This window comes from Crocodylus siamensis, chromosome 8 (assembly GCF_052110815.1).
Source record: "Crocodylus siamensis isolate JL-2025a chromosome 8, ASM5211081v1, whole genome shotgun sequence".
Classification (NCBI taxonomy): Eukaryota; Metazoa; Chordata; order Crocodylia; family Crocodylidae; genus Crocodylus; species Crocodylus siamensis.
In genome coordinates this window covers 47,277,813-47,349,162 of record NC_143402.1, presented here as the reverse complement: position 1 = coordinate 47,349,162, position 71,350 = coordinate 47,277,813, and the positions used below count along the sequence as shown (strand labels likewise).

At 45.7% G+C, this 71,350-nt stretch overlaps 2 protein-coding genes and 1 long non-coding RNA gene across 8 annotated transcripts; all 3 read left to right on the top strand.

Annotated features, from left to right (window-relative positions):
- Positions 1–12,774: 12,774 nt before the first annotated feature.
- Positions 12,775–22,805, top strand: LOC149858429 (uncharacterized). Its single transcript, XR_016443719.1, has 3 exons — positions 12,775–12,862; positions 14,137–14,180; positions 22,488–22,805. It is a non-coding gene; the product is annotated as an uncharacterized LOC149858429 (long non-coding RNA).
- A 5,005-nt stretch (positions 22,806–27,810) lies between these two features.
- On the top strand, positions 27,811–39,619 carry LOC149858428 (uncharacterized; the record flags this gene model as incomplete). The annotated part of the gene is made up of 9 exons (XM_090061545.1): positions 27,811–28,234; positions 29,337–29,606; positions 31,471–31,587; positions 34,402–34,503; positions 35,523–35,645; positions 36,932–37,024; positions 37,432–37,524; positions 38,061–38,122; positions 39,425–39,619. Coding segments are annotated over 9 exons (1,293 nt in total), but the record flags the coding sequence as incomplete, so codon positions are not given.
- A 109-nt stretch (positions 39,620–39,728) lies between these two features.
- LOC149858427 (cell adhesion molecule CEACAM15-like) lies at positions 39,729–64,310 on the top strand. 6 transcript variants are annotated; one of them, XM_090059987.1, is made up of 11 exons: positions 39,729–39,828; positions 40,173–40,233; positions 46,203–46,547; positions 47,905–48,174; positions 48,660–48,776; positions 49,643–49,744; positions 52,097–52,219; positions 52,858–52,953; positions 53,523–53,615; positions 54,622–54,674; positions 58,967–64,310. In XM_090059987.1, exons 1-11 carry the CDS (start codon positions 39,796–39,798, stop codon positions 59,003–59,005), a joined length of 1,332 nt encoding a protein of 443 aa, XP_089916113.1. In that variant the 5' UTR covers positions 39,729–39,795; the 3' UTR covers positions 59,006–64,310. The 6 variants fall into 6 exon arrangements, with proteins under 6 accessions (XP_089916113.1, XP_089916115.1, XP_089916112.1 ...); XM_090059986.1 differs by lacking the exon at positions 39,729–39,828 and having other exon boundaries at positions 39,843–40,233; positions 58,973–64,310; XM_090059985.1 differs by lacking the exon at positions 39,729–39,828 and having other exon boundaries at positions 39,845–40,233.
- Positions 64,311–71,350: the final 7,040 nt, after the last annotated feature.

Below are 71,350 nucleotides of genomic sequence, written 5' to 3'. Positions count from 1 at the left end.
GGAGCAGCCTCCATGCAGTAAGTCTGTGGGGGGAGGAGGGGAGGAATTGAGGCCCCAACAGTGATGGAGAGAGTGGGACAGGGATGGTGAAAGGGACTCCCGAGTGGGGTGTGGGGGGAGCCAAGGGCAGGTGATGTACAATGGGGAGCCGAGGAGCCAATGCTCTGCACGCCCTGTGGGGAGCATAAAGGGCACATACCCCCCATATCTGTGAATGGGGCCAGGTTGGGCTGCTGCTGCAGGCTGGGGACTGCATCAGCCTGTTCCCAGTGGGGGTTCTGAGTGTGCAGTGGGTAGTGGCTACACTGGGAGTGATGGCCACATTGGGGCTAGGGCACATGTTGGGGTGGCCACAGCCCTGCTCCCAGCGCCACCCCTGCTGAGGCATTCTGCCCTGCTGCCTCATCACAGGGCTCCTGGGGAAGGCAACAGAGCACAGTGCTGTGGCAGGGGCTGCTCTGGGTGGCAGGGTTGGAGTGCTGTAGCACATTCCCTCCTGATTTCCTGAGGGGCCCCAATGGCCCCTGCTTGCTGCCCATCAGCAGGGAAACAAAATGGCACCAAATTTAAAACAGCAGCTTTCTCTCCCTTGCTGATGAGGAGTGAGTGGCAAGCAGGGCCCTGATCAGCACCAAACCCTGGGCCAGCCCTGCTGATCCAGGCCCACATCAGCCTATGGGTGCACAGGGTGGCACGCATGTGTCGGGGGTGGGTTGAGCACTGAATGCAAGTGCACAGGGGTGGCAGGACACACGTGTGTTGGGGGATGGGTGTGGGGTGGGTTGAGCAGTGGGTCCTGGTACACAGGGGTGGCACACATGCATGTGTCAGGGGGTGGGGCTAGGTTAGGTTGAGCAGCGGATGCAGATGCATGGGGGTGGTGCACATGTGTATTGAGGCATGTGTGTGTGCACAGTGGCCAGCAGATGCCCAGTCTGGCAGGGAATTGCAGCTGGGTGCATAGGCAGTGGAAGAGGGGGACTAATGGGACTCAGGCCTCCCAAACGCAGGGCAGTGGGAATGGTTGCAAGGCACCCAGCTGCAGGCTTTTGCAGCAGGTGGGAAGGGGCACACACGTTGAGATGCCCTCCACAGCCTGGATCACAACTTGCCCAGCAGGTAGGTAAGTTTCTTTCAATCTACTTTTTTTACTGCCTGGGCTTGGAGGTGAGGCAGGGGACACGTGGCCCCCTGATGTATCCACATGGCAAGGGCGGGCTGCATCAGACTGGGCTCTGCCCGCTCCCTGCCTCCATGCCTTGCTGCTGCCTTTGAAAGCAGCGTGGTGTGGCACCATGTGCCTCACTGCCTGCCCTTGCCCTGTGAAACAATTGGGGGCCACCTGCATCCCCTCCTTGGTCCCCCGGCTCTGGAGGAGCTGCCAGGCTGCACCAGGCTCTTCCCCAGGATGACCCAGAGTAGGGCGGGGTGGGTGTGAGGGTTTCAGGGCTCCATCCCATCCAGCTTGGTGGTGGAGTCAAGGCTGGCCCTGCTCTGCCCCCCTCCCTGGCTCCAGGCCCCCCCCCCCCCGGGCAGTGCAGGGCAGGGCAGGGGCCAGTGCAGGGCTTGGGGGTAGCAAATTCACAGGGGCTGCTGGCACCAGACAATGACCCTGGACACGGGGGAAGGGGTGGCTGCACAGGTGCAGCAGTCCCCAGTCCTGATCCTGAACCTGGGCCTGGTGCTGCTATGCCCCCTCCCAATCCCAGCTTCACTCCCTTCCCCCCACAACAGCCTTTTCACCTTCCCCTGCAGCCCTTCCTGCAGTGGGAGGAGGGGATGTGTGTATGCTCAGCCCCCTGCAAAAAAAATGTCTCCCTCTCCCAATGGCTCCACATCCAGCCCTGCACCATCCCTCCCCACCCCCCATCCGGTGTGCATCCACCTGGCCCACATCTACCTGCCTCTCCTCCCCTCCCCACTCCTCTCCACCTACCCCTGCCCATTGCCTCCCCCTCCCTGACATCGGGACTGGGCAGCAGGGGGGCATTGCCACCATGATCTCCCCCTTCACCCTCCAGTGGGGTTAGCTCCACTGCCTGGGGAAGGAGGCGGAGATCAGTGAGGGGAGCCGCCACTTCCTCAGGCAGAGAGGCATGGGGCAGCCCCACTGCTCGGGTGGTCAAAGAATGTTCACTGCCACCACAAACTTCCCTGGCAGTGGCACAAACTTGGGCCCATGCAGCAAATCACTGCCCACCCTCTTGGTGGTGAATGCGCAGTTGGCTAAAAGTATTACAGACAAAGCCCCTTATTATATTAGCTACCTATACGAAAGCCCAAAAAACTAGCCTTCTATAAACAGGTTTGAACTATTACCATGTGTTCTAAAACCAAAAATGATTTCTCTCTTTGAAACAACTGGCAATCAGGTGGCTGAAAAACTAGCACCCCATGCTCAAAACATAGACATATCACCACCTAGATTAAACTGCATCCAAGGCACATAGAAACATTTTGTTTTCTGGACACTTGTGTCTTTATGAAAGAGGAAGAGCAAGATATTGCACAGGGCCAAAGAGAAAGGGAAGACAGCCTGAACCAGCACGTAAGTTATGTCCAGAGCTGGGTGCAAGATCTTGGGGCGGTGACAGTGTGGAGCTGTGGCTGGAGCTGGAGCTGGGGCTGGGACCAGGGCTGGGGCAGAGGCATGATCCACTCCCTGCACATCCCTGCCTACTGTTGCAGGTCTATGTGAACAGCAGATCACTGAGCAACTCTGGCCCTACCCTATCACTGCCCCGTGACCCTGCCCCATGATCCTGGCTTCACCCTCCTATTCTACTCCTGAACACTGCTCCCTGCCCACCTGGGACCCCATCCCACATAGGGTGTTTTGTTGAGGTGTTACATGGGGAGGGTGGGGGAAGGGATGCTGACCCAGTCCACAGCATCTTAGTAAAACTCCCTATGTGGCCTGTGGGCCCAAATAATTGCCAATCTCTGCTCTGACCCCACTCCTAGGCCATTTGAGACCTTTGGGATCCCTTGGCCCTGCTGATGCTGACCCGTCTTGGTGCTTCAGATCTCTGGGCTCTGATCCTGTTGATGCTCTTCCCACTGGCTCTGGCTCTGCCCCTCGCTAGGCTGTTCCCAGGCCTATCTCTTCCAAGGTCTGTGCTGTTCCTGGGCTCTGACCTAGTCTACCCTACTTCAGCTGTTCAGCTTGGAGCTCTGATTCCAGGAGCTGCTCTGTCTCTGACTCCTGGAGCTAGCCTCCCTGATCAGCTAAGGACCTGCATTTATATACCTCAAGCCTGGCCCCTTTTGGTCAGGTTAGTTTCTAATTGGCCACTGCCACACCTGCAGGCTGCTTCTCCCTTAGCCTTTCCTCTAAAAGTGACAGATGTACCAAGTGCAGCCACCTGATTCCATAAAGCAGTTCATTGGGGCTGTGCAAAATTTCAACGGGTGTTTCATTTCGAAGCTGTTTCAACACATTTTGAGCTCAAAATAGTGAAATCAAATTAAATGAAAGGCTTTGAAACAGCTTCAAAATGAAACAAGGGCACTTGAAATGTTTCAAAAGTTTTGAAATCGAGTTTCAAAGCTGGGCTTGCTTGCAGCTAAACAGAAACCAAGGAGAGGGAGGGGGGAAGGGTGGGGAAGGACTGCTCTGATATTGACTGTGTAGCTGGCCAGTGACTGTGATCCTTCCCTGAGGTCCCTTTCATCCTAGTGCTCTGGGGGAGGGATGGAAAAACAGCATAAAAAGCATTGTTTGAACTGAGCTTTCTCTGTGCCTTCATACTTACAAGTGACATGTTTTGCTCTGAACAGCTTGAAGTGCCGTTTCCCAGAAACCCCTGCATCTATCTCCTTGAAACTTTACAGGCTTTGTGGCCTCAGCAGGGGATATGTTCCCTGCTGTTTTAATTTGAATCAGGAAAGAAATGACAAAGTTATATGTATTTTTGTGATTCCCCATTTTAGCCTATGGGCGAAATGGCAAAACATGTGGAAACAGCAAAACAGTTTCAAGGAAATGAAATGGAACACTGCTTCAACACAGTGAAACGAAACACTGTCCCTTCCAAACAGTGAAATGGAAGTCAAAACGAAATGGCCCTACACTTCATCTTCTTTTATCTCAAATGGGCAGAAGCTGTTACACACTTCCCTTCGCCTGTCTTACAGCACCTTGAAAAATTAATCCTGAAATTCTGAATTGTGCAGACCAATCAAGAAGACTGCTTTATTTCTGAGTTCTAGGCTCACCCCTGCTTGACTCGTAGTTGCTGTGTGTGTCCTCCCCTTTCCTTTGTCCATACTTACAAGAGCAGCCACAGGGTAGTTCTTAGTGTTGCACAATAAACTTTGCACAGTAAGCACAAGATGTTATGGTATTTAAGGTATTTAAATGGAGAATGGAGATATAAACTGCTTCCTGCCTCTGACTGAAAAGACCTCCACCTTTTGATGTGTGTTTGGTGAATAGAATTTCTTTTTCTTCGCATGTAGCTCAAAGAGGGGGAAATTATTTAGAGAAAATAAGCAAAACCACCCTTTTGGCAAATACAGAAGCTGAACATTCATTACTCTTGCATGGTTACACCTTTGCTATGCTCTTAGCATTTTGCTACAGACAGCATGGTTGTCTGGAGAGAATCACCAGTACAGAGAGTTTGAGTCAATTAAGTCAAAGCTGAATTGTTGCTGTGGTTAGTACAGCTACATGAATAGCAAACACTTAAAAAAGCTAAACTGAGTGAGGTGACAACATGTAGACTGTCACATAAAATATGTGCTGCCTTGACACTGCTACCTTTGAATGATATTTAAAATATTTATTCAGGGTCCCTATTTGTATGGAGAGCCTCTTGAGAAGACTGGGAGCTTTGGTAGCCCTTCACCCAAAGCATAAACTGTTTGAAACTATCACTGCTTGCCTAGCTATAAAATGTCTCATCTGTTACATGAACAGGAAGAGCTGTCACTTTCAAGGATTGTTATCATTTCTCTGTGTTTCTTAATAATTTGAATATTACCTGTATGTACCTTTCTAGTTTCTTGCTTTCTTGCTCCCCTTGCCTTCCACACTAACACTCATGATCACACTTTATTTGTCTTTCAGGGTCTCCAGAGAGCAACTCATCACTTCAGTGCTTTTTTCACATATAGCCCTGCAGTGGCTTAATATCTTTTAGATTCTAGCACTTATTTGCACTGAACTATCTTCTTTTACTGACATTGTTTTAACCTTACGTCTGAAGACACCTCTGATGATCTGGTGTTTTTTAAAATCAATGCCTATCACCAAATTTCTCTCTGGTGTTGGCTTCAGTGGAGTTCCACTTAACCTGGTTATATTTGACCTGCTGTCTCCCTTGAGTAATATATTCTTGTAGAGAGAGATGGAGAGAAACCTAGATTTGTGCAGCTTTTTTTCATCTTTATTCAAATGTGAATGCATGGTAAGTCGTTGTACCAAAACTCAGGTGCCACTTCAGTCCCCCCTCGCCTTGATCCCATTAGTGAGAATCAGATCTTATCCTTTCTTCAAGAAGAAACTGGGAGTAATTCCACTGAAATATGTGTAGATTTATATGACTGAAACCAATGTAGAAGTGATAGAAGAATCGAGCCCACTATCTTCCTTTGCAACCATAATTTCACAGGGTTCTGATTGATCTCAGCATTAGGGATATGGTTGTGATAATGCAATACATTTAGTTAATCATGTGGGTGGGAACTTACAGGAGTTTGATCTCAGTATGTTGTCAAGTATTTTCTTGAGCAACAGATCAATTGGATTCGACTGCAAAAAGTCTAATATTTAATATTCTTGCCAGAGGCTTGGTTAATGGAAACTTTTTGCATTGGTAAGTTGTGACAGCAACAAAGAAGAAAATGTTCAGTTCTTGCACAGTTGAAAGACGGAGGCGTGAATGACCTGACAAACAATCACTTCCTTCCTGGAGTTAGAAGATATTGCAGATATCAGCAGTGAGCCAATTTTCTCCCTCATAAATACTACAGTTCAAGTCTGGAGAAACATGAAGTTGCATAGGAGTTGCTGGAGTTTCTGTCCAATCTTTCTGTTGCTTGGTAAGTTGAGTAGGTGAAAGATGGGGGTAAAAAAATGTAGTCCCTTTTGCATAATGAAAATCAGTAAGTGTAGGTTATGTGCAAAGATAGAAAGGATGTAGATTTGGAAACTGGGAGCAACCAATGTGCTAACACTAACCACAGCTCTGCCATTGACCTGCTGTACATCAAGCAGTGCACTCAATATTTGCAAAATGGGAAAAATAGTGCTCAGGGACTGTTATGTGGTGACTTATTTAATCTGTGTGCATAAAGTTTCAAATACGTTACTGTAAAATAATATAAAACATGAATTACAGGCACTGTTATAATATACTTCAGCTTTTCATCTAATGGCCCCTAGTGCTTCTATCGCTGTAGGTTTGTACCAATATTTAACTCTGTCTGAATGCTGAAATCAGGCATATATCAACGATAGTACTTAACCAGTGCTAGAGCTCGCCTCTGAGTCTTAGCCTGGAAGACGCTATACAGAATGTATGTGTAGTTTTGGTTTTGTCTTTCTTTCTTTTTTTCTTTTGCATGATGGAGTTAGAGTAAAATATTTGCTATGCGACTCCACTGTACATTTATTCTTGCTTAGGAAACAAACCACTTCTAGGAGCTACTAGAGCCCCATCGTAGTATCTATGCCACAGCTCCAGCTGCCTTGGAAAAGGGGCCTACAACTCCTGGGAAGAGTTCTGTGTATGTAGCCTTTGCATGGAGAACAAGATTTAGCCTACCAACATTAAAGTCTGTTCCTAGATATGATTGACTGCACATTTTAATACACACAGTCTGACAAAGAGGAGTGCGCTGAGGACCTGGGGCTTGTCTTAGTTTCTAAGATTTTCTAATTCTGTTGGCTCTTCCTATGTGCAGGTGGGTTCAGAATGGACTGTCTAGGGGATGCTCCTCAGGAGGCTAGGGCACATGCAGCTTTACTATTGTCCTATAAAGGGGCATGGACAAAGCACAGGGAATATGAAATTACTCTTTACCTCACTGGACCCAGTTTTGTTGTAATTTGAATCATTGTAATTGCTGAAGAATTTAAATGACAAAAGGTGTTACTTCGCTGTTTTCCTTCCAGAGGTAAAGGATTATCATTGTATTATTTTATAAACATATATGAGTTGCAAATTCTCACTGCTCAAGTACAAATGATTTACTGGTCCACCTCTATTGCAGGTTTCTCACAACCTGTTTGCATTGAACTTCATCAGGATGCAATCAATGGAACAATTGGTGAATCTGTCCTCCTGCCAGTCACCTACAGACTCCAGATCCCATTTCACACCCCTCTGCCATTTAGCTGGAAATTCATTAATATTCCTCATGTACTTGCTACCTGCACATTGACTGTCTGCTCTCTCAATACTAAGGGGATTCCCACCAGCTGCTCTGGAAAATACTTTGTACATCCCACATATCAAGACCGGGTTACAGTATTCCTTGAAAATGCCTCTCTGCTCCTTCAGAGCCTGCAGCTCAATGACAGTGGAGTGTATAGTGTCATCTTCATGGGAGGGAAGCAATCCAGAAATGTTACATTAACTGTATCAGTTCCTCACCTGGATAACGGAAGTCCAGGTAACAAAAGTCCAGGCTGCAGCAAGGCAGCAGCCCTAGATTTCAGGAGGGTGGACTTCAATGAGCTAAGGAGAATAGTCAGGGAAGCATTGAGGTCCCGGGGGGAGGGGAGCCAGGTGTCCAAGAAGAGTGGTCGCTCCTTAAGGAGACGATCCTCCAAGCCTAAAGGGAGGTAATCCCAACACAGATCAAAGGGAGCAGGAGGGCACAAAAGCCCCCATGGCTCACCAAAAGTATTCGGGAATGTCTTCTAGCTAAAAGGGAGGCGTATACCCAATGGAAGGGAGGGGCCATCACCACGGAAGATTATCCTGCGGTTGCTCGGGGATGCAGGGGGGTGGTCAGGAAGGCCAAGGCAGAGATGGAACTGGGACTAGCTTCCCAGATCAAGGACAACAAGAAGTCCTTTTTTAAATACATAGGGGGCAAAAAGAAGGTACTGGCTAACATGGGGCCCCTGCAAGACACACTAGGAAATTTGGTCGTCACACCAGATGACAAAGCTAACCTACTTCTTTGCCTCCATTTTCCTGAGCAGGGACCATATCAGCCCCCCCCACTGGGTCCCCCTCAGGCCCCAGGGGAGGTGCACCTAGGCCAAGGGTCAGTGAGGATCTAGTCAGGGAACTTCTGGAGAGACTGGATGTATTTAAATCAGCTGGTCCAGACGATCTCCACCCCAGAGTGCTGAGGGAATTAGCTGAGATCATTAAGGGACCCCTGGCATGGTTTTACGAGCACTTGTGGTGCTCTGGTGTGGTGCCAGAGGACTAGAAGAGGGCCAATGTAGTTCCCATCTTCAAAAAAGGGAGGAAGGAGGACCCAGGGAACCGTAGGCCAGTTAGTCTTACCTTGATCCTGGGTAAGCTTTTTGAGAGAATTATTCTGGCACATGTCCATGAGGGGCCAACAAGGGAGATTATGCTTAGGGGCAACCAACACGGGTTCATTAGAGGCAGGTCCTGTCAGACCAATCTGGTTGCCTTCTATGACCAGGTCACCAAATCCGTAGACGCAGGGGTAGCAGTGGACATAGTCTTTCTGGACTTTCGGAAGGCCTTCGACACTGTCTCTCACCCCGTTCTCATTAAGAAACTGGGGGACTGTGGTGTCAACACCCACACGGTCAAATGGGTCGCCAACTGGCTGGAGGGCCGGACCGAGAGAGTGGTAGTGGATGGGTCATTTTCGACCTGGAGGGATGTGGGGTCCCGCAGGGCTCAGTCCTCGTGCCCGCACTGTTCAACATCTTCATCAGTGACTTGGACGAGGGGATAAAAAGCACCCTGTTCAAATTTGATGATGACACTAAGATGTGGGGGGATGTGGGCACGCTAGAAGGAAAGAATAGACTACAATAGGACCTAGACAGGTTACAGGTATGGGCAGATGAGAATAGGATGGAATTCAACACTGACAAGTACAAGGTGCTGCTCCTGGGGAGGGAGAACCAGCAGCATACCTACAGGCTGGGGAACTCCCTTCTTGTCAGTGCAGAGGCAGAAAAGGATCTTGGAGTCATCATTGACGCCAAAATGAACATGGGCCGGCAGTGTGGGAATGCAGTCAGGAAGGCCAACCGCACCTTGTCATGCATCCACAGATGCATCTCAAGCAGGTCCAAGGAGGTGATCCTTCCCCTCTATGCGACACTGGTCAGGCCGCAGCGGGAGTACTGCATCCAGTTCTGGGTGCCGCACTTCAGCAGGGATGTGAACAACATGGAGAGGGTCCAGAGGAGGGCCACTCGCATGATCAGGGGACAGCAGGACAGGCCCTATGAGGACAGGCTACAGGACCTGAACCTGTTCAGCCTCCATAAGAGAAGGCTGAGGGGGATCTAGTGGCCTGTTACGAACTAGTCAGAGAGGACCAGCAGGCATTGGGGGAGTCCCTGTTCCCCCAAGCACTGCCAGGTGAGACCAGGAATAACGGTCACAAGCTGGCAGAAGGTAAATTCAGAATAGACATCAGGAAGCGCTACTTCACGGTCAGGGCTGCTAGGATCTGGAACCAACTTCCAAGGGAAGTGGTGCTGGCTCCTACCCTGGGGGTCTTTAAGACAAGGCTTGACAATCATCTTGCTGGGGTCATTTGACCCCAGTACTGTTTCCTGCCATGGCAGGGGGTCAGACTTGATGATCTGCTTGGGTCCCTTCCGACCCTACCAACTATGAAGCTATGAAAAAGTCAGTTACAATATCCATAACCTAGGAAAAGATGGAACCCTCAACGGTGCCATCTACATGCAGTAATTTAGAACTGGAATATTTTTCCCTATGAGAGATTATAGTTTCATAGTTTGACAAAAGCAAAGCATTATCACAACCCAGATGAGATAACAGGCTGATACACGTGAATTTTCAAAAGCAACAGCTCCTTCTGCCCTCTTCCTCCATTGCTTCTTCTATTATTATTATTACCTGCAGGATCGATCTTTTTCCATGGGTTAACAATTAATTTATCTCTACAATTCATGTTGTCTTATATTCTATTATTGTATTTCATTCCAACTATTGTAGTTTCTTCTTGGAGTTTTTTTTCTGGAGATCTACACTGATTACTAATTAGCTAGCATTAAAATGGATATGCTGGTTGATAAGAATGAATCTGGATAAAAGGAGTCAACCCATTTTTGTAGCTGTCTAGAACCTGGCCAACTTGTATTTTTCTAGAGATCACACTAATGTGTCTAAGATGGCTTCCTATTTCTTGGCTCAGCAGTCTTGAAATAAAAAAGGACAATTACAATAATTGCTATAAACCTAGCTATGTCGTGACCCTTGGACATAATGATTTATGACTCTTCACTGTCAAATATGTTGTCTAGTCTAAATAGATTTAATAAGACACTCTTGAGACTTACATGAAATTTGGGACTATCTAGGGTAAATGTCCATAGTAATTGAGGAAAAAGCCCTGGTTATTAGCAGGGGTGTAGGTTGCAGCCATGTTGGTCAAAGGGCATAGTCAGACAAGGTTCTTTGGGTGAATCTGGTATCTTTTATTAGACCAACTTAAATAGTTGGGAAAAAAACATTTTAAGCAAGCTTTCAGGTTCAAAAACCATTTGTCAGGCTGAGGAAGTTTCTGCAGTTGGTGTGTGCTTTTCCTGGATGGAATGAAAAGTAATGAAGCCAGAGGCTGGGCTGGGCTGCATACAAGACAGGGAGTCAGTGAAGATGTAAATTGAGGAGTCAACGGGTGAGAGACAGGCTGGGTGGAGGGGAGAGAAGGGGGCTGAATAGTGGAGAGGTACCTGGGGAGTCAAATGTCAGGCAGGTTATAATATAATATTTAGTCCATGATTTTTAGTATTCAGGAAGTTGATGGAGTGGAGTTCATAGGCTTATCTCTGGGACGTGTTTTGTAAGCTCCCTTTGAGGATTAGAACTGAGAGATTGGAGAGAGAGTAGTTTTCTTGTGAGAAAACTGCCCACACAGGTAATTGAGTATTCTTGTATTTGATAGAGTTCTGGTGTGCGTTCATTCTGGTGCACAGTTGTTGTTTGGTCTCCCCTACGTATTTTCGTAGCCTGGTTATTAGCAGGCTTTTTTTTTAATTGCTGGCTACACATTCTAGAACTATAAGAGTAGAGTTAGCAGTACAGTACAAGGAGTTCATTTTACTTTACAGATACTGGACACATGTACACATGCAATTAATGTGATTGAATTGAATGAGATACAATTTGAGCTGGAGTAAACTAATCCATTTACATATACATTTAAGTGCAGTAATTTACTGTGGCACAGAAAAGTACCTGTGTTTGATGGGACTGCCCTGTTCTAGAGTAAATTAATCTACCCCAGACTATTTGTAGCATACATGTAGATGGTGACACTTTACTGCACATTAAATTAGCCTAAGTGCAGTAAAGTTCAGACATGTCCACTCTGTACAATTGATCTGTATTGGCACTTTTGACTGTATTGGCACTTTTGACTATTACTGCTTCATGAGCACTCAGGATGTTTGCTGTTGTACAAGGTTTGCACAGATGCGGTCTGCCCAGAAAAGCCAACAGTTCAAAAGAAAAACACAGATGACATTATTTGTTAGAGGACTCAGAGTTGTTAGCTAAGGAAGCTTTCATTTTGTAAAATTACTTTCCTGCTTGTCTCTCTAATTAAATAACAATGGAGTAGAAAAGACACTTGACTGTTACTGGTTGAGTCTATGGGCCTTGAGAATGAAATGCATTATTACAATGGATTAATGTAATGTATGTTTAAACACCTGTGCCTAAGCTATTGAACTACATCACGCTCTCTCAGCCTGTGGTACAGAATGAGCCCAGGACAAAAGCAGGAAAGATCTCTCTAATGACTGAGATCCAGATATTACACCAGGCAAACACTGAAGAACTGTATCTGTGCTTGGAGTTACTGTGTATAAATTGCCCCAAACTACTTTGAATGCCTCCCCCAGCACAGTGGTTCTGAACCTTTTTAGACCCGAGCCATCCCATGAAGATGCCAGCTCTTAGTTTTCATTCATTTTTGCAATTTTTCTCTTGCAAAAAACAGAGATAACAGCAGGTCAGAATGTTTTAATGTTATGGATTCCTACTTGAAACCTCTGGGTTTATATTGTGAATCATGTTTGCACACCTATTCTATGTACACTTGCATGTTATGTCATAAATTGCATTAGATCTTGCAGGGAACATGCCACCTGATTTACTGCATCCTCTTCCCCAGAAGATTCTTTCAACTACACAGCTGATACATATTGTACAACCAGGGATCATGAGGAATAAAACCACATTATTGCTTTCCCTCTGTGTGGAACTCTCATACCTAATGCTCAATGATAAAATTATCCTCTTTGTATCATGTAAACGGGGATGGGTATCTTTAGGGACCTTTCTAAATTACAGCACTAGAAGCTATTCTTTACAGGTTTGTAAAGCTTGTTTGCAGCTTTAGGGCAAAGATCATTTGGTTTCACTTGACTTTGAATGAGATTTATTTGTTGACTAGTACTGACCCTATTGTTGAACAGGATGGACTGCAACTGATGGTGTCCCCTATGAAAAATGACATGCTTCTTTTTAAAAATCTGTCTCCCTCTTGGTACATGACATAGTACATGGTTGTTTGTATTTCTTAGAATCCAATATCTCTTCAGAAGACACAGCTGTTCTTCCTAGCTACCAGATAGGCATCATTGTCGGAGGCAGCGTGGGTTTGCTTTTTCTAGTGCTACTGCTGTTCTGCTACAAGAGTTACAGGGGTGAGTAATTAGTTACATTTGCACTTGAGGGTGTGTCTGTTCTGAAGGAGAGATTCTTTCAAGCACATCCTGTCTCCCATTCAATCCCCAGTAACATGGTTCTGCTTCCTTCTCCAGGGGCTGCCACTCTCAAGATCTCTGTTTCAAGCATTCTTGAGAGTAACCACTGTGGATGCCCTTAGAGAGATGTCACAGTTGTATTTTTGGGTTTGGTATGGGTGAGCAAGGCATGCGCCAGGGAGTCCCTCCTGGGATGTGCTAGAGATGACCCCTTTGGGTTTTTTAAAGATGGTTAAAAAGTATACTCAAAGCTGTATTGGCAAATTTAGAACAGGATAGATCCAGACTATTTATATTCCAAGGCCCATTGTCTTTCCATTGACTCTTAGATATCTCTTGCTGCTTTCATCCTTACCTAAATTTCAGTGCTTCACTCTTTCCTTTCTTCGTGTATATCACAATTTGAGTGACCTCTTGGCACCGCATTCTGCGTTCACTTGCACTGGTTTCTGACTCCATTGGAGCTGATGAAAAAATGGCTACAAACTAGTTTGGAAAAACAGCTGTGAAATTTCACAAGCTATTTCTTACTTTAAAGGATTCAAAATGGAGGATTCAAAATGGAGCCTTTTTTCCTTTTTGGAAAACTTTCACTAGCTTTTTCCAAAAATACTGTGCTATTAAAAATGTGCGTGAATGGGCATTGGCATTTTTTTGCTGACTGAAAATACATTTTTAATCAAAAACAATGATGACATTTTCTGTTATGTCTTGAAAACTAAATGTTTTGGAAATACCAAAAAACAAGACAAAAACCAAAAAAAACCCCAAAAAACCATTTTTCACAAGAGAATTTCAGTCATCTCTAAACTCCACAGACTTCCATGGTCTTATTTCTGAGTTACCTGATGTGAGAGGACATGTGTACCCATTTTTTTCATAAATCCTCATTTGATATCATTCAGACATACAACATAGAGATCACCCCTGATGCCTGGCCAAAGTCCTTACATTAATTCCATACCAGTTCTAATGTCTGAGCTGTTCTCTGTCCACATGGCTAAATTTTTTCTTCTGGCTTACCTCTTTAACCTTGCTTTTAGGCAACATTTTTGCCTTTTGGTCCCAGAATAGTTATGAAAACTTGGAACTTGAATCATACTTTTCTTGCTTTCATAAGTTTCAAGAAAATAGAGAAAATTACCTGCCTTATGCACTGTGTGCTTAGTACTTTGTTTGTCTATCCAATTTACCTATTAAAGTGACTTTTGCAGGTGCAGTTCAGCTCCAGGAAAACCGAACTGTAAGGCAGGAGCAGGTAAGAAAAAGATGGGCATAATAGATCTGGGTAAAATATAAACCTGCAGCTTCTGACAAGACAAAAAAAGAAGTTCTGCTCCTTTTTGAAGAGTAGCTACATGCAAGGATTTTATTTTTGTGGTTCAAACTTTAATAAGTGATTGTGGTGAGGGACAAATGACTTTGATAATGGAGTCCAGAGGTTCAGCATTCACTGTCTCCATTTCTAGACCAAAATTAATTTAGTTCACAAGAAAAGTGATGACTTTTCTAAGCATTGGCCTGCTAGCTCTCATAGGGTGTGGAGTGAAGTTTGGGGTTCTTTTCATCATGTGCATCCTCATCAGTAAAAAGTGTTGCAGGACAAATTATGACTTCAGTTAAACTATTCAGAGTAAACAATGCTTCAATAGAAACCTGTTCCTCCCAGAAGATATCCTGACTGTAGAACAATGCATTCACATATGGACACTGGTTGGTGATTGCTAGAATGGTGAACTACTAGTGAGTACTACTAGTTCTGGGCCTCAGTTAAATGAGGTTTATTTAGGCTAAGTACAGACAGTCAAAAAGCCCAAGACTGAATTGATTAAGTCTTTGGAGTTTAGTCTAAGCTACAGATTGAACCAATAAGCAAATGAACAGACGTTCACTTTTGATTCAGGGAATGCAGTAACGTGCCCGCTGTGCCCTAGTCAGAAGCCAGGGGGTGCCAGAGCATGGCTCTTTGGTGCACAGCTAGCACGGGCTGTGTGTTTGCTTCCTCTTTCTGCTGCTCCTCTCCACCCCAAGTCCATAGGATTTATAGTTCAGAATTATACCAGCAAGACTCTGCAGGGTGCTCATCACTTCCTCTTCTTGCTTCCAGGTGCCTCTGGGATTTGTACTCCACAGTCACAGCCAGCCTAAATAAGCAGGGCAGGGCAGCTCTGTACTCAGGGGAAGGGAAGTTTAACCCCCCTCCCTGGCCCCAGACTTCAGCTGGGGTTTGCCTGGGGAAGCCAGTGACCCAGCCCTCACTGCTCCAGCTAGGGTGCAGAGGGGCAGGGCCAACCCTGCTCTCCGGAGCAGAAAGCACAGCCCAGCCCATAGCTGAAAAATGCTGGGATGCTGGGGGACTGTGATTCAACTTGAACCAGGAAGGGGCCTGGGACAGAAGTTTAAAAAACCGGTTTGACCCTAATCAGTTAAGTCTGATGCTATATTCAACCAGGTTTATCTTAAACCATTTTCAGCCATTTTGAAACTGGTTTATATGCGCTGAACTTCTATTCTGTGATAGGTTTAAAACAGTTTCTGATCACTTTAACTGGTTTGTTTGTTAACTGGGTAACTTCTGTCCCTAGCCATATAGCTCAGATATTAAGTGTTGGGTGCTGCTGGACTGAGGACCAAACCTCATGGCACTTCCTAAAGACTGATGACATAAGAGCTAAAAGAAGAGAGGGCAGGATCTTGCTCTTTCTCATCACCCTGCTGTGTATACGCTGAAGTTACGGATGTTGTGGTGGTGGGGTTGACCAAATTTCAATTTCTCTCAGACTCAGGGACCAAAGTGATGTAGAACTTGCCTAAGATGAATGCCTCACCAAACCCACTGCACTAAACCCAAACCTGAACCTCTGCTTCCTTAAGGTGTAACAGGAGCAAGTTCAAAGAGAAGCAAAGGCTGGAAAAAAAAGGAAATGAAAAATTCACATAATAAAATGAAAAGAGAAATGAGGAAGGAAAGTGTGAGACCACATTTGCACTTTGATTCTGTGCAGTTCCCCCTTTCCCTACTGCACATTTACCCTGCTCTCTCACTTCCTCATGAGCATGCTCCTTAGCAGAGACCTACTTTTCAGAGCTAGACTCTCCTCCCTGCTAAAGGTCAGTGTGGTTTTTCTTGCAACTTTAGCAGGGCTCACTCTGTGTTCTGTCTTGTTCAAAGCCCCTTGTTCTTTCCCACACACTATGTGATTAGCGTCACTCTTTGTGAGAACAAGCTTCTTGTTTGTTGTGGAGGACATTTTAGCTCATTTTTAGAAAACATAAACTATCCTGAACCTCTCCTACTTGTTAAGCCTGTGATGTTCCTCTCGTTCTCTCAGCCCATCATTGGAATAAAGGATCTATAGATCAAACTCTGGCTCTTCTACCTACCTCTCCCTGTTCTTTATCTGCTTCCTAATCTTAAGTGATCCCCAAGCTCTACATGGCTGAGTTCCATCCCTCCAGATATTTATCCATCTACAGATACACTCTAGCATCCCATCACTGAAGCAATGAAGTAATTATTTAGGTAGCCCAGCACCATACAAATCATTGCATTTAGACTAGGGACAGAAGTTACACATAAACTGTTTTAAGTGATCAGAAACTGGTTTAAACCTGTAACAGAACATATATTTAGTGCATATAAACCAGTTTTAAATGGCCAAAAGTGGTTTAAGATAAGTCTGGTTTGGGTCAAACCAGTTTATGCAGCTTCTGTTCCAGCCCTCTTCCTGGTATAAGTTAAATCAGAATCCCCCCAAATCCCAGATGCTTTGCAGCCCGGGGTGGGGCTGTGCTTTCTGCTTCAGAGAGCAGAGCTGGCCCTTCCCCTCTCTTCTCTTGCCCAAGCAGGGGCGGGGGAGTGGCCAGACACATGGTACCCTGAGGCAAAGGGAATAGGGAAGGGGTTTATTCCCCCCCTCCCCTACTGGGGCACCACGGCCCCTGTCACTCATTCTCCCACTCCCCATTCCAGCAGCAGGGGAGGGAGCATGGCCAGAGCTGGCTGGCATGGTGCCTGCCATCCACCTCCCTCACCAGCAGCTGGAGCTGCAGAGCTGAGGCCAGCTGGCCTGTGAGTGCTGCTGAGGGTGGAAGCAGAGGAGCCAGCCTGGTCTGGGCCACCGGGGTTGGTCCCTTCCCAGTGGGCTGCAACCTAGGCTGGGGCCATGGGAGCTGCATTGCTTCCCATGCCCAAGCCAGAGGGGCTGTCACAGAGCCCCAGCCAGCTAGGAAGGGCCCTGCAGGGCTGGCCTGTGAAGCCCTGGCTTGGGAGTGGGCAGGGGCTGGCTTGGGAGTGCGCTTCCTAGACCAGCTCAGAGGCACTGATGGGCCTAGAGCCCGGCAACCACCACCTGGCCCTCTGTGCTGTGCAGACCCTGGGCTGCAGGTGAACAGCCAGCTGCAGGCTGGTTGGTGCTGGCTGGGGCTGTTCTGTCCCACCCAACTCCAGCTACCACTGCCGCAGCCATGGCACACCGCGCTGGGTGGGGAGGCAGAAAGCTTCAGCCCTGTGGCTTCTGCCCAGCATGTGGAGCTTGGGCTGCAGCTCCTGGATGCCTGGGAAGGAGGAGGGTGTCTGGGGGCTGCAGCCGGAGCTCCATGCACTGGGCAGAAGCCACTGGTACCAGCAGGGCTGCTTTTCTCCCCTTACCTGCAACTGCAGCACCAGTTCTTGCAGCACCACGCAGCATCACTCGGGGTGAGGGGAGCTTCCTTCAGCCTGGCCACTTCAGCTCAGCTCAGGTTGAAGCAGCCAGGCTGAAGGAAGCTTCCGCTGCCCCAGGCAGTTCTATGTACTGCAGCAGGAGCCACAGTTGCAGATGAGGGAAGAAAAAACAGCCCTGCTGGGCCCAGTGGCTTCTGCCCAGCACATGGAGCTCCAGCTGCAGCCTCAGGACATGTTCCACCCAGGCACCTTCCACCTTCCCAAGCACCCAGGAGCTGGTGCCCAAGATCCACATACTGGGTAGAAGCTGGGGAGCTGAAACTTTCTGCTCCCTCCTGCCCCCCTGAGCAGTGCAGTGCAGTGCAGCCACAGCAGTGGCAGCAGGAGGTGAGGCAGGCAGAACAGCACCCCCAGCCCACCCAGCCTGCAGCTGACTGTGTACCTGCAGCCCCAGGTGCTGCACAGCCCAGGGGGTGTGATGATGGCTGCCAGACTTGGGGCCCACTGATGCCTCTGACCTGGCCTGGGAAGCCCACTCACCAGCCAGCCCCTGCCTGTGCTGCCAGGCTGGACTGTCATGCAGCTCCAGTGAGTTGGGAAGGGCCCTGCCTCTACAGACCAGCCCCACAGAGCCTTTTCCAGCCGGCATGGGCATGGGGAGTCAGGAACAATCTGCTGCCCCTCTGCCCCCGCCCTCAGCAGCACTCCCAGGCCAGCTGGGCACAACCTCACAGCCCTAGCTGCAGGTACGGCCCCAGCCCTTGGCAGATAGAAGGGCCATGCCGGTGGCTCTGGCCAGGCCCCCTGCCACCTGAGCAAGAGTAGAGGGAAAATCTGGGTAGACTCCAACTGGGGTCCTATGCTCAGATACAGAGGAGTTTAATCCCCAACCCCTGTCCCCCTTTGCTTGAGGTGCTGCCCTGACTGGTGTCTGGCCTTAGGGACAAGCCTGGCAAGAGCTGCTTCACCCCACCCCTCCCTGTCCAGGCACAGCCTTGCTGCAGTCCCTATGTTGCACAAGGGGCCGTTCGAGCTCCGGGAGGCTAAGTTCCAATTTGGTCCCCAGAGGTGAGTCACACCACAAGCCACAGAGACAAAGCCTTTATTGCTTGCAAGCAGGTCGGCCTGGAGTCATGAGACTCAGACCAAAGCCGACCCCGAGTGCCTATTCTCCATTGCTTATATACTCGATTACAAGGTATTGGAAAATTCCATTAGCACAGGTGTACTTCGGGTTACATAGTTGCAAAATTGGTTGCAAAGTTTGGGACTTTCTAGCCGTTAGCTTGTGGTTTGCCTTCTCACGCAACAAAGTGGGAAAACAAGTTGCAGGTGCTTCTTTGGTACATTCTTGTAAAAGCATAAAGCATAAGAGTAAGCAGTTCTAACCCCAGTTTGTCCCACACCTACAGTATAGGCGGAGAAAGAAAAAAAATTGGGAGGGGCTGAGCGTGTGTGCACTTGCACACGCACCCCGCCACCCCCAGTGGGAAAGTCTGCAGGGGAAAGGGTGGAGCAAGGGGAAAGAACTGTGGGGTGGGAGGAGGAAGTGGGGCTGGGACCAGGCAGAGATCAGGAGGGAGCAGAGCCGAGCCAGGCCCAGGATCAGGATTGGGGGTGGGGCCCACTGTGCCTGTGGAGCCCCTTCTTCCACACCTGGGATCATTCCTGATGCCTGCACCCCCCGCACCAACATTTCTGCACCCCGCAGTGGCCCTGGCCCTGCACCACTCAAGCAAAGGGGGGCTTGGAGCCAGGGGCCGGAGTGGGACCAGCCTCAGCTGTGCCACTGGGCCAGAGGGGACAGAACCCCTGAAACCCCGCACCCACCCTGCCCCACTCTGAGTCATTCCCAGGAAGAGCCCAGCACAACCCTGGCCCCAGTCCCAGCCTGCACCGGCAGCCTACCCTGCCCTACACAAATCCAAGGGGCACACCCCCCCATGCCTTCTGGGGTACACATAGCAGCAGGAGCCATGGCCCCCCCAGATGAATCACTTGCAGCTCAGTCCTGCGCCCCACTGGCTGTGCAACACCTTCCCCTCCCCTAGCTCCAGCCCCACTCCCTCCCCACCCCTACTGCAGCCATTTGGGAGGGCTAAGCCCTGTTAGCTCCCCCTTCCACTGCCTATGCTGGGGCAGGAAATTATTTTGAGCAAAGGGTTGCTCACTGAGTTTTGGCAAGCTTTTGAGGGCCACATGGGTAGCCCCAGCCATTCACAGGTGCCCTACCCTCTGGTCACCATCTTGTGACTGGAAGTGTCTCCTAACCTCTTGCTTTTGTCACCACAAGTCCCTCCCCTTGCCCCTAGAAGTACTCCCTTCAGCAAGGAGTTTTGCCATCTCAGAACCAGAAAAATACCAATTTATATTCTAAAAAGCAAACATCTACAACATTCATTAATTTGATTTCAAAAAATATTTTTGGCTTGATTTACATGCATTTGTGTAGTATACATAGAGGTGATTGTACAATAGCTTAAAATGAAATCTTACGCTTGTATATTGTGAGGGTGGGTATAGGTTTGTGGGGGGCTGTGGGTTTGTGGATATGTGGAGGGAGGAAACATGGAGGTATGTGTGGATATGTGGGATGTGGGTAGGTACAGGATCTGTTAGGGTCTGTGTGTGGGGTGAGGGTGGCTGGGGTTTGTGTATGGCAGTGTGAAGGGGGTGTGGGTACATGCGTATGGTGAGGTGTACATAGTTTTATAGTTTCATAGTTTCTACAGTCGGAAGAGATCTGAGTAGATCATCTAGTCTGACCCCCTGCCATGGCAGGAAAGAGTACTGGAGTCAAACGACCCCAGCAAGGTGTTCACCTAACCTCTTCTTAGAGACCCCCAGGGTAGGAGCCAGCACCACTTCTCTTGGAAGTTGGTTCCAGATCCTAGCCGCCCTGACCGTGAAGTAGCGCTTCCTGATATCTAGTCTGAATCTACCCTCTGCCAGCTTGTGACCGTTATTCCTGGTCACTCCTAGCAGTGCTCAGGGGAACAGGGACTTCCCCAGTGCCTGCTGATCCCCCCTGACTAGTTTGTAACAGGCCACTAGATCCCCCCTCAGCCTTCTCTTGTGGAGGCTGAACAGGATCAGGTCCCGTAGGCTCTCCTCGTAGGGCCTGCCCTGCTGCCCCCTGATCATGTGAGTGGCCCTCCTCTGGACCCTCTCCATGTTGTCCACATCCCTCCTGAAGTGCAGCTCCCAGAACTGGATGCAGTACTCCAACTGCGGCCTAACCAGTGCCGCAAAGAGGGGGAGGATCACCTCCCTGGACCTGCTTGAGATGCATCTGTAGATGCATGACAAGGTACGGTTGGCCTTACTGACTGTCTCCCCACACTGCCGGCCCATGTTCATCTTGGAGTCAATGATGACTCCAAGATCCTTTTCCGCCTGTGCACTGACAAGAAGGAAGTTCCCAGCCTGTAGGTATGGTACCGGTTGCTCCTCCCCAGGTGCATCACTTTGCCCTTGTCAGTGTTGAATCCCATCCTATTCTCATCTGCCTACCCTTGTAACCCGTCTAGGTCTGATTGTAGCCTATTCCTCCCTTCTAGCATGCCCACATCCCCCCACATCTTAGTGTCATCAGCAAATTTGAACAGGGTGCTTTTTACCCCCTCGTCCAAGTCACTGATGAAGATGTTGAACAGTGCGGGCACGAGGACCAAGCCCTGGGGGACCCCACTCCCCACGTCCCTCCAGGTTGAAAATGACCCATCCACCATCACTCTCTGTGTGCAGCCCTCCAGCCAGTTGGTGAGCCAATTGACTGTGTGGGTGTTGACACCACAGTCCCCCGGTTTCTTAATGAGAACAGGGTGAGACACAGTGTCGAAGGCCTTCCGAAAGTCCAGGAAGACTATGTTCACTGCTACCCCTGCATCTAATCTAATGTACATGTGGGACTCACCCTATGAACACACACACTCTGCCCTGTGCCTGTATATACACACATGCATGCTGCCTCCATGTCTGCGCGCGCACACACACACACTCTGCCCCCAAGCCTGCACATACACACACATACTCTGCCCCTGAGCCTGCACATACATACACTCCACCCCCAAGCTAGTACACACACACACACACACACACAGACTCCACCCCCAAGATTGCATACACACACACTTTGCCCCCAAGCCTCCATACACACAGGCTGCCCCTGAGCCTGCATACACACATACACACCCCTCCCCCCTGTACCAGTGCACTCCCATGTTCCGCAGTCCAGTGATGCAGCTGGGAGCCATAGTCAGGTGGTGCTGGAGCAGGGCTTGGTCAGAAAAGCAGGGAACTGGCTGGGGGTGGGTGGGCCTGGGCTATTCAAGCCTGCAAGCCTGCTGAGGGCTCCCTCTGGGTCCTACTGCCCCTGGTTCCTGTCAGCTTTGACAGACAGCTGGGAGCAAATAAATATTAATTTGTTAAATTTTCTAGGGTCCCCATGGGCTAGATAGAATGGCTTGGTGTGGCAGATCCACCCTTTAGGCCATATTTTGACCAGCCCTGGACTATGCCCTACAGGTCAGGGTAGGGGTTTAAACCCCTCCACAATCATATTTAGCTCCTGCCCCCCCAGCTCAGCTTTCCTCCAGGGATGGTTGGTCTAGCACCCCCAGGCTTCTAGCTTGAGCTACTGCAGGCATGTGCCTGCATTTCCAAAATTAAATGTGAATGTCTGTGCACTTACAGATCAGTTCAATATTTGCAGATTAGACTACCCTCCAAAGATTGAATCAATTCAGGCTCCTGCTTTTTGAATGTCTGTCCCTAGCCTTAAAGTCTCAAAATCAAACAAAAGCCCACTATTCCCTTTTGCTTCATACACAGGGCACAAGGTACTCCAGACTACCCATGTGAACTGAAATCTTTGCTTTGCTTTGCTTTTTACTCTAGGTCCAGGATCCTGAAGAATGTAACATGGGAAGTTCTCTGAATATACAGTCTATTTATATGAATTTCAACACAAGCCAGGAAAACATGGAGACAAGAACAGAGCCACAGGCCAGATATGCAACCCTCACCCTACCTATATGACAAGAGTTATACTGTTGTCGTGGAGCACGTTGTAGTGGAGTAGGGAGAAGTAAGCAGTGCATCCTAGTACCTAATAGCAGCTACTTAGTTGGTAGATTCATTAGAAACAGTGGAATTGTTTCAGTTCAGAAACATGAAAACTGGAAGCAGAAAGGACCAAGGTCCCTTGAGATCTAATCTACACAGTCACATGGAAGCCTTTGTGTGATATATTCTCATATGGTCCCACCAGGTAGTACCTGGTCAGTGATTTTCAGCTCTCCAACCATTCTTCTACCAGGCTCTGCCATTGTTAAACTACTGGTAGTTCAGTCCTGTGTGTTAATGATACCTGTGCAACAGGAATGAAGTGAATGCAATTTGACTAGAAGCTATCTTAAATGTGTCCAGTTTTAAGCATAAGAATAGATCCCTACTGGGAGAATCAACAAAATGGAGGGTGCTTCAGAGCGTTAAAGGGATGCGTGGCCCTTGTCATATTTTCTTTGGAACTTTTTGAACCAGCAGTTCTTATGGGTAACCCTTAAGAGGATTCAGAATGAAAGAGAATGGAAGATGTTTTATCGCTTGTGTGCATACACTTATGCAGTCAATTTCTCTGTTGTGGTAAGGATCAACTGTATTTCCAGCCTCGCTCCCCTGTGGATTGAAATGAGCTACCCGAAGCAAACGTATATGCAAACTCTTTCCCATTTCTTGAAAAAACATCTGTTCCACTAACAAATCCACGAAAAATGAAGTTTGTCACATGCGGTTTTGAACAGACCTATATCAGGGAAGTCAGGGTAGAGTTCCATGTTTGTGCTGGTGCAGCCAGTCCCAATATGGCTGCCTAGCACAGTGAGATCAGAAAGTGTCTTAAAACATTTTCAAAGGAATATAAAAAATTCAGGACATACTACTTCAAAGGTTCCTTTTTTTATCAATCCTAAATCATTCCAAATATAGATCAACTTTCCCTTCCCTTCCTTTGCCCCCTGCAAAAACCCCATAGAGATTATAGTGAGTTTATATGCAGGGTAGAGCTATGACTGGTTACCCACCAATTGCACTATAACACTCATTTTGGTTGATCCTTGCAGAAACATCAACCTTATTAATGTAGGCTATTGTCATATTTGCTGGGAAAACTTTTTTTTCTAAAATTGAACCTGACAATACAGGGGAGACTTTTGTTCAGGGTCAAGTTATAATTGGAGCAATACCATCAATATACATTTCTGCGCAGCTACATATATCTCCCATTTAAAATTGAAAGGAACAAAATGCATGCAGTTAATAGAAATGATCCATTAAAGCAATGAAAAAAGGAGTATATGAATACAGAACTGACCATTTTCTAGTGGTAGCAAGAATTAAAATTGCAAAAGCCTGGACAAGAAGTGACTCTCCTTCTCCCCTCCCACCCCACTAGAATCCCTGACTTGTTTTAAAAAGCTGGGGGGACTTAGTAATCGAAAACCTCTCTTAACAAGTCAGCATTCTGCAGGGGAGAAGGAAAAATGCTTCCTTAGAAATCTGATTGAAGTTCTTGGGATATGCTGTAAAGAAATCTTCTCCTGTCCCCTATCAGAAATTTGAGAAACTGTGGGCAAATATTGAAGGAGAGTGCAAGTTCTGTAAGCTAACAGTAAGAATAAATTTTGAATGAAATTAACTTCTACAAACAGAGATGGAGAGAAGATACTGAGCCCCTTGAAGACTTCTGAGGAAAAAGAGGGGGGAGGGTAAATCATTAAATAAATCATATCTAGAGAGGAAGGAATGTAAGTGTGACATCAGTTAGGAACTGCTAGCAGCCTGAAAAGAAGAGAGGTAAGACTCTGCGGACATTGTTTTTCATAGTTTCATATTGATTAAACAAGCACTCTGAATGGAAAATAAATATCTTACTTCATATGCTTTAAGGGATTAGACAGAACCTTAAATGTTAATGCTGTTATTTCATCAACTGGATTCATAAATAAAGTTAAATAAATAAAGTTTAAAAAGTAAAGAAGAAAGGTGATAACCTGGCCTGTTATGAAGACTGTAGGGAATAAAAAAAAATCCATCATACAATTTGTTCAGAAGTCATGTGGAGTTTGCAGTGATATATACAGAAATTAGGGGTCATCTTTTAGGGGACTGCAAGGGAAATAAAAGTATCTACCCAGAGACTGGTATTTTGCTTTATAATGCTTCAATGGAACACATAGATCCCAACTGCCATATCAGTTTTTCTTGTTTTGTATCACTGAGGGAGAATCTGGGAGGATTTCTTTTAAATATCAAAATCTTTTAAACAAATGGGAGGAAAAAAATCTGATCTGAAACTGTACCAAAACATAGCGCAAAATCCAACCCGAAACAAAAATGCATTAATTTTATCCACTTTGAACTACAGAAAAAACAAATATGGACATACCAGCATTTCTCAGAAAATGGAAATTCTGAGTTTCAAACAGTTTGAATGCAGACTACTCATACTCCTACTACTGGCTCTTAGTATGAGTACATCATTACTAAAACTGAATTGGAAGAAGAAATCTCAGCTGGAATTACCTTAGGGGTTTCCCAAATTGTTATAGAAGGGAAGCAGCATATGCTCTCCCCAACAATAGAATGTCCTTCCATGATCTAAAAGGATATTGATTTCTGTGTCTACACCTGCCCTAGAGCCCATTGCTTCTGCTTCCTGAAAGCACTGTTGCTAGGGCTCGATGCATGCAAGTACTCAGTTCTACAGATGGGAGTCAGAAAGCAAAGCAGAACCAGCCAGCCTTTGGGGTAGTGCTTCATTCTGGGCTGATAAGAGGGAGACTAGAAGGCACCTAAGCTAACAAGGATTGGGCACCTACAGCCCTTTTAACTTTGGAAATCCAACTTTTTTTTTTTGTCCACACCTGCTGTGGTTACTTAGTGCTTGCTTTACTTTTTATTACGGCCACCCCATTCAAGCTGTTTCTTCCAAAGGATGCTGACCTGCTGCTTGGAACTGCCCAGGAAAAGCCTGGTGGCGTTTGCAGGTAAAGGGTCACACAGCTGGGGTGCAGCTTCCAACAGCTGTGAACACTGGGTCAGATTCTTATCTGGTATAAATCAGGAAAACCCCCTTGGTGGCAATGGAGCTGTGTTAGTCTGCACTACCTGACCCTTAACTTTGTATAGTAAGGGCATGTTGGAAGAGTGTATTAAAGGGATCAGGGTTCTAATTAGCGGTGCTAGAGATTTGACTTTCCAGGGCAAGGCAAGGCCAAATGAAGAGCATTTCTGTTCTTTTGTTCAGAGCTAGGAGCTGCTGGCACACAGGGCTATTCATAGATATGATGGCCCCAGTCTGGCAAGGACTCACAAGTGCTTAATAATAGCTACATGCATGTGAATATGCTCAGTGAAATCAGTAGTGGACAAGTTGGAGATCGTCCAGTGGAGGACAATGAAAATGGTGAGAGGGCTGGGCCATATGACTTAAGGGAGGCTCAGGGACCTAGACTTATATCATCTGTGGAAGAGGAGACTGAGCAGCTTTTAACTACCTGAAGAGTGGTTACAAAGAGGATGGAGCTAGACAGTTCTCAGTGATAGCAGATGACAGAACAAAGAGCAATATAAAGTTGCAGCAAGGGAAGTTTAGGCTGGATATAAGGAAAAACCTCTCACAGAGAGGGTGGTGAAGCACTGGAACAGGTTACCTAGAGAGATGGTGGAATCTCCATCTTTGGAGGATTTTTAAGGCCCAGCGTGACAAAGTGCTGGCTGGAAAGGTTTAGTAGTTGGACATAGTCCTGCTTTGAGCAGGGAGTTGGATTAAATGACCTGAGGTCCCTTTCATCTCCAGTTTTCTATGATTCCAAGACCTGGCTTTAGGTGTATGAGCATAAATCTTTGGAAGATCAGAACTCAAAAAACTGCAGAGATGCTTTTTGATACAAGTGTCATGTTTATTGCTAAAAGTAATTCATGTTTAAAAATGATGTTTAGTGAGTACATGAGAATATTTATGATGGATTCAGTTTTTTTAGCCATTCATTAACCAGGTTATCTTGTTTTGCATTCAATTTATTGAGACATTCATTATATACATAATTTACTGCAGTAATCAAACAGTCTCTCTCTTAGCCCACATGACAGCAGTTATCACATATATCCTGGTTTCCTTCCACATACACATTTCTCTGTACTCACAGGAAGAACCTAAGAGATTTCAAACGTTACTTAAATTGGTAAACGAAAATGGACTTAATGCGTGCCTTTTAAAGTTCCCACCTGCTCTACAAGGCTAATAAAGAAATTAAGCAATTGAGGAAAAAGGAACAAAGTCTTGTTTTCATTTTGTAATATGATCAAATAAGGAAACAGAGCTATAGTGAACAGGTGTTCACTGACAGTGATCAAACTTCTAATTCAACTAAGCAGAGCTCTTATAAAAGTTAAGGAGTTTTCATCTATTTGTAGCAGTTGAGGATTGGGCTAAAAAATAATTTTTAAACATTTAATAAATTTCTTTCTTGAGATACCACTTTGCCATTTGAATCACTCACAGTTATTATACCCAGCATTCTTAGAAATGTCACATGGTCCATGAAACCTCACAGCAAACACTTGGCTTTTAAAGTAGAGTATTAAATGCAGCCATCACACAAAAACTATACTTTGCCACCTGCACTCAATGGAAAACCCCCAAAATTTGGCTACAGCAGGATTAACCCCGACCAATAGCAGCAAACCTTCCTAGCCTACTGCAGTGCCCGGAGCCAACCCTTAATGAGAACAGCAAAGGCTGGCATAATTTATTATCCAGGTCTAAGGCTAAACCTGTGAACAGCTGATAAAGGGCACACGTTATAAAGAATGCTAGATGTAAATATGAAAAGTAAGAATTCTCTGTGAAAATGTGTTAAAAATAGAAAAGCGCACATTCACATGCATGCATACCCCCCAGAGATGTTTATAAAATACCTGTTCCTCTCTGTGACCTTGGACAAATCATTTACAGTTGTAACTTTTAAATGGTAGTGTCTAAGTTTGGGCCCCAGTCACATGCTGGATTCATTTGTAGAGGTGAGGTGAATATGAATATTTAGAGTGCAGCCTGACAAGAGTGGATTTACAAAGTTCTGAACTGTTTATAAATGCTCTCAGCTACTGACCTGTGCCTCTCTTGGCCCAGCAGCTTCCACTACTATAACCACTGTATTCTTTGGCCCCTGTGGTTCATTTACTGACTCTCAGTACAGAAAAGTGCTTTCTTTTTCTCCTCTGTTTTTCTCTCTTCTTTTTCCCTTTAGTGCTCTTGCAGTTTTCCCGATATGCTGCAGGAATCTCTGAAAGAAAGGTGGTAGCTGTGGGATCCTCAGTGCTATTGCCTGCGCCTGACAACATAAAGGACATACGACTTATTCATTGGGAATATACAAATGGAAGCATGTCACTCTGCATTGTGCAATACTCTGAGGGGTCACTGGATCCCACTGTCTATGAACCCTATAGAGACAGGGTCAATCTCCATCCATCCAATGGCTCTCTTTTGATAAAAAACGTGCAAGAAACAGACAGTGGGATCTATGAAGCAGCTGTCAATCTGACAGAAATGAAAGCCAGAAAAACCATCCTAGAGGTTCTCAGTAAGTAAGGCACATAGCAGGAATGGGCTTATTCTTTGATTGTATACACATTGCATTGGAACAAGAAGCTTAAATCTAGTGCTGTGAATGGGACTAGCTGTTAAGATTAATTTTCCTGTTTCAGGCAGCCACAGAAAAAACAGGTAAGGGGGTAGGTCTGCACCGAGATGCTCAGTAGAAGGCTTAGGAAGAAGGTTCCCCAAAGTAACAACTGTTCAGTCGGTGCCCTTTGTAAACATGCCCATGGACTCTGAATATTAGATTAGTGGTAGCAACATGTTGGCAAGATGCTGTGTTGGACACAATGCATTCACTTGGGGTGATGGGGAAATTTGAGGAAGATGTTGTATATTGGTTTCTTAGTGCCCCATGCTGGCTGCACATGGAACAGCTTTAACACCTCTTGCACAGGAAACCCTTTGAAAGTGACTTTCATTAGGTGCACAAGTGATCAGTTGCGCAAACCACATAGGATGCTAGAGGACTTAAATCCCCAGGCTAGTTAACCTGTTTGCTAAGCAGGGACCCCAGCAATTATCACAGTATGAAAAGAGTACGTTACCTAACACATATGGACCTTGATATTTAATGTCTGGCCAATCACTGCCCTGATGTTATTTTACCTGATAAGCTGTGTGCACCTGTTTTCAGTTACTTTGTCCTATACATAGGACAGCACAGCATTTGATTATTTACAACTTAGTAATTTATTGTTGCATTATCCACAAATCAAAAAAGACTTTTATACACAACTCATTTTCGTTTTTCAATTTTTAGTGCCTTGCTAGACCAATGATTTTCAACTGGGGTCCTGAGATTCTTTTAAGGGTGCCATGGGGTGTTGTACAATACTAGCCCTGGGAAGTGCAAATATCTACCTTTACAAGATTTAGCAATCTACCTCTACACTGCCACAACACACAATGAAGTGACATTCTTATGTCTACGCTGACATTATATGGTAGTGTTAGAACAAAATATATCAATACCTTTACAAACTAAAGAATGTAACTTATATTGTAAGTGTGACCCTATCTCCAATATTTTAAGTTGGTAGGAGACCAGCATTATAGAAACCTGGTATATGCTGTATGTTTTCTAGTGCCCGTGTCTCAGCCTCATATAAGGAGAAAGACCGTTCCTGAAGAGGCTGCCAGTAAGTTATTCTGTGATGTGGCAGGGGGCAGAGTGGACACCATAGACTGGAAGAAGGACGGAAAGCCTCTCCCTGAAGACCAAGATTTCCAGCTCTCCCAAAGCCATAGTATTCTGATCATTTCAGAAGCACAGAAGTTGAATTGTGGCTCTTACTCCTGCAATGTGAGCAATGAGATAAGCTGGCAAGAAACCACTCTGAACTGGGCCATTGCAGGTATATTTACATCAGTATGAATAATACTGTGAAGCTTAACCTCAGTGGCTGCAGTATACATGTGTAACGGGGGCCTTCTCACCTGCTACACCTTTTTGGAGTTAATAGATGTTAATAAGCAGGAGACTGCCCATTTCTTACCCCAATGCCAGGGGACGCTATCTGCAGCTCCATTCCTCCCCTATATCACAGCCCAAGGCTTGCTGATGGCATCCAGATGTCATTATAATCACCAGCCCCCACTCTTGGCCCCAGAATCCTCCCAATTGAACCCCACCTGGATTCCTCTCCTCAAGCAGTCTCATCTGCCTTCATACTAGGCAACATAGCTCCCTGAACTGCTTCCCCTTTGGGCATGGCCCCCCCCCCAGGACCTTTGGCTTACTAACTCTGGCCCACCTCCAGGCCAGCCAGAACCCCAGGCATGCAGCACTTGGGCATTCCTCCCAATGGGCCCCCAGCCCTTTGATCCTTCCGGTCCTGGCCCCAGCACTGACCAGTCAGGGGAAGTCTATGGCCTTTTCTCTCTCTCTGGGGGGTCCACCCTCCAAACAAGGGGTAACCCACCCAGTTGTGGGGGCTAGGGCATAAGGCACCCCAACACACCTTTCACCAGGGTAGTAACTGGCCTGGCATTTCCTGGGGGCTCCCACACCACTGGGAGCCCCACCAGGCCACCCACTCCCAGGAGAGTACAGTTTTAGGTCATGCCTAGAACCAGAAGCCTCTTGACCATCCCTACAGCTCCTCCCTTACCTCCAGATGACACCAGCAGCCCTCCAACCAAGCAGTATTCTTACCTGACCTCTAGCAGCAGACCTGCCCTGTTTATATAGGCAGCCCTAGGTTCAAAATGGCTGCCGCCCTCATCAGGCACCCGCTGGCTGCTAGCTGCAGGCCCTTAAAGTGGCAGGCACCTGCAGTGCCCTGCCACAACATGTCAGCTTGAACTCCTTGCTGGCATAGTTCCTGTCTTGGACGGCATTGTGCCTCTCCTCTCACAGAAGAACAAAGGGTTCCAAATACCTGTGCTCTTCTATATGGAATATAGTTATCATTCACATTTTCTACTGTGTTTCTTCTTCTTAAATTCCCTAGATGATGCTCCCTGATCTGAGTAGCCTAGCTAGTTTTCCATTGACCCTTTGAGACCTACCTACCAAATCCCATGCTTCTCTAGAACAAAGGGATCCTAGGACATGACTAGGCATTGTTAGTAGTAGTATTGTACTAGCACTTACAAGTCACACTCTGTTATAAAAACTAAATATGGAATAGGTCACAGTTTAGCCCTTTATTAGCAAGTGAGTTAAAGATGATTGTAAGGGCCACCACCTACTGCTCTAAGCCTTGCCTAACTTTCAGGGCATATTAAAACTGTCCCCCTTTTCCATGTGCCCAGTTTATCCTCTGCACCCCCACCCCAATCTGCACAGAATGCTGTACAACTTCCTACTCCTCCAAGCACCACCCCTTCTGCATTTAGTATCAGCTGCATGTGATATTTTGGGTGTATCCCAGTGACAACATCCTAGCTGTGCACAGTTGTAAATTCATAGGGGGCTATGACACCATAAAAAGTTCAGCAGGCTCCACAGGACTGTCAATGTCCCATAGAGAGACTGATGAAGGGTGTTGCACATGACAATATGGAGCCTGTAGGAAGAAGTCTCTAGTTTGGCCACCAGATGTCAAACTCTAAGCCATATCTATGCATGCTGAATATGAGCCTTATTTTAGGAAAGTGAATGGAGTCCCCAGAGATCCCACTTCTCTAGTATTTCTCAGTTTTTCAAGGAGTAGAGAGTTCTACTGATCTTCTTCTTCCTTTTGCTTTCCCACCACTTTTGTATTCATTCCCTAGGTACCTCACCTCCCCAGCCAGTTGTTTTGAGAATGTCTGTCACTGCATTGGCGTTTGCTGCTGTCTCAGGACTTGCTCTGATTGCTCCATGCTGTCAATCAGAAAAGCTAAGAATAAGTAAGTATGAGATATCTGTGCTTGTAGATCTCAGATGCTATATCCAGTGACAGCAAAATTAAGCTTCCAGCTGTTTTTCTGTGTGGTCCTTCCTACTGCTGTTTATGTATTTAGTGAAAAGTTTCCATTGTAATACGTGCAGAGAAAGACTTTTTTCTTTTTTTGCCAAAACAATTTTTCCAAGAATATTATTTTTATCAAAATGTTCATGTTTTCATAAAAACTCAGCTCTTTAATAAAGCTGTTAAAAAACAAAACATTTCAGTTTTCATAAAGTGAAACCCAGAGACTCCAGTTTTCAGGCTTTTGGTTTTCAAACTAAACAACACCCAAACTCTTTCAACACATTTTATTAAAATGACAAAGGGTGTCTCCTGACATTTTTTTCACATTCCAACAGGGCTCTATTTTGTATAAATGTTTATGAAACCAAAAAATAAAGTTTCAGATTCCAGAGTGCCAGTTCTTATAGTATAAGTATTATACATGGTTCCACCATGTTCTTCTAATACCTGGACAAGCTGTTGTTTGGGAATTAAAAAAAAGATGGACTAAAAATGAAAAGTATGCACAACAGTGAAAAGGGGCTTATTTTAATCAAGAAAAACTACTTTTTTGGACAAGAAAAGATTGTATTTTTTCTAAAGGAAAGGGAACGTTAAATGTAGAGTCTGTCATAGGAACATAAATGATGGAATTTCATAATCCAAGAATCATTCTGTTCCTGCTCCATAGTTGAAGAGAACTGGGAACATCTGTTGGAAAAGGAGCTGCAAAGACTTTTAAACTCGTCTCTATAAAAGGACAGTCTGGATCTGTTTCTGTTCATCGGTAGTAGGACCAAAATCAAGAACAGAGGAGACAGTAACTAAAATCTTCTTTCTGAGAGCCAAGTTAAAACATAGATGTTTGCCTCATACTTTCTGCCTGAGACAACTGGCAGAATGATTTGTTGCCTTCATCTGCCATGTAGCGTTGGCTTTCATTCAAGGAACATGTTAATGCCCTGAATTGGTTTAATCCTAGTGTAGGCTGATTCACTGGGCATTTCTACACATGCCCCTAAGGTGCTGTTGTTACTGCGCTGTTATGTAGTACTTCCTTTTGAAAGTACTAGAAGATGACATAGTAACAGCCCATACTGTGCCGTGCCACTGGTGCACAGTTATTTTTAGGCACTACATTGCCATAGCAACACACTATACTGAGGGGAATGCGTTATTACGGAGACATAGCGTCATGTGTAGACACACCCACTGAGTACTATAGTCACAGAATCATAAAATCATAGAAAATTATGGTTGCAAGGGATCTGAGGAGGTCATCTAGTCCAAACCCCTGCTCAGAGCAGCACCATCCCCAATTAGATCATCCCAGCCAAGGCTTTGTCTAGCCCAGTCTTAAAAACCTCCAAGGATGGAGATACCACCACCTCCCTGGGCAACCTGTTCCTGTACTTTACTACCCTCCCTGTGAGAGAGTTTTTTCCTAATATCTAGCCTAAACTGCCCTTCCTGCAACTTAAGACAATTGCTCCTTGTTCTGTCAGTCCTTCCCCTACAGCCCAGCAGAGGGAGGCAATTATATTTGCTAAGTACTGGATTGTTCTGATGGAGTCTGCTGTTTTTCCCTCTTCACAAAGCCATAAAAATAGCATTTGATATATAGTCTGCCCTGCTTCAGCCTTGACTTGTATTTGCAGTATTTTTGCACATGCGATAAAAATATCGAGTCAAGATTCTTTTTAGGGCAGTTTTTATTTTTGTATTTTTAGTGTGTTTAATCCTTTGGGTCCTTTCCTTGGTTATTTAATTTTCCTGTGGAATGTTGTAAGGGGAATACTAGTTTGAGGTATTTATCTGTAGTTATCAAGTTATGGTCTGGAAAACAGAGGGTTTTTTTCCTAAAAATGAACTTGAAATGTCGGCTTAGTTGCACAGTGAATTTTTTATCATTGGAACAATATAGGTAAATAGTTACAAAAGGAGTATTATTCCCCACTTATAAGTAGCGTACTGACCTACTCCCCAGTCAGCCCCCAGCAGATATCAGAATGTATCTATGTACATAACTTAACTAAATTTACTTCCCATAGCACCTAACTACCTTGACATCTCTGTATTTATCTTCCAGTGCTCCGGGAAGTAAGGCAGGTATTCAAATCCATATTTGACAGGTGTAAAATTGTGGTATAGAGATCATGAGTCATTTGTCCCAGGCCATAGAGGAACTGAATTCATGTCTTTTAAATCCTAGGTTATCATATCAATTACCATTAACCCCATTCCATCATTATCCAGCTGCTTAGGTAAATCTACCCCATGGAGCAGAATTGCCCTTGAAGACTCAGGACTGTTCAGATTGTACTGTCCTGTGAATATGGGAATAAATCTAATCACACCTATCACCCAGCAGTGCATTACAGAAATGTGATGGTGCCTGTGGGACCCTTATCGAGATAAGTTACATCCTTACCCATGAACCCAGGATTTCTTAGGATGATATCTTTTATTGGACCAACTGCATAGCTGTTATAGGCTTAGACAAGCTTTCAAATGAAAGACAACCTTCATTTTACTGCAGCTGATCCAATAAAAGGTATCACCTTAACAAATCCTTGCCTCTCGCATAACTCCACCATGGCTACAACATCACTCTAACACTACCATAACATAGTCCTATATCCATGTTACTGGTAACACCTTATTATATCCAACAGCAAAAGATCTAAGTGTTTATTTTTGATATGTTGCTATGTACCCGGCTAGGCTTCTTAGGGCTCTTCCAACTATAGCATGTTTGCTGTTTGTCTAGGAGGAGAGCTGTGGCGATGGCTTAGTGTCTACACTCATGGGCTGTTGTGTGTCTCGTCTACCCTGGCATTCACTGCTGCAGGCCTCTGGATGAGAGAAGAAGGTAGAAGTTATTTATTGTTTCTGCTGTGATAATGCCTAGAAGCTCAGTCATAGCACAGAATCCTGGTGTTCTAGCCCATACAAACAGAACATAAAGATGAACCCTGCCCCAAAGGGCTTACAGTTCAAACAAATCACTTGGGCCCTAAGAGTAACTAAAGTATTACATGCTTTAAAGGTCAAGGCAAGGAATGAAACAAAATGAGTGAGCCTGAGATAGAGAAGAAACCTACATCTGAACATTAAGGAACAAAGGTCAGAGCTGACTAGGACAGAGGGAAATCAAGCTATCAGTGTCAAAGTTGAGGAGGTATAGGGCTGGAACTGTGTGATCATAGCCTGTAACTCACATTAGGAGAGAGGGTAGCATGGCTGTCTCCCAACCTGTAGTCTCACCCATATAAATGGTTTATGAGTCTGATACTGTTTTCTAGTAAAGGTCTTAGCTCTGGACCTTCAAAGGTTCTTAGGTACACAATTTCATTTTAGATACCTAACACATTAATTTCAGTAGGAGTTAGGCACCTACGTAGTCTTGAGAATCTGGACCATAAACCTTCTCGTTTTAACTTCAAGATTCTGAGTTCAAACTGTACAGATGCCCAAAGCAGGGTCCCTTACAGGTGTTTATATGGAGCACCTATTTATTTTGCAGTGCAGTTCTGAGCTTCTCTCATGGGCAAACATAATCAATATGTCTGGGACACATTCACATGACAAGCATTTACAATTAGGGTCTCTGTAACTAATCAGAGCTCCTACTGCTCCCCCTGCTGCTAGCCAGACTGGAAAAGTAGGGACACTACTTCCCCACCACACTAGAAGGCCTGGGCAGTACTTCCTTGCCTGAGATGTAGGGTGGTACAGCAAAGCAGGGAACTAAGTTTCACTCAGTGTTCCGCTGGCTTGTGTGTCTTAAACACATAGACACAAGTGGTGATTGCTATATAAACGTGATATTTGTCAGGCAAAAGAACTTCCTTAGGCTTTAAATTCTTATGTATTTCTTCTTTCCCTAAGGTCCCTCTGCTTCATTCATAGTGCCAGAGATTCTCCTGACATATGTGATAATAGTGACCTTTCTGGTATCAGCTGCAATGACAATCCAGCCTGCAAAGCTCAATGGGTTAAAAAGTATAACAAGTGAGTCATTTTTATTTATGATAAAACTCTTGAAAGACATGCAGTGATGTGAGGTTTGCCCTAAAATGAAGGTTAGAATAAACTCTTTCATGAAACAAAAGTAAAGGTTCCATTCTGAGACATAATCTGGATCAGGGCCTTGGTTGTATTAGACACTGTACAGACACACAGCGAGCATCTTCATGGAGTTAGAACCTCCTACAGGAATCCTGAGACATAGCTTTTCATCAGTAAGCTATGAATGTAAGCCTTCTCTGACTTCTGCTTGTCCCCTATGGTAAGCAGGATCCAGGAGTTCAAGCACAAAAACCAAGAGCTGCACATCATGGCAACAATATTGCAGAAGATAATGCTGATTGTTGACATAGGATTGACCTTCTTTCTCAAGTGCTTTATTCACATTCCATTTGATAACTAAGTCATCATCATGTTTTTTGTGGGGAGGGGACCATGGTGGGGACTGAATTGGGGCCAGGAGGACATGCTTTGACAGTTCAAAGCAGGCCACCACACCTGGAACATCTTCTAGGCGATAGCTGCCCAGATGGCTGGGCAGGGGGCACACATGGCAGTAGTGCTGCACAAAGGCCAGCTCTGCAGCTACAGCCCACTGGCAGCTGGCCCCAAGGGGCAGATGCCTCATCCAGGTCTGGCAGGTGCACAGCAGGTCACAGCCAGGCAGCAGCCCCCACTGCCAGACTGGTGCAGTGGGTAAAGGGTGCAGGGAACTCTCAGGGCTGCTGAAGCAGTCCAGCTGGCACAAGGGGTAGTGTCCTCAGGTACCAGTTGGCTGGGCCCCAGAAGCTCCTGAGAGCAAGTAGACTTGAGCTACTTGCCAGGGCAGCTTTTTGTACTGCTGGGGCCAGGACAAGGCAGCTTTTTATACTGCTGGGGACAGCACAGGTGCTAGCCCCAGGCTCTAGCTTCCCCTGGCTGGAGATCCAGAAGGAGCCAGGCAGGGTTATTTTGCCCCAAGTGGCACAATTTGCTCCACAACAAAGAACATGTCCGAGCACATGCGCTAAGGCAAAAAGCCCTAGCTCAAATTTGCACCATTTCTATCTGAGCTCCTGCAAGCGCACGTGCTTGCATGTGTGGACACACCAGTGAATCAGGGCCTTAGGTTACTATTTTGAAATGAAAATAACTGGACTGTGACCATTAGGTAGTGACATCCAGAAAAAAATATAGTTTCAGTAGCATGCCATGAGCTGGACTGTTTGTGCTTTGCAAGGAGATGTCTCTTGGCTATACAAACATATTGTTGTTTACTTTTCATTTCTCAGCACAGCACACCCTGGACTACATTGTTCCTGGAGGGGTGTTTTTAGTTGTGCTGACTGCCAGTTTCCTAATAAAGAAGATCCAGCAACTCCACGGTGAGACAAAATCATTAGCGGCCTGCACTTAAACCCTAAAGCTCTGACAAATCTATACGTTAAGAAATTGTTGATGGTTATGCTGAGGTCCAATTTTGTGCCTCACTTGAAATACAGATGTTCCTGTATTTCCTTTAGACTGACACATTGTTGGCTATCAGTCAGCATTATATTTGCCCCCCAAAAGTCTACACACATGGGAGAAACTATTCAAGGAGAAACAGAGCCGTGGAATACTCTGTTTTTGATCATCTCTTAGGCTCATTAAAACACCAGAATCATAGACATAAAATGAGAAGTTCCTTACAAACCTTTTTTTAGCCCTTTCTCCTGTTTTTGCCAGGAAGTATCTACTGGATAAACAGGAAGCCAGACTAATTTTTTTCTTTCTGCTTTATAAACAACAGAAAAGGCTTGCACAGAGTTTGTTGATATAACCGCCCTCACAGTCAGCACCGCAGTGGTATCTTTCCTTCCGCTCCTGGCAATTTTGGTGTGCTGTAAGTATCCTTGCTGTCTGTTTTAAATAAAGGCAAATATGCTTGTTGTTGTTTTAAAAACTTTGCTCCTGCAGAAATGCATGGAATGGAGCTGAAGACATCTGATCTTTCCAGTGTTAAGGACGAAGTAAACCAGTTTTAAACAAGGTAATTAGAAATGAGTGAATTGTATGGGACAGAAATCAGAATTTTCTGAAGAAATCTGTGAAGGAATTTTTCTTCCACCATCTCTGATATCTCAACATTACAAAGACATTAGGGTACCTTGCTAATTTCTCATTGTATGAACAGTTATAGCTTTTTGGATATGTAACCTGCACTCACCGACAGATATTTTATCACCTCACAAATCAACATATTGTTTTTCTTCTTTCCATACTTTTCCCATGTTAGTAGTAATGTGCATCGCCTTATTCAGCCCTTTTGTTAAATGGGTCAGAGACCCTTTTGGCAACCATTCTTTCTAGGTAAACTTCAGTTACCATGCTCCAAGTACAGTTTTGTGTTGTATGTGACACTTCTGAACTATTTCACAGATCACATTACTCAAAGATGGCAAAAAGAAAGCTCGAGTTCTAGACGGCAAGATTTACAGGAGGTAAGTCAATATTAATTGGCTTTCACTATTGATTGATGTTCTTTAGAACACTTTCAAGAAAATAAGGACATTTATAAAATTCTTAGCTTTAAAACCTCAAAAATCAGGAAAGATGGGGCCCAATTCTGCCCTCATTTTTACTGATATTGTACTCTAAGTCCAATAGAGTTTTTCTTGATCTGGGCTGAAATGTGACAAATGCAACCTTGTCCAACAAAGCGCTCAATCAAGCAATAATTCAATGGGGACTCAGGTGGTAAAATTTTGAGGGCTCTGATGATGTACTCAGCCCAAGTCAAAATAGAGCCTGTAAAACCCCCATTCAGATGTCTAAATCCAGTGAATTTGTTGGCCTTCTTTAACTGAATGGTAAATAACCTCCAGATACACAGCTCCCAAACTTGCACGTAAAAATGGCCTAGTTCCAAATACATTTACAGCCTTGAGGTCAAACCATTAATGGATTAAATGTGATTAAAAAACATTTATAAAATTATCATGGCATTCTCAGAACTAGCACATCTAAATCCATATGCATTTGGCCACAGACTCCAAGCAGCAGGACGAGAAGACTAAGGCTGCCTGTTTTATTTATGCAGGTTTGAAAACGTGTGACCGTCTGAGGGTTTGCCTCTGGAAGGCTGTGCGTCTCAATAGACTGATCTGCTTTACACTGGCGTCAGGGCCTTGTTATAAGGGGAATTTGGAGCAGCTCCTGGGCCTCTCAGTCTCTGGATTGTCACTTTAGCACCTTAAAGTGGTGTTAAGCCCTGGTTATGCTGCTCAAAGTTAGTTGAGATCCCACGCAAACACAGCTTGATTTTGACAAGTGCATACTGTTATTTTGCTACTGTGCCAAGGTTTTACAAATAACGATTATAAAAAAAAGCTGGAACAGATGCTGGGTAGTGCGGATCAGAAATAATTCTGCCTTGGACTGATATAACTTTTTCCATCGACTTCAAAGGCTGTTAGTCCAGGCCTGAAAATGTCCTATTGTTTGAGTTTGTAGAGTGGTTTCAGGGGTGTAGGTTGTAGCCATGTTGGTCTAAGGACATAGGCAGACAAGGTTCTTTGGGTGAATCTGATATCTTTTATTAGACTAACTTAAATAGTTGGAAAACAATTATTAAGCAAGCTTTTGGGTTCAAAAACGTTTTGTCAGGCTGAGGAAGTTTCAGCAGTTGGTACGTGCTCTTCCTGCATGGAATGAAAAGTAGCGAAGCCAGGGGCTGGGCTGGCGTGCATACAAGATGAGTGGTTTCAAGTACTCAGGATGCATTTTCTTATTCTCCTTTTCAGACGCTCTGAAGTGCCTCCAGTTGTCTGCGTCAAGGAGATGCTGAGTACTTCCTTTGCCAGTCCTGCACGTATTTCCTATCTCTTGTTTAATCAGAGCACCTCGGCCTTGTTTGATTTTAAGCAGTTGTAAAGGGCTTTGGCTTCCCGGTAGGCTCCTGCTACAAGCTCTGAATAAACGCAGCTGGACTACCTAAATATGTCTGCGTGCGGCAGTTATTCTGAACACACAAACAGCACCCCTGCCTTTTCCTCCTAACTCCCCCCCACCCCCTCAGGTAATTACTTCATCATTTGAAAGCGGGGCGGGTGATGCGAGATCTTCCCACCTGTCGCTTGCGGCACTACCGGGAGGGGAAGGACGTTTCCACGCAATGGCACAAAGCCGGGGCCGAGCGGCGGCCATGGTAGGTGCCCGGCTCACCCCCGCCCCGTCGGCGCTTCTCGACTCCACGCCGCTCTGTGCGTGCCCGGATGCCGCCCCCGGGCCGCGGGCGCAGCGGCGGCGTCTCTCGGCAGCGCTAGGGCCTCCCGCCGAGGGAGCCGGGCAGGGCAGGGCAGGGCTGTTTCTGTCTCTGTTTGTGCTTTAACAAAAGAACAAGCCATGCAGCCAAAGCCCCCGAGAACAGAGCGGCCGCAGCGAAGGTGTCCGTGCTCCGCCGTTGCTTCTATTCCCCAGCGGGCGGGGCGACGTCGCGCCGCGGCGGTTCGGTACCCGCTTGTTCACGGGTTTTTATCCGTTGCTTTCCAGTTCCAGAGGGCGACCTGTTTCTGCACGGCGTGTCTGGGTGAAGGATGCGGGTTGTTTGCAGGTAAAGAAAAGCCCTTTGTGCCCCATGTTTTATTTATGCAGGTTTGAAAACGTGTGACCGTCTGAGGGCTTGCATCTGGAAGGCTGTGCGTCTCAATAGACTGATCTGCTTTACAGTGGCGTCAGGGCCTTGTTATAGGGGAATTTGGAGCAGCTCCTGGGCCTCTCAGTCTCTGGATTGTCACTTTAGCACCTTAAAGTGGTGTTAAGCCCTGGTTATGCTGCTCAAAGTTATATCAGTCCAAGGCAGAATTATTTCTGATCCACACTACCCAGCATCTGTTCCACTAACGTGCTGCCACTCCCCACAGATGTGCTGCCCAAAGTGAAGTCCTCAGTATCCCAGATCTCTCTCACCCGCAGGGGTAGAAGAAGTGTGTCCCGGTTCACCAGCCCTGTGCAAGTCTGTGCAGGTGGGGGACGGCCGTACAAGGTTTCTAGAATCAGGATATGGCTGCTCCAAACTTCGAGTTAGCACTAACACGGCTCAGTGCTTTTGTGGCCTACAGCATAAGGTGTAACAGGGCCCTTCGGGTTGGTGAAACATATCCTGTTCACTTAGACTGAGCCTGTTTATGTCAACAGTGCATGTCTATCAGTAAAAAGTGCTGGTTGCTTTTATGTAAATAGATGGCAAATCTGAACTTTAGCCAGTGTATTTCCTCACAGAATTGAAAGCCCTCCTTTCTCATCATGTGTGCTGACAAACTTTGACAGATATTAATCTCTCATTGAGGCAACCAGCATGTTCGCAATGAAGACAAAACCTGCTGGCACCATGTGGCAAAATGTTAACATTTAACGTACTGTCTCATGCATGCTTTGTTTGAGACCTATGACTCTCTTAAAATCCTGTGCATCAAAATAGATGTAGTTTTACAGTAATTGCTTCAACCATAATAGGAATAAAGAAGAATACCTGCCCTTGCCAAAGGAAGTGGAAATGGCCTTGATGCTTTCAATATGCCATCTGTTTACCCTCCATTTATGACCACCAGATGGTGCCTGTCTGCAAACAATAAAGTAGGTCTTAAGCCAAACCAGCAGATGGATCAAGTGATCATAAATAATACTAAATACAATTACAGGTAATTTCTTGCCCAGGAAAATTGTCAGCAGTGAAGAATTCTCAGAAGTCCCCACTGGGGCTATGAGGAATCAGAAAAAAGCTGGATCTCTGGTGAAACCGGAAGACAGCATTCAGACTTTCCCTCTGTGTACTTTTCTCAGTGATATCAGTAACAAAAAGGATGAAAATGACATGGTTCTATTTGAAGGTCTTGGTTTAAAAAGGAAGAATGCAATGATTTAGCTATTGCTACTGAGGCTGACGAACAGCTCTAACAGTTGAAGTGATTCTGCCCCAATACAAACATGTCACGATGAACAATTGAAACACCAAAAATTGGAACCTAGACCCTGAACACTGTTTTATTGGATAGTAAAAATGCATTGTTATAGGAAAAAAAGTCTCTTGCCAAGGAACATAAGACAGAGAAATCATTCCTTTGTCAGTATTCTTGCTCTCGGTGTGCCAATTCTGAGAAGCACCTTTTATATGTTGACAGAGTAAGTGCACAAGGCCATTTCGTTTCTTTTCATTGCACTGTTGCACTATCCCTGAAGATGCAAGTACTACTGGCTCCGAAGGACATGGATACTGCAAGTGGCCAGAATAGCTTCGTAGCTCTGTCCAGAAACTGTCATTCCATTAGAGATGGAAAGAAAAGAAACATTGTTTCCTGGATGTGGACTATATGATGGTCATTAGCTGAGGTTGGTGGGAAGAGGAGAATCTGGGAAGATGATATCAGAGTTATGTTATGTAGGAAGCATAGCAAGGTCAAAAAAATATTTGATGCAGGGTGTTGGTTGTAGCTGTGGTAGGGCCAGGCTGCAGGCCAGAGTTTAGAAGGAATTAACCCTTCTGATGTCTTGAATCTATAGATACCTGGTAGGCTATAGAGAGGCCTAACAAACCTCTGGTTATCTAATAAGGTTTTCCCTGCCAGGCCAGTCTTCACATATAGCTCATTAATAATCAGCTGTTGGTATCATTAAAAAAAATCTTTATCCATTCGCCCCTAATCCTAAGAGCCAAATGAAGCAAAAAGCAGGGTACACACATGGATTTTTGTTTCTCTTTAAGGGTTCTGCTTATTGTGCTTTTTCAATAGTGTATAGTTCTGTAGATGCCTTTTATGGTTGTTTGTTTTTCCTCCTAGCATTGTTGTTTCTTTTTTTGGTTCTTTTTGCTTTTCATAGATTAAGGGCTAGAAGGGGCCTTGTGGATCATTGGGTCCAGTCCCCCTGCACTAGGCAGGAAAAGACAACTGCAGATGCTTCCTCAGCCTGATGCAGGGTATTTATATCTGAAAGCTTGTAAAGAAGAATTTTTCCAACTATTTGAGTTGGTCTAATAAAAGATATCAGATTTACCCATAGAACCTTGTCTGCCTTCTGACCTGTTGTGGTATTTCTTAGTTCTTTGCAATAGAAATCTTGTCTATTATTTTACTAGCCAAAAATGAATGATAAATTAGAAGCTGGCATTTTCTGAGGGGTACCTCGAGTCTAACAAGGGGTTTCTTGAGTGTGAAAAGGTTGAGAACCACTGGGCTATTTAGTTGCAAGGGCCAGGTTTGTTTGTACAAGACAGAAGACTTTCACAAAGGCATTCCAAGCCAGTGGATGGAATGAGCTTCCCCAGAATTGCTTAGATAGTTCCAAGGTTATTGAGTAGATGTGATATCTTTTGTTAGACCAACAAAATAGTTGGAAAAATGATTCTTTGCAAGTTTTTGAGCACAAACACCCTTCTTCAGGCATAGGTCTGCTGGCGTTTTGTGTGCACTCCTGGGTGGAATAGAAGCTAATATGCAAAATGCAGCTCTGTGAAAATTCAAATGACTGGCAGTGAGGATCAGAGTGAATGGGAGACAATAGGCATGTAAAGTAGGTTGGTGGGGTAGAAAGGGTAAATTTTGACCTGGTGATAGAATGTAGCTGATAAAATGCAGAGGCGTTACCTGGAGTTATCAAATAGCAGGCAGGGTATAATGTCCATGATTCAAATGTCCATGATTTTTTGTATCCAGTAGATTTATGAAATGAAGTTTGTAGGCTTGTCGATGAAAGGTGTTTTGTAATTTCCCTTTGAGGATTAGAATTGAGAGAGAGAGAGTAGTTTTCTAGTGAGAAGTGTGCTCTCAAAGGTAATTGGGTATTTTTGTCTTTTTAATAGATTTTTGGTGTGTGTTCATTCTGCTATGTACTTATTTGGTTTCTCCTACATATTTTCTATCAGGGCATTTAGTGGACTGGATGAGATGTATAACATTTCTGGAGGTGCAGGTGTAAGATCTAGGAATGGTGATGATTCTGTTCTGTTACTGTTTGGTGATTGGATCTTAGAGATTCTATGGCCCTTCTCTCTGAATGAATGGAGCCCTGGCCAGGCCAGGTTGTGGGACAAGCGGAGTCCAGCAGTTCCTACAGTCTCACAGTGCCAGGGAGCCAAGGGGGGCACGGGCCCTGCCCGATATTTGCATGGGCAGGGGAGGCTGCAGCTGCAAGGCAAGCTGGGCTCTGCTCTACGCCTTGCTGCAGCCTTTGAATGTGGTACAGCGCAATTCCATGTGGCTTGCTGCCCAGCCCGCATAGCAGCAGGACATGCATGGCATCACGTCACTTTCAAAGGCTGCAGCAAGGCACGGAGTAGGTAGAGCCCAGCTTGCCTTACAGCTGCAACCTGACCTTGCCCCATGGAAACAAAGATCTGGGGGAGCATGTGCCCCCCTGGGCTGTCCGGCACCGTGACTCTGCAGGAGCCACTGGGAACAACTTAGGCAGGGTAGGGGTTCCAGGGGCTTTGTCTCCTTCAGCCTGGCAGCGCAGCCAAGGTTGGCCCCACTCTAGCTCTGGGCATCCCTGGGGTAGTGCAAGGCTGGGGCTGGACCAGGGCCCATGCGGAGAGGCAGCCAGGGCCACTGCCAGTCTGTGGGTAATGACCCCTGGTATAGGGGAAGGGGCAGCTGCAAGAGTGCACCAGACCCTGGCCCCGAGCCTGACCCCTGCTTGGTGCCAGCCCCAGCCTTGCTCCCTCCCCTCCACACAGCCCTTTCCCCTCCCCCTGCCCCTTCCCCCTTTAAACTTTCACATGGGGGGCTTGCGTGTGTGCTCATCCGTCCCCAATTTGTTTTTCTCCCTCCACCCCCAGCCCCCGATCAGTGATCAGTTGCTGGGGGACTCCCCTCCCCCCCCCCCGCCCCAATCGGCAATCGGCCGCTGCTGCCCTCCTGGTATTAGGAGGCACCAGTCACCCATGAGTTTCATTGGGTATGAAGCTGGAATGTTGAATAGTATTGTTGTTGTTTCTGATGGTTTAGGGACTGGGAAAGTTGTTTCTATAGTAATTGGCTCCAGTTCTTCTTTTTATGTTAGATGGATGTTGTAAAACATATTTGGTAGTCTTTTCATAGATGTATAATGTTTGGGAAGATATCTGGATTTATGTCTTTTAAGTTGCTGTACCATGCGTTGGTTTCCTTTTTGAGTTGATCTCTTTTGGAGTAGGTTATGTGAAGAAGATGATTTCATGGTTAGATAGCACCACTTTTTCAAATGTAAGGCAGACCTTTTAGCAAGCTAATACTAGAGGTGTATCAGTATATTGGTGCCAATCCGATATCAGACCGATGTAAATTAAATATATCAGAAATCAGCCTAATTTGGCCGATAAATGCTTGTGTATGCGCGCAGCTGCAGTGCAGCATGCTGGCAGCGAGGAGCACAGCCGGCTGGGTGGAGAACTGCATGCAGCTGTTAAGACTGTTGTGATGAAAGGGGAAGGAGGTGAAGGGGGCAGATAAACACCCTCCACAATGAGAGCGGTACTGAGGCAGGGGCTGCAAGCAGGTGCTGCTACCCTGAGGCAGGAGTGGGTCAGAGCCATGGCTAGTCCGGGGGGGCAGGGTGCGGGGGCGGCTCCCGCTATTGCACACTGCTGGTCTGGGAGCGCCTCATTTGGCGGCTTGTCAGCTCATTTGGCGGCTTGTCAGCTCATTTGGCGGCTCCTGCCGCTCATCCAGGCAGGTGGGCATGTGCCCTCAATCTGAACAGTGCGGTCTGGGTGGGCTGCAGCTACAGGCTGCAGCCGGGAACTGCATTGCTCTGTGCTTGGAGCAGCTGCAGCAGTGCTGGGAGGGAAGCTATAGGGGTGGGGGGACTGCAGCCAACCCAGATTTCAATGTAGCCCCACCACCCTTCCCAGCACTGTCAGTGTCTGCCCCCAGCGCAGTGCAACTCCTGGTCCCAACCCACAGCTACAGCCCACACCCAGCCCATGCTGTGATCTGGGGGGCATGTGCCCTCCCGGAGCAGTGGTGGGGGCCACTGTACAAGAAGATGAGCCACCAGACGAGCCGTTCCTGGACCAGCGGCAGGAGCCATTCCCCCCCACCCCTCCCCCTGCACCCTCCCAAACTAGCTGCAGCTCCATCCCATGTCTGCCCCTCCCTGGCTGGGCAGCGCCTGCCCCAACCCCTACCCCAGTCCCTCCATCATCGCGGGGGGCATTGATCTGCCCCCCCCACTTCCTCTTTCACCACAACAGACTTACCAGTTGCACGCAGCTATATCAGAAATCAGATCAGTATCGGCTGATATGCTCCTTAAGAATCAGCCATTTCTGTCAACCCCCAAAATCTCTATTGGTGCACCCCTAGCTAATACATACAGCAGACAACAGTAAACACAAAATGAAAGTACAAAATCTTCATACATTTATCACCTTGGATAGAAAAAGAGGGACACACCTGAGGATCCTATCAAGGGACTTATACAAAGTGTTTGGATAAAAAGTGACGAGGCTGGTATAAGAACTTGAATAGAGTGGCATAGAAAACATTGTGTTTTAGGCGTTGCCTTGTAACTAGTTTCTTCTCTGGCTTCTCTTTCTTCTCCGTCCAGTTCTGTTGCTGGTTTGCCAGTGGCCTGCAGATGCAGCAGGAATCACTGATCAAAAAACTTCAGCTGTTGGATCCTCAGTGCTGCTAATTGCACCAGACAGCATAAAGAATGTGAGCTATATACAATGGGATTATATTCATGGTTCTTCAACCCACCTTATTGTGCAGTACTATGGTGATTCATCAGCTCTAACAATCTATGAGCACTTTGTAGGAAGAGTAGATTTCATTTCCTCCAATGGCTCTCTTCTGCTGAAAGAATTACAGGAGGCAGACAGTGGGATCTACAAAGCTACTGTCAATTTGATGGAAAATGATGCCAGGAAAACTATCCTCACAGTTATCAGTAAGTGAAATTACACTTAGGTGATGGACTTTCTCTTCACTTGTTTGTAAATACATTGAAGCAGAGGCTGCTCTGGAAAGATCAGCCAAAGCTACTGAGTGAATAAAAACAGACAAAAGAGGCTAATTTTAGCCAACCACAAAGGAAGCAGAGAGGATGCTGAGACACTTGCTGGGAAATGAGAGGGTGCTTTGAGTACTGAGCTGCAGTGGATGTATCTGAGCTGCAGTGAGCTGCCCCCTGGGAACCTGGGTATATGGAGTGGGGTCATCCCTGGGATAATTCACGTCTGAGTTCTGTCTGTGTGCAAGTACCATATCTTGATGGAGGGAGAAGAGTGCTTGCTGGGGCAGGAGCCCTAGACACCCTCTTCAAAGGTACTCAAAAACAACTGCCACCCTTAACCTAACAGTATCCAGGGCTTCATTCGGGAGCAAATGTCTAGCATGCTTTACAGGGAATCCTCCGAATTTAATGTTAATAATAACAATAACATTATTAACACTATTATTAATGTAAATAATGGTAATAATAATGCTACATGACTGTCTCTTTACTGGTTAATGGCTAGCTCCCCATACACTGAGCACTAGTTAGAATAGAGCTAAGGGAGAAGGAAATATGTACTGGCAGAAATCCCCTATTATACACATGCAGTAGGTTAGCTCATTTCTCTTTTGCTCTAAACCTTCAAGTTCTGATTGTTCTTTTTGCTTGTTTTAGCTATGAACAATAGCTGTTCATGACTGAAGGCCAGTGTATTTATCGTTCGTTATACTGGTCACTGATAAGTATTTCTAATGTTGATGCTATGTTATTACAGTAGTGGTTTAGAAATCTATGTATCTATAATATATTCATTTTGTTTAGTAAATATATTACAAATGTCTTACATTCTGGGACTTTTTAAAAAAGGCACAGTATAATACTTTTAAATGTCATCTATTAAATCGAGGGCACTCAGCCTCTTTGCCCTGCAAGCTACATGGACATTGCCTGATTCAACCATAGTCTAGATCCAGGCATTGGATTCAATCCAGTATGCAAAGCCGGCATAGTGGGCCTGATTGGCCTGTGCAGAAAGGGGCAACAGGTAGCCCAGCCCTGATCCAGCTGTGCTGGGGATGGGTTGTGGCCCAATCCTGATCCAGCCAGGCAGACCCAATCTGGCTCTGTGGGGCTTGGGAATTTTGCAGTAGAGGATGGGTAGGGAGCCCTGCGGAGCCCTAATATATGGGGAGCCCCACAGGCCAGATGCCATGGCTCTGCAGGCTGGACTAGGCTGTAGGCTTGGGGGGGTGGGCATACCTGCATTAAAGAGGGAGGTGTCTATATCACATTTTATTGACTTTTTCAGAACCTTTGTCTGAGCCTCAGATGTGGTGCAATTCCAGCCTCGCAGGCTTCCCCATCAAAATAGTCTGTGATGTTCAGGAAGGAAAAGTGGACATGTTTTCCTGGGAGAAGGAAGGAGGCCCGCTCCCACCAGAGAGGTGCTACCAGATGTCTGAAAACCGCAGTGTGCTGCACATCATGAAAGGGGAAAAATCAGATTGTGGCTCCTACTCCTGCAATGTCAGCAATGAAATAAGCTGGAATGAAACCTTCCTGAACTTGACCATTATAGGTAAGACTTGCATCAGTCCTGGACTAGAAATTAGGGGATGGGAGGATTCCATCAGTGCTCTGATCAATGACCGCTGTCTTCTCGAGGTCTGTCTGAGTGTGTAAGTGCATCTGTATCCTGCACCACTAGACAGGAGTTGAAGAACTGAGGTAGTAGCTCCCTATAAAAGGAAGATGTATTGTTTCTGTTAAAAGTGGGGCAGTGTAACGTAGAGCTCTCCAACCTATTGGTGTGCAGTTTATTTCAGCATATTGACTGATTTCTACTGCAGAGGTTTATAGTTGGGACACTGAATTGTGATTGGCAGAAGATTACAATTCTGATATTCATTCTTATTTGAAAGAAAACCCAGAACTTTGTGTCATGTTCAGCAACTTTCTTGTCATCTTTCTGTCTCCCAGAGTTGCTGACAGCCTGTCCTTTCATTGAATTGTCTTCATCATCTTCTCCACAAAGCTGAGATTTATTCTTCCCCCATGTTACAGGTGTCTCACCTTCGCTTGAGCATGCTCAGACAATGTCTGGTGTTGCATTGGTATTTGCTCTGGTTGCTGTGCTGGGCTTTATTGTTCTGCTCTGTCAATCAGCAAAGCAAAGGATCAGTAAGTAAGCCTCTCCTGGTGGGTCCTAAGTGTCCTTGGTACGTACTTCTAAGCCATCTTCTCTTCCATGCATCAAATCAAAACAGAGAATAGCACGCAGCCTCAGCTGTTTGCCTCTTCTGCTTAACCTCCTCATAAATGCCATATGAGGGGCAAGATTCAAAACCTAACAAAATCAGTAAAAGTCCTCAATCTACTTAAAGCAGGAAAAACTAGCTGAGCCTTGCAGCCTGCCCTTTTAGCCACTGGATTCAAGCTTTGTCTAACCAATGAGGAAGCAGACTCTGATTGATAGCCTTTAACCCCTAAACCCGTGATTCTCAGCCAGGGTGCCACAAGAAAAACAGCCAGTGAGTGGGCCGCTGCATCAGCTGAATGTCCATTTTCCTTATAACTATCTCAGCAAGAAAAGGGAAAGACGCAGCCCCCAAATGGATGGTGTTTAATGTTTAAATGTCTCTTAACCATTACAGCCAGGGGTTGGACACTTGCAGAAGTAATTCTTGGTATTGTGGTCTTTCTGGTCTCCCTTTTAAAGATGGTAAGTAAGGGGTCTGTACCTGATGTGCATGGAAGATGCTTGGAACTACTCAAGACTGGTAATGGAAAATATAGCTCCAAAGAAAATTCAGTGGTTTCCACATTCTGTTACAATTTAAAAATTTTTAGCATTTTTACCTAAAATCAAACAAATCATTGGCACGCATTGCCTTGAGTTAGGCTGGGGGGTTGTCTTTTTTTTATTTAAAGCTGGCTGACAAAACTTCATACAAACTGAGGGAGAGAATGAAGTTTAAGCTAACCCCTGAAGATGGAATTCACCCTGTCTTGTGCAACTCACTCTAATATATTTGCTGTTTTGGCAGAGGGAGAAACATGGAGATGGCTGTTTGTGTTCATCCATGGGCTGGTGTGTCTCTCTTGTGTCCTGCTCTTTGTTGCCATGGTCATCTGGATGGACCATGAAGGTAGAACCTCGCTGGCTTAGATAATAACAAAACTTGTACATTTCAGATTGTAGGAAGCAAGAGTTTTTTAATGATATCTATTATTGAGCCAACTGTAGTTGGGGTATGATAGACAAGCTTTTGGGCACAAAAGTGCTTGTATAACATCCTGCCTAAATACTTTTGTGCCTGACAACTTGTCTAACATCCTGCTGTACATTTGGTCCAATAACAAGTATCACCAAAAAAACTCCAGTCTTGCTGCTGTCATATTTCTTGAACTACAGCCCTTCAGTTCTACTGCAGAATATAAGGAGACATGACAGAGAGAAGAAACCTACAGTTTGTGAAAGGGATAGAGGTGCACACCAATACAGTGCTCCAATATCGGATCAGCACCGATATAAAGAAAATTGTTTATATTGGAAATCAGCCTGACATACCCAATAGTTTGGCTGATAAATGGCCCGTGCATACGTGCAGCTGCAGCATAGCATGTAGGCAGTGAGGAGTCCAGCTGGTAAGTCTGGTGTGCTAGAAGAGGTGGGGGAAAGGGAACAGGCATGGGAATGCAGATCAAGGCCCCCATGGTGAGGAGGGAGTCAGGCAGAGCCTTGGGGCAGATGCCTAGCTAGGACAAGGGAGAGCACTGGATGGAGCTGTGGCTCATCCAGGGGGCATAGGAAGTGGGGGCTGTGGCTCCTGCCACTGCACACAACTTGTCTGGCAGCTCCCACCACTCATCCAGGAGGGCATGGGGGGGGGGGGAGGGGGGCGAGTGCCCTCAGATCTGCACATGGCAGGTGGCAGCAGTGGCACTGGGAGGGGAGCTGCAGGGTGACTACAGCAATTTGAGGTGGCTGCAGCTCCCCTCCCAGTGCTGCCGCTGCCTGCCTAGCACTGCCCCAGCTGCATCTGCCCCACCCGTGCCCCATGCAGATTTGGGGGGCACATGCCCCCCCGTGTCCTCTGGGGGTATGTACAGCAGTGAAAGCCGCTCCCCACACCATGCCCCCTGGATGAGCCGCAGCTCCATCCCATGTCCTGCCCAGCCCCAGAGGTGCAGCACCTGCCCCAGCCTCTGCCCCACTCCCTCCCTCACAGTAGGGGTCTTGATCTGCGCCCCACATTCCCCTTTCCTCCCCCCCGTCCCCTTCCTCCACAACAGACTTACCAGCTGTATTGAAAATCGGATCAATATCGGCTGATATGCCTCCTTAAAAATCAGCTACCAGTATCGGCCCAAAAAATCTCAATTGGTGTACCCCTAGAAAGGAACTGTGAAAAGATTTTCAGGGCCTGGTGTAAATGCATGTAATGCTGAACTCAGTAGGAACTGTATTGCCCTCCACAAGTCAACAGAAAGTAAGCACTTGTATTTTGCAAATATGCAGCAGTGTAAGTTAGGAAATAGGTTAAAAGAAGACACAATTGGACAGAATGGCAAGGAATAGTTCATAAGCAGAGAGGGTACAATCCCTATCTATATTGGCTAAAGGATTTGGCTTGAGTTTGGGATGAATATGGAAACTCGTTCAGCCAGCAGCATTTAGCATTGGCATAGAATCATAAGCAGGTTAGGCTGGAAAGGGCCTCCAGAGGTCACATAGTACAACCCTCCATCACAAACAAAGTTTTCCTTATCCAAACAATCCCATACAAATCTATTGCCTAACCTATTAGTAAAATAATAGGGGCAACCCTGACACAACCACAAAGCATATAATACCTGCTGCAAATAAAGCAAGGAGACAATGACAGCTAGTGATCAGCTACTACAAGGATTGTTAAAAATATGCTTAAGAAATCCAAGGAAAAGGGCCACTCCCTCCACTATGGAGGAAGGCAAAACTTCACAGTCCATACCAATTTAACCATGGGGTAGAATTCCTTTACTGGCCCCAAATGACCCTGAAAGGACAAGTAAGACCCTCTAGCCAGGAACCAGCAGGAACATTGGCACACCTCAGTCAAAATCCCCAGCCTTGGCCGCAGCTAACCCAAATGTGCTTTTGAGGAAGGCATCTGCCCCCCCATCTGCTGCTCTTCCACCTCACCCCAACCTCTGCATATACAATAGCAGGAGGGGAGAAAATTCCTTCCTGGCCTCATGGCCTCATATTGACAATTCCAGTTCACAGGGCAATGGTTTCCCATTATAGTTTCAGTCAGAGGGGAAAATTTACTATTCCCCCACCCATGTAACCCCATGACTTTACTGAATTCAACATGGTTTGCATTGAGAACAAGTTATTGTCCAATCTCTGTGAAATCAGATCTGAATGATGGATCCTAGCTGACACTGAGCCTTGCTTTGTCAGAAGAACTGCTTCAATCTTTGTAATTCTGATTTAATATGGTGCTTTTTTCCAGGTCCCTCTCCTGCCTTCATATTACTTGAGCTTTTCCTTCTGTATGCAATAATAATAACAATCCTGGTAACGGGAACACTGGCATTGAAGCCAGAAAAGCTTGGGGGATTCAAAACCAAAAAATGTGAGTGAATTTTTATCACTTAAACCATCAGAAAATAGTTGGTGGTCTCATTTATTTTCTAAAAGTAAACCTTGAGGGCTTTGGTAGTCAGAGAAATGGCTTTACGGAGCCTTAAATGGCACTAATGTGACTATATTTCCCCCCATCGTATGTTTTCACATACCGCGTGTAACCATGCTCTGTTACATTTACCGTGCACTTCACTTTTTCACACAGCCTTCTGCCAACACTTGATGTGTCAGACATTTCCTGCTGCGAGTCAGGAGATGGAACCAATGAAATCTCAGTTGTATCAGGTAGAATTCAGCAATTGGATGGTGACCAAGAAAGCTTTGGCAGGATTTGTCCCTTGGATTAGTTGTTATACTTCCATTGCCATTTTAATACATGCAATTCACTGGGGGGAAAGGGACCTGATCCCTAAGCTGCCTGTTTTTTTCTCATCACTGCTTTGCAGTAGAATGCAAAACACACAGTCGCAACCCCTAAGGATCTTCCTGCGATTTTGAGGATTCTTCATATGCACATACCAGAAATGCCCTAGACTTGTATCATCTCTTTTACATTTCTGGCTTATCTGTGTACATTATGATGTCTCCTAAATCTCTCAAACCTTTCCATTTCCTTCCCTTGTCCAGGGCATCGTGTTATCCTGGACTCTGCAGCTCCCGGAGCAGCAATTGCAGTGGTGCTCTTTGCCTGTCTCCTACTCCAAAAAATCCACCAACTCTATGGTGAGAGCAGTTCCCTTTGCAATGATGCTTATGCAGTTTGTTTCTATAAAGAAAAATTTGCATCTTAAAAAACTGGAGTGAACCTCAACATAAGCAATTTTGGTGTGAGTTAGGATGGACATAAGCAATATTAACTGCTAAACCTGGTATCATGGCCTCTTCAGTACAGGGAGATGTTAAGACATGATATTGAGGGCCAGTGTTTTTAAAGTTCTTTAGGTGTTTAAATACCTTACTGTGTCTTAAGTGGACTCAGTTGTCCTGAGTGCCTCTGTGCTTCATGGATATGCATACAACAGAGGGCTGTCTCAGCATTCTCTATGGTTAGTATAAAATCTAGGAAGGATTTTCTGGAGGTCTGTCTCCATTTTGGTCATTCCAGAGCCTATTCAGGAATGTGGAATGGATGTCTCCAAGGCATCCCACTTAGATCTTACTCATGGTATAAAATACAAATGTTCCTGTTTTCCCTTCATTTAGGTTTGATTAAATCAATTCCCACATGTTTTCCACAACCAAATAAGTGAACTACTAACAAACTGTAACTTTCCTCTTTAAAAAAAAATCAGAGAGAGGCTGCTCACAACCTGCAGATCTCACAGGGAGCACAGTCATCTCAACAGTTACAGCCCTTCTTGGCCTTCTGTTCCTCTTTATATGGTGTAAGTAACCAGGGGTTTCATTCTGGTGGCTATGTCATTCTTTTTAACTGCTGGATAACCTGCTCTTGGCTCTCATGCCTTCTCTTGTCTCTAGCAAATCTGACCAGAGAAAGGACCCTGGGAGCATCTCCTAAGGAAGGATACTTTTGATAAAAGGCCAGATTTAAAAAAAATGGTTAGATGCCCCCAGATGCAGATGGGTGCTTGCGATCCATGGACTGCAATATGAGTTAGTAGCATTTTGAGAAAAGTTTAGGCTTATAGATGCTGGGTGATGCTTTCAAAAGCTCCTATCTGTCTCCTTAGTACCAACTTTTTAAAAGGTGAGTAGGCACTCAGGTGCTCAAGCAGATACCACCATTCCCCAGAAAAGTGAATTTTGGTTTCCTTCCCTGCAGACTGTCACACTAGTGATTGTTTCCAGTTAATATAGCCTTATGCTTTTACTTGTCATAGAAATGACAAGAGAAAAATTTCAGTAAATTATACCTTGGAATCTAATTTTGGCTTAAATATTCTGGCTAATTGAGACCAATTATATTTTTTGCCCTTTGTTAAATGCATTACAGATTGTATGATGGTAGTCTGTTTCCCATTGCTGAGCTTGCTAGGGGTTGCGTTTTACAGACAAACCTTTCACATTTCTACCCTGGTGCCTATGTTTACAGTTATAGGTCTTTCCATGCGAAATCCTGTCACTCGAATGATTAGCTATGATGTCTCATGATCTGTGGGCAAACAATGGTATGTCTTGATTACAACACCACTTTCAAGCAGGGTTTGTCAGATCTGCTCCACTACACACTTTTCCAGCATGTTTGGAATTCTCATTCTGTGAGATGCAACCTTTTGTGCTGCCTACTCTACAGCTGCTTCTCTGCTTTTGGTGTGTGGGCAAGCACTTTGTAATTTGTGTATTTAACACTGTGTGATCTTCCAAAACCCTTCACAGACTTTTATAAAAACATGCAACACAGCATCTAACCAGCCCCTTTCTGCATTACAGATCACAAGATTCAAGTTCCCAAGAGAGAAGCAGAACACCCAGCTAGAGAACAGGTGACAGTGGCACCAAGCCTTTTAATGTACTTTACAATAATGTTTAGTCTATTATGAGTTCTTTTTGCCTCTCCAGTTGCTGATCATCATTGTTTAAATCACATTCAAATGATATATAATGAGACGCTAGCTTTAGCCTGCAGGCTATACTAATACCTCATTTCAGCAACTGTAGGAAAGATTGATATAAACCATACTAGGCTTTTCGTCCCCTTCCAAAACATGTTTATGTATCACACAGAATATTAAAAGCACTGAACTTTGTCCTAACAACAGTTTTACACTGTACAGAAGTCTCATGACTGAGGTCTAGAACATTTAAAATTGGAATATTGCTTTTACCCAGCTGGCCTTCCAACTGAGCATTGGAAAGTCTGGCTTTCTTGGCTCTCCTGATTTCAGGAATTTGTATTTAAGGTAATTACAGACACCACCTAATCAACTGGAATGTAATCTCGCCAAATGCAGATACACACATTTTATATGTGGTGCCCATAAAGATTGAGGCTTTATATTTTCACTTTAAAATCAGTTTGTTGAAGAAAGAATAATCTAGAGCAGGGGCAGGCAAAATACAGCCTGCGGGCCAGATCCAGCAGCCAGGCAATTCTGTCTGACCCACAGGGCCCTTCTAAAATTTTAGACAACTATAACTTGCCAGTGGCTGCCTGTCTGAAAACCAATGAGGCACCAGCTGCAGCGGGAAGCAGCTCAGGCTCTGGTTGCAATACAACAACCCCAACCACCACCTGACCCACCCCGCCCCCACCCCTAGAAGCTTCTAGAGACTGAAAGCTTCTGGCTAAAAGAGACTTCTGCCCTGGTGCCCTTCTGGCTGTTCCCCAGCCCTCCCTCAGCTGAGAGCTGAAATTGAGTTAAGAACAGGCGAGGGGGAGGGGACGGGGAAAGGAGACGTCTGGTGGGGGGTGTGGGACTGTGTGGAGGGGCTGTGGTAGGGTGTGGGGTTATGAAGGGGGGTTGGTGGGAATGTGTGTGGGAGGGTGTGGGCATGTGTCAGGGGTATGGTGGGAAGTGGGGAGCCAGCCCTGCCCATCCCATCCTGGCTGTAAGACTAGGCACTGCATGTCACAGCACAGAGCCAACCCAATCCAGCAGCACACGGTTCCCTGCTGCAAGGCCAGGACCTACGCAGCATGGCACAGAACCAGCCTGGTCTAGCCTGTCCCCTCCATGCTATGCCACATGGGCCCTGGCCTTGCAAAGGAAAACTGCATACTACTGGAACGGGCCAGACTGGGATGGCCCTGTGCCATGCTGCGAGGATCCTGGCCTTGCAGCTAGGAAATGTGTGCCGCAGGTGGGATGGGCTGGACTGGTCTGGCTCCATGCTGTGCTGTGCAGTCCCCAGCCTTGCAGCTGGAACCACAATGTGCCAGGCCAGGCCGACCTGGCCCTGTGCTGTGCCATATGGGTCCTGGCCTTGTAGCCAGGAACTGCGTGTTGCAGCTGGGACAGGATGGGTGGACCTGGCTCCACACCTCCCACCATACCCCCAAATACTCCTTCACACACTCCCACCCCCCAACATAACCCCACATCCTACCAGAGCCCCCACTCAGTCCCACACCCCTCCACCATAACCCCCCCAACACGCACACACTCCCACAGCCCCACCATATTCACACACACACACCTACCCCCCAAACCCTACCATACCCACACCAACATATGCCACACACACCCCCCACATATATACTCCCTTGCCCTCCCATACGTCATATAAAAGTAAAACTGTGTTTTGAGTTATTATGCAATCACCTCTACATACACAACACAAATGCACATAAATCAGGACAAAATATTTTTAAATACACTTAAAATAAGTTCTAGTAGTGCTTTATTTATTTTTTAAGTATATGATTTGTTATTTTTCTGGTTTCAAGATGGCAACCCCTCCCCCCAAGGAGTACTTCTAGGGCAAGGGAAGGGACTTCTAGTAGCAAAGGTGGTGACCAGGGAGCAAGAGCTCCCTGTCTCTTATGGGTTTACATGATAGAGTGAAGTCCCACACAGTATATTGGTTCAAATCAGTATGCTAGTGGGGTGAGGTTGAGCCCTGTTCATTTTCAAAATGTTCACGATTTTTATTCCTGTAATATGTTTATTAAAACTCCTTACTATGCATATAATACTGCTTAGCTTTAAGAAATACCACAACCATTAAAACCACAATAACTACATATATTAGAAATAATGCTCCAAATCCACTTCCTTCCTGCTATAAGAATTAGTATTACAAAAACAGCTGCAATTACAACTAAAGGTTAAATCTAAATCAGTACTATTATTTCTCATGGTATACTTACAATCCTAGAATTCCGAGAAATCAAATCCCCAGATATACTTTCATTCTTTAGGGTTGGTCTCAGCAGTGATAGGAACAAGTCCCCTTCCTTTGGTCCCACTCGGGCGCTCGGCAGCTTCAGCCGTGAACGGGAGTTCTTGTTCGTGGAGAGGGTGGTTCAGGTGATCAGTCTGATTAGGCCTACACTTATGATTCTTCCTTTGGTGTTCTGCAAGTGAGGTTACCTCCAAATTGGGACTGTAGGTTACAGGTTATATACTGGGTAAGTTGCTGTCATGGGCCCCTCCTACCCAAACCTGTCACTATTCCCAAATTGGGCTCAGATCTTACTCAACAGATTTTTGCTGGGTGGTCAGTTTGTCTTCCGCAATGGAATTTGTCCTCTGACTGTTCAGTTTATCTTAAATTGTTGCTTTTTGGGAGATTTTCTGTACCACTGCGGTGACCTGTCTTTCCCAACCCCCTTTCAAAAGCTTCTAGGGTTTGATCTCTCAGAATGTTTGCTTAAAAGTCGTTTTTCTTGTTCTTAGGTTCTTAATCTTATCTTTAGAGGCCTTTAACAAGTTAACCTAAGACTTTTAAACAAGTTGCAGGGCCAGGCAAAGCAAGCAATGGCCTAGATACGAAGATGAACCTTGCCTTTTGTTTAAACTGGCTAAGGGGCAGTAATTACAAGAATTCAAACTATTACATTCAATGTGACACTCCTCAAAACTTGTTAAGTGGCCCCCTGGCCAAAATAATTGCCCCGATTAGAGGTCATCTAAAACAGGCAGAGACATTTAACAGGAAGAAGCCTTATGTGACGTAGGATCATAGGAAAGTAGGAAGGGATCACTAGCAGGGACTGCCCAAGGTCATCTAGTGTCCAGGCCCTTGCTCAAAGCAGGATCATCCCTGACTAAAACATCCCAGCCAAGTGTCTGTCTAACCTGCTTTTGAAAACTTTCAAGGATGGAGATTCCACAACTTCTCTAGGTAGCCTGCTCCAATGCTTGGCCACCCCCATGGACAGTTACATAATCATAGTAACAATGGGGTCAGCAAACCCCAGTGTGCTGGTTACTATACATAAAGTGAGAAACAGTTGGTATCCCATGGAACTTTCAGCTGCAGTATGGAAGCGGATTTCCTAGTTCCACAAAGGCTTCCATACTGCTGACCCCATTTTCCAGCGCAGGGAATCATTGCAGGAAATCAGCACTCCCAATACCGGCTACCACAACAAAGGCAAAAAAAACCCCACAGTCCATCCCAATCTGACCAAGAGGAAAAATTATTTCCTGACCCAAAATTAGGTGACTAGTAGGATTTAAAGGGAAGAGCAAGACTCGACATCCACCAACCTCTTGGTTTCTAGTACCACCTGGAACATCAGCATATCTCAGTCAAAACCCTCAAACCTTAGCTATGACCAATATCCTAAGTCCTGAGAGTAAGGAAAAACATACCAAACAATCAGAAGCCCATAGCATTCATGGAGAGGAGGGGATCAACATCCCTGTTCTCAAATGGTGACCAGCAAAGCCCCAAAACATGGAACTTTCAAAATGTAGTTCCCAAGATAGGTTATAAAAGGTATCTTTGTAATGTGGAAGATAGTTTCATGACTACATTACATGCACTGTTTGTTGAGTCAGAATTCCAAGTTATATCATGCTGTCCCTCCTGTAAACTTACCTAGTTCAGGCTTAGAGATGCAGGTTTCCTGCCCTCACCATTGTGCTATGAAACACTTCCAGAACTTCTCTCTTCTAGTTATGCCATTTTCCAGGACCTGTTAGAATCTAATCAGTGACAAGGGGTTTTGAAATCCTTTTTCTTAACGCTGTGGGTTATATTCCTGTTTTGAACATCTGGGACTCAGGAACTTGCTTCCTGGCATAGCTAGGTTGGCAGCATGCATTTGACTCCAATGCATGATGTGGTAGAATCTACTTCATTGAAATCCATGTGTCTTGTCCAGGTGCAGGAGCTAAAGGAAGGAACTCAGGAGCAACAGTAACTAGCCAAGAGCTCTACTTCCACCCCAGGCCAGCTCCTGAAGAAGCTACAGACTACTTTGGGCATCTGTTATGCTAGGAAGAGCTGGCAGTAACACTTCTGTTAAAGCTGCCCAACTAGCACGTTTCACTATAAAAGCCTGGGTTTTCAGGTATGTAGGACATGGCACAAACTTAACCACCAGGGTTAACATTTTCATTGCTAAGGTTCCACACCCTAACTGAAATCTTTCTTTTAATAACAATTTCAGCAGAAAAAGGTTTAGGTTAGGGGAAAAATAGGCACCATTGCTACTGTTAACAGGCCCTTCTTATAGCTTCTCTAAAGCAGAGATTTGCAACTTGCCAAAGAGTTAGTCCTACACTAAAATGTGCCTTCTGTTGTAACATTTAAAGCCAAGCCATGGACTCAAGTACGTGAAAATTGTTTACAATGCTCAGCAGAACGTGGTGGAGGCTTCCTGCTAATCTCAAAATAGTGTGATGACCACAACACCAGCCCTTTGAGCTAAACTTCCAGATGGAAGACACACACGGTCAGCATGCTGCTTTGACATAGGTAAAAAGTACTGGGCTGACATGGCCTTAATTATTATGGACAGAATCCCACTTGACTTTACTACCTAAGGCTATGAGCAGACATTGCTTTGTAGCACTACAAAGTGCCCCGGCAAGAGCCAGAAGTCCTGTGGCACCACTTTGGCTACCAGACTGCTGGGTTTTGCCGGGGCTCAGACAGTGGTAGAGGGAACTCAGGCTCTTGCACAGCCATGACTGCCAGAGCCCCTGGTGCTCTAGCCATCCTGGTGGCAGTAGCAAGACCCTGCATGATTCCCTGAGAGCTTGCTGAGACACAGTCAGTAGGTCCTGGTTTAAATCACAGACCCGGTTCCCTAATATCATGGCCCAATCGTGGTGGGGGCCACCATTTTGTGACAAGATCATGACACCCCCTCACCTCCCCTGTTTGGCTGAGGGGGCAGTTTTAGGGCCAGCTTAATTGCATCAGCAGAGACCTTGCTCCCAAGGCCTGTAATCACTGCTAAAAAGCCCATGCCCCCTCCCCCCCTTTCTTCCACCTCACTGGAAGAGGCAGGGACAGCAGTAAAATTGTTAGGGGTGGGGCTGGATAGGGGAGCAGCTGTTTGCTTCTCTGGGTGGGAAAATTGGGGCATGGAGGGTTGGGGGCACTTGGAGGCTGCCTTGGCAGATAGCCCTGGTACCAGGTAGTGGAGGGTGTGTTTGCTCTTCCACATGTGTATTCTCTCCCCCAAGCCCCTGCACCCCCATTTTTCTGCCTGGAGGAGCAAACAGCCACCCCCACACTTGCCGGGGCCATCTGCCAAAGCAGCCCACAAATCCCCATGCCCCATTTTTCCCACCCAGAGGAGCATAGATTCCTTCCCCTACCCAAACTCCCTCTTCCCCCTCTCCCTTTTGCAACCCCCTTCCCGTGTCCCCTGGGCTGCTAGGCTTTTGCTGCTTGCTGGGGAATGCTTCCCCCTGCCTGAAGCAGCCATCTTCTTGCAACAAAATGTCATAATATGGCTGCTTCCTGGGGAAGTCCTCTTAATTTTTGAGATTTTCCCAAAATATACAAAATTGCAACTAAAACCAGGCCCTAACAATCAGCAAACCAGCCACCATCCTTTCCTCCTCCTCGGAAGGGAGCAGGGAGTGGGAGGGAACAGAGAGCAGAGGAACATTCGGGGCTAGGGGTCCAAGGCAAACCACTGCAACACTGCATGTAACTAAATGGTCATAATTTAGGGAATATTCCACCATAAAATGTCCTCTTTGAAAAGGGAACATTTTATGGCTGATCCGCTATTTTTATTGCTCTGCAAATGGCGTGTGCATCTGTGCACTGACATTTTAGCACAACAGAGTAGCAGTGCTACAAATGTAACGTCTGCCAATGAAATGGCCGATATGCAGCTGGGTATATGCTATTTCTGGCACTTGCACACAGTTTGTGATCTTGTGATCCTGTATGCTGCCTGAGCAGGTATGCATCTCTATACAAGTGTACCTGAGCGTAAGTCCTGAAATCATAGCCCAACGTAACCAGGGGAAGGCCCTCCCATGTTTTTACTCAATAGTTTAGTAGTTAGGGCACTCAGATAGCAGGAGTCCCAGGGAAGGCTTGAAAATCTCTCTTTCCAACTTCCCAGCGTAGTGATCTAACCACCACATACAGATTAAACATGTTCTAGTCCCTTCTCCAGATCTCTTGAAGCTGAGCCCCTGTACCTTGCATATACTATTCATTGGATAAAGTGGCAAGAGAACAGGGTAGAGGGGGAGCAAGGATCCAAGGGAGAACACAGGACCCGTTCTCTTCCAGGTAGCAGCTAGGTCACTGAATACCATACCCTCTAGTTTATTCTCTTCCAAATCCCACATATTTCCTGTTTGGCTGCCAAGACAGCCAGTTTCAAAAGGTGGGCAAGAGAAGGGACTAAATAATGCCTAACCTGTGGCCTAGTGGTCATGAGTTTTTGCCTGACTATAATTAAGAGACTTAAGCTCACCAGTCAACCACACTCCCTAAACTGGAATAGGATCCTAGGTATGCCAATTCCTAACACTTTCCATACCGCTTCCCAAATAGCTGTGTAATCCGCTGTCACTATGGCCTTCCCCATTCATGTGTGCGTATGCAGGGCAGGTATATCAGCATGCTACCATTAGATTAAGAAGGAGACATGCAAACAGTAGGTTTAAACAGTGGCTGGTTCAAGCCCTGGTACTCACCTGTTTGACAGAGGCCGTCAGTATGGCTCAGCATGATTGAATTTGATCCACCAGAGCTCAGAAATAGGATTTTTCCAGCATAGCTTTGCATAGTAAAGTTGCAAAGTCAGGCATTCAAGTTGACAAGTGCTGGTATGAAGCCAGTAACCTTAAGATTTATGAAGCTTTAAACGGGCTGGGCCGTACACACAAGAGTGAGCAAAGAGTAAACCACTGCAAGTGCCCAGTCTGTTCATTGAGAACAACTGGGAAGTTGTTCTCAGCACTCACTTCTCAGCTTTGGAATTAAGTATCCCTTCAGGCCCAAAGCTGGACCCTGGGTTGCCTGTACACATGCTCATTTGCATTCTAATTCAAATACCTTGGCATGGCCTTGATTAATTGAGTTTGCTCCGTGTTCTAATTACAATGCTCTAGTGTCACCTCACTGTCACAGGTATTAAGTCCCTGGATATTTTAAAATGGCCATGAGGGGGCTTTATCTAAACCTCATCAAATGAGCTTTAGATAAATTATCCTGCAGCTCTTTTACAATGTACAGGTACTTAATATATGTAATGGTGAGCCATTTTAATTAAAGCAGCTGTCCGGGAATATGTATATGCTGCCTGAACATCTTCCAGAAATTATGTCAAGGCTTTTTATCTGGGCAGGCTTTTAGCAGGCCAGGTTAAGTTCTAGGTATTGTTTTGAACAGTTTGTTTTATTGGTTATTTTATTTTAATACTTTTTAGAACATTTCTGGTTTTTATTGTAAGCTTCCCCAAGCCTCTTTGTGGAAGGGCAGCATATAAGTCAAATGAATACAATCACACACTACTCTGATTACATGATCATACATTACTTTCTTCCTCATTCTGTGCCCAGGCTGCCAAATGAAGCAGAGGGCTGTGGAAACTAAACAGTTGTAAAACTTTGAAAGGCCTTGTAGCTCTACAATATATTACAGGCATGCAACAAGTCTGTGTACTGCAAACGCAAGACATGTCTGAAATGGAAACTTCTCTGTAGCACTATGGTTTGTAGTGCCACCTGTAATTTGCTTTTTAGTAGAGGTGTGTGAAATGGGCCGTATTCAATTCGGATTTGCCGAATTGGGGACAGTGATATGATTTGTTGATTGAGATCACTGTCCCTGATTTGATTTGGCCAAATCCAAATCTGAAGGTTCGATGCTAATTCAGGGAATCAGTGATTCAGTCATAGACACAGCTTTAAATGTTTTTTCTACATACCTTGAGTTACCAGCACAGCTTGTGAACGCTGCAGTGCTGGAGTGGATGGAGCATCCCACAGGAGCACGGGGGGGCCCCCGCATGCTCAGTGGTGAACCCAGAAATGGACCAGAAGTCTTTCTGGTCCACTTCCAGGCCTGCCAGGGAGTGTGCTAGGGCCCGCACCCCCTGGCTCAGCAATCAGCCGTGGAGATACTCTGGGTGCCCCCCAGATGCAGGAGGCACCAGTTGCTGAGCCGAGGGAGCATAGGGGGCCACCCTGCATGCTCCCCAGCAGACCCAGAAGTGGACCGGAAGTGCTTCTGTTTCACTTCTGGGTCTGCTGCCAAGCACGCTGGGGAGCCCCCTGCACTCCTGTGGGATGCTTCATCCACCCCACCATCACCACAGTCACGAGCCACCTGCTACCTTGAGGTATGTAGAAAAAACATTTAAAGCCTGCATCTGTGTCCAGATTCCCAAATCTTTCTGAAACTCCCCAAATCGATTTGGAGGGTTCCAATTTGATTTGGAGAGAATAAAGGGTCTCCTGATTTGATTCAGATTCAGCCACTAAATCAGGACAAATCTCTGCCAAATCGAATCGGGAACGGAAGCTTCACACAGCCCTACCTTTTAGTTACACATGGCACTACAGAGGTTTCTAACATGCCCAGCATTCCACAGTCTCTGTTTTCCCTCCCACTGGGTAGAGCACAGAAACTCAGGCTCTGGCACCACTGCAAGAGCCCCAACAAGAGCCAGCAGTAGGAAGGTAGAGGGAGCAAGGAGAAAAGTTCTTGCCACTCGCATAGGTGGGGGGGGGCTCTCTTTGACAGCTGCTGTTTTTCAATAGAAGACAGGTCAGACTCAGTGTTTGTGCTCCCCAGGGGTGTTTGGGTGGCACTAAGGGACACTCCCCTATTACCACTGGCTGGAGCGTTTGCTTGTAAGGTGACTTTTGGGGCCCCCCAGGAAGCTGGGACACCTCTACCTCCCCACAGCATTACAAATGAACAGCTGTCCACAGCCTAACACAACCACAGGGCAGTCAAGTCTGTTCCTGTCTAGTTTCTTTTTTTCCCTGTGTGTTTTATGCATTTTTATGGAAAATAAAAAATAATAAAAAGTGACGGTCCTAGAACACATGTACAACAATCAGGTATTTCATGAAGCTTTGATTCAGTAATTTTGCACTGATTTGTTTTAATATTGCCTTCTACTGTCTTTAATCCCCATGTCGTCATATATAATTCTTGTATTTTGTCAGCTGTACAATTGCATGTTAAAAATGCTTATGTCAGTGCTTCAAATGGATGCTAATTTTTTGATGGTGTTCTCTAGTTTGCGTGTTACAAGTTATTTATCTCATTGGTAGTAGGCGTATAAGGGAGAAATTTGACTTTATAATCTACAAAAATCAGCTTCTGCTTCTTCCCTCTCCTGCGCCCAGTAATGAAACAGAGACTCCCTACTTCACTGTGCAGCTGAGGTACATCCAGCTCAAACCTGGGTCATTCCATTTCTTTTTGAATGATTCAGAGTCATGCTTTGCTGCTATCCTGATTGACTTTGCATTCTCTCCAAATATAATAAAAGGCTGATAATGTAGATCGGGATGCTCAACCTCTGTCCCACAAGCCAAATGCATCTCTCAGAGCCGTAGGTATCTGAGCCGCAGGGCTCCTTACAGATGAGGAAATTTGATGGCAGGGAAGCATGGCAATAGATACAGCCACCCTCCCCTGCTGCCAAATTCCTAAATTCTGAGTCCTGCCCAACAGGTTGGGGCCAGGTCACACACCCTCTCTCCACCCCCATGCAGCTGGATGAGGCTGGGTCATACCCCCTTTCATCCATGGAGCCAGGTTGGGTCCAGCTCAAGCCCCATTTCCCCACCCCTGCAGGGCTGAGTCAAACCCCTTCTTCCTGTGGGGCCAGGTTGGGGCTGGGCCATGCCCTTTGCCACCATCCACACAGCTGGATGGGGCTCTGCCATAACTGCCCCTTGATCCGGGTTGCTAGTCCCAGTTCCATCTCCACGTTAGCCTTCCTAAGAGCCCCCCCTGTAATCTTGAGCCAAGGAGCTATAATTCTCCCCGGTGATGGCCCCTCCCTTCCATTGGGTGTACACCTTTTTAGCTTTGGGACATTCTTGGATGCTTTTGGTGAGCCATGGGGGCTCTTGTGCCCTCTTGCCCCCTTTGATCCGCTTTGGGATTTTCATCCTTTGGGCGTGGAGGATCGTCTCCTTAAAGAACGACCACTCTTCTTGGATTCTCCACTCTCCTCCCTTCTGGGACCTCAGAGCCTCCCTGACTAGTCTCCTTACCTCATTGAAATCGGCCCTCCTGAAGTCCGGGGCTGCTGCCTTGCTGCAGGCCTTTGACACCTGCACTGAATGGTGAATTCCAGCAGGCGGTGATCGCTATCGCCCAGGTGGTCGAGGACCTGGCGTCCCCACACCAAGTCGTCACTTGTGGCCAGGACCAGGTCCAACAAGGCATCTCCCCTGGCGGGACTGTGCACCGCCTGGGTTAGATGGAGGTCCTGTTACTTGGCTAGGAACCTATGTGAGTGGTCAGACCTGGCTGACTGCTCTTCCCAGCAGATGTCCAGATAGTTTAGGTCACCCATGATCACCACATCCTTTGACTTAACTGTCTCCACAAGCCGACCTGAGAATTCCCAGTCTAGCTCTTCCCCCTGGTTGGGTGGTCTGTAGTAGACCCCCACCATTAAGTTCCTTTCCCCAATCCCCTTGTATTCTGACCCAGAGCACTTCGGTTTGCACCTCCTCTGACCCAGTGTTTGTTAAGGATGTGTATTGCTCTTTGATGTAGAGCACCACACCCCAACCTTTCCTCCCCGTTCTATCCCTCCTGTACAGCCTATAGCCCTTGATGTTCACCGTCCAGTCATACATTGGATTGCACTACGTTTCAGTGAGCCCCACTATGTCTGGGTTTGTGATAGCTAGCAGGTGGGCAGGTTCCTTCTGCTGATTCCCCATACTACGAGCATTGGTGTAGAAGTATTTAAGGCCTCCTGAAGGTGTGTGCACCCCCCCGCCCCAATCCCGGGAGTCTCCAGGCCCCTGTCTCTTACCTTTTTATTTCTTGTGCTCGTCACCTGTCTTGGCTGGGCTGTTCTTGTGGGTGACCCTTGGTTCGGTGTTCTATGGCTCCCTCTGTCCTCATCCTCCCTTTCCCCCGATGAGCCTAGTTTAAAGCCTGCCGGAGATGAGCCAACCTGAAAGAGAGCACACGCTTACCTTTCATTAACATTGTGTGCTTCTCCCCTTTTCCCTGTTAATAAACTTGCTATAGTTCATTTGCTTGCAAAGAGGAGAGATTTGTTCACTTTGGAACATAAATATAAAATTTGTTTTCCCAAATTTCTAGGTTGAGGCTTAAGCCAAATAGAAAGCCTGTGTAAAAGCTCTGAATCTGAACCTGGTTCTTGTTACTGACATCTAGTGCCTAACCAAATAGTTAGATTTGTTAGTTCTAGAGCAGCGTTTCTCAGCTGGTGTGTCACAACCCAAAAGTGGGTCGCAAGAATATCTGAAAGGGTTGTGAGCAGGTCCCCAGAATACCCTGTGCAAGCATGGGTTTCCCCTTGCAGGCTGGCAGTATTCCAGCCTGCAAAGTGGCTGTTTGGGATGATTGGAGGCAGCCAGCACACCTGTGTCTGCATGCAGATGCACGTGGCCTGCATAGAGTGAGACCAGGTCGTGGGAGCAGCCCCAGCCTTTTGGCACAGGTAAATATGGGGAGTGGGGGATGGAGGTCCAAGGGATGGGCTAGAGGGTGGATATGCATGTGTGCATGCGTGCACACCTGCCTGCCTACTGGTACTGGGGATGGTGGCTGGGTATGGAGCTGTGGCAGGGCAGGGGGAGTGGGAGAAGAAGGCTTCTGACCCTTCAGTGGGGGAAGGAAGTGGGGGCAGTACTTTGCAGTGGAGAGCTTCATGCCTGGGCTGGTGGCACAGGGCCAGAGCCCATACACGCAGGGACTTTAAAGTAATCTTTAAAGGATCTTTAAAGTCAAAGGCATCACCATCATTAATTTAGTGAACATTTTCAGAAGCAGAATTTTTGTACTGGAGCAGTCTCATCAAGTTCAGTATTTTTTACATCAGGGCATTAATTAGTATCTGTCCCCTTTCCATTTTTCCTCCCAATCACACTTGGCAACTTCTGTGGAAAGGATAAGGAGGTGAATGGAGACAGAATTCCCTCTCAGCTTCTGAAATGAGGCCTACCTTGGTAGCACTGATATGGGGCGGGAGGGCACTGTTGGAATCGTACTGTGACTGTTCTGTGGCTATTGTGCCAGTCTTCATCACTGTGGAGCCTGAATCTGTAAGAGCTGCTGTTAAAAACTTCTCTTTCTGATCCTTTCTGCCCAGAGCATCTACAAGAAATTCATACAGCTCCAGACTGCAAACAGAATCTGGCCCCAAACACTGTTTTCTGGCAGCAAAATCTTGTAGATTCTAGATCAAAACAGTCACTTCTCTAAATTACAGTTGAAATCTCTTCTTTGAAAGATTAAAAAAATCAACTCATTCTAGCGTAAATTTATATATTGTCAAGGCAATTTACAATTGCTAATGCACACATATTATTTTAATGGAGGTACAAGTGTTTTTTTCATATGGGGTGACATTTTTTAGATTCAGGGAAAGAGAGGAAATTGTTTTTGATTCTTTTGCAATGACAATGAATGTATAACAGTAATATGGGAAGGCATGAGACCCACAGCTGTCTTGAGGATTATTCAGTGTTAAACACTGTACCAGAGAGAGTTTTAGAAGTGTAAATTGTATGAAGCCTCTCATGCATACAAAGCCTAGCTGTTCCCACAACTCAGTTCTTCCTGTATAGTGTGATTAGTGACCTGTAATCTGGAGAGATCCCCCAGATGCAACAGGACCCAAGTTTGACTTAGTTTCCCTAGAATCAAAGGAGGTCCAGTGATCATCCACTTCCCACTAAGGTTCCTTCAGTGCTTCCTCAACTGCTTCTGAAGACTGGTGTCCATGGATGATCTCCAGTCCTAAAAAGAGCTAAAAACAGTCTGTAAGGCTGTGATATAGGAGAAGAGATAGCTAGCAGATAGCCAAATTGCTGGAAGAGAGGTCAGTTTGAACAAAGATGGCTGTGAACACCTGTGGAATAAAGAGCAGTGGCCCATTTAATCATTTGTTGTCTTTGGTTGCCTGAATAGAAATGCCACTGATGCTGCTGGGCAGTTGGTTTTAAACTTCAGATGGAGCTGGAACCAAAGTAGGGGGCTCCTATACTGGGCAGAAAATCAACTAAGATGTGCATCCCATTTTTGGAAGGCTAATTTTTATGGAAAGAGTGTGGGTGGCATGTGAGTAAATATGGTATACCCAAATGCCAATTCTGGGCTGGATCCTTTCAGGTACCAGTCCACATCTTAAGCCCACCCTTCTATTCTTGTTACTACACTTCAACCTCTGCTCTGGACACACACAAAGAAGAGATGGAAGCTGAGGAAGAAACAGGGTAAGCTGGCAGATAGCACAGAGAACCTAGAACACAGATGCAGCTGCCGTGCTCAGCTTTAACAATTAAATAGGCAGAAGCAGGTAGGATAGTGAAAGGCCATGGGCACAAGGGGAAACTGGAAGATAGTGGTGACAGATGAGGTCAGCTTGCATGTCCATCTCACTAAATCTTGCCTCCCCAAATGAGACTACCTCCAGGATCATGCTTTGTCCATCCTGTGAAATCTTTCCAAATTACCAACCATTCTTGCACAACATGTACGTGCTTTGCCAATCCTGGCCTCTGTTCTGAAACCCCAGTTTGACCTGAAAATTAACATAAACGGAGCAGATAAGCCATGCATAGTCTGTATGTTAAGTGTTAAGCCTATAGCAAAAGTTCAATAGATATTAACACGTACAAAATTAGAAAACTCAAGAGTTCTTTATAACACCCCTCCTCCCTGCTTACATATAGTCAACCATAAAATTAAAATAATTACATACAATCAAAATAGTGCTCAGGGATTAGACCCACTTTTGAGGATGAGTACAGAAACTCAATTAAGAAGACACTTGCAACCTTAAATAGATAGGCATACATTGGCTTTTCAATAAACACACATAGATACACACATGCACGTGCATGCATGCACACACACATACACACATTGCTTATTTTAGTAAAGTGTTTAAGCATACATTCAACCATATGTGTGCAAATGATCCCACTGAGGAATTACTCACATGCTTAAATATTAAGCACATGCTTTATAGTGCTATGCCAAATCAGGGCGTTATGTAGGAGCAAAATACTTGTTCTTTCCAAAGCACTGAACTGCATGCATGGGTGGCTAGGGGTCAACAGCACTAGAACTTTATGGAGCAGTTCAAAGATGACTTTCTCTAGAGTTCTGACTGGGACAATGGCACTGGAAGAAATTAAATATTAATTTAAAAAAGCAGCTATCTTGTTCATAGAAACATTTTAAGGAATGACTTAAGAGTGGCTATAGCACTCTCCACAATAGAGCCAGCTACTTTAAACCCAGCCTAGGTGGGCTTCTTTTGTAGTGTAGTCACATCAGTTACTGCAAGGTAGGCATGCCCACAAACTCAGTAACCATACCCCTTCCCTTCTGACTTGAGGCTGTTTCTCTACTGCTGCAAAAAAGCCAGTAAGGAACAAAGTCTCACTATACATAGTTCGATGGCTTAGTCTCCTCATGGAGAAGGCAGGGTAGATTTGCACCTTTTAACTAGATCAGAGGAAAAAAAACACAAACTTTCATAAGCAGCAGTTTACTTCAGATGCTGTGAAGGAACTCAGCAAGCAAAGCTTCCAAATAGAAAGCAATAGCATTCTTCCCTTCCCGACACAAGGCCATCAGCACAATATCATAGGGTTGGTCCCGTGTACAAACTTTGAGAATCACTTGTAAGTTGCACTTTCCAATGTAGGGGCACCATCAGCAGGATATGCTCTGATTGCATGTAAGCCCTCCACCCATTTGCAACAGGAAAGGAAACTACATGCACAGGCACATGTGCAGATTAACTGCCACACTAGCTGCATCCCAGCATTAAAAGATAAATGGTCAAGTGAAAAACAGATGATTCATGACTGAAAAAGAAATCCTGCTTATGCTGGATTTTGAAGTCTCCCCTATAACTCCCAAGAGTCGGCTAGGATTTTTTATAGTTTCACTGCAGTTATGGAAAAGTCCACTGTCTGTTTGCCTTCTGCTGGCCAATCATTCCTCCTAACGCTCCCAGACCTGTCTGCACTCAACGTGTCCAGGACACTTCTGGTGCTAAGAACACAGATCCCTTCACTTCGCACACAGAACAATAGAACAGTGTTCCCCTCTATAGTTTCATTTAAGCACATGCTTCAATTTTGTTTCTTGCACTCACTTAACGGCCTTGTTGAATTGTAACATCTAATAAATAAGTGCCTACTGAAGGCAGTGAAAGTAACTCTAAAGACTTCTGTACACTGTGAGTTATTGTGAAGCGTTAGGCAATAGGTTTTTTATCTATTTGTTGTTATGATTCTGCTTTAGGAGCAAACTCAAATGCAGAAAGGAATATAGGAGCTTAACTCCTATTTAGTCACTTAATTTCCCATCAATATGAACATCAATTCAGTTGATTATTTGGGTGCCCAAATAAGTCTGTAGATCTGGGCCAGAGTGGCTACTGGACCTGTTATAAATCAGATAAAAAAATAATAATTTAAAGAGCATTACTAATGCTTATTTGTATTATGTCAGCACCAAGAAGCCCCAAGCTTGAACCAGAGAACCCCTTCTAGGCACTGTACAAAACAAATAAATGAAAGATTTGCAGTGAAATACTTATGAAGGAATTTACAATGTCATTCTTAATTTCTGCACAAAGCAGAATTATGCAATTCTAAAAATAACACATTTCTGCATTTGCATGAAAGAAGCAAAAAAAATAAAGTGCAAAAAACAGATCCATATAAGGATCTGCGAGGTAGGCATGCCCACAGACTCACAAACTCACTAACCGTACACCTTACCAAACAAAAATGTGTGCCTTTTGACTCATTTTCTGTGGCATGTATTAGATTTATAGAAAAAACTGGGCAAGGTTGACCACTGACAACGAAAAAAAGAAAAGATTAAGGTAGTAAAATTGAAGTTATGATTTAAAATGACAAATTTTGTTTTTGATAAAAAAAAATCAATATGAAAAAACTCTTGGCTTTAAAATTAAATCTTACTGTTGTGTACCTGCTCTCAGATAGGTGTGACCACTGGGTACTCTGTGGAAACCCCCACCCCCCATCCCCCACGCACACACACAAAAACAACTTGCCTGTCG

Coding starts and splice junctions, on each gene's coding strand:
- LOC149858427 (XM_090059985.1), top strand. CDS start 40,026: ATGCAGCCAAAGCCCCCGAGAACAGAGCGGCCGCAGCGAAGGTGTCCG. Junction 52,220..52,857: donor GGGATTCAAAACCAAAAAAT/GTGAGTGAATTT, acceptor TCCCTTGTCCAG/GGCATCGTGTTATCCTGGAC. Junction 52,954..53,522: donor AAAAATCCACCAACTCTATG/GTGAGAGCAGTT, acceptor AAAAAAAATCAG/AGAGAGGCTGCTCACAACCT.